Source organism: Diplotaxodon limnothrissa, linkage group LG16 (genome assembly GCF_057381915.1).
Source record: "Diplotaxodon limnothrissa isolate DT_005_m linkage group LG16, D_limnothrissa_male_GT1.1, whole genome shotgun sequence".
Classification (NCBI taxonomy): Eukaryota; Metazoa; Chordata; class Actinopteri; order Cichliformes; family Cichlidae; genus Diplotaxodon; species Diplotaxodon limnothrissa.
In genome coordinates, this window is record NC_140611.1 from 26384253 (window position 1) to 26438123 (window position 53871).

Consider the following 53871-nt stretch of genomic DNA (forward strand, 5'->3'; position numbering starts at 1 on the left):
TATTCAAAAGATCATACTATATATTCAGACTTTGGTTGGAATATATATATAATATTTTCCTAAAGGGCATTCCATACATATATATGTGTGTATATATATATATATATATATATATATATATATATATATATATATATACACATATATATGTATATGTATGTATATATATATGTGTATGTATATGTATGTATATATATAGTTCCTTAAAAATAGTGCACAGTGTGTAAAAGAGTACTCTTCCCTGTGTGATTTAAATATCCAGGTTTGACATTCTGCCCAACCGCAGCTGGCAGATAAAATATGTATACCTGCCACAGGGCTGTGAAATACTCACATTAGTTGAGTGGTCCCCCTGACTTACATAGAGATCAAAAGTTGAAACCTGGATAAACTAATGTAATCCTCAATAATAAACTGAATCCTTTTGGCTTTGTTATTCCTTCACAGAAATCTTCTTTTTTATTACACTGATTGAATCCCCACCCAACAATTTTTTTAAGCATTCATTTTGAAAAAAAAAAAAGCCTTAGTACTGATCACGTTTTTGCTGAGAATAAAAACATTTCTTTGTACCCCAGCCTCATTAGCTTTTTTAAAGCTGGAAGAAAAAAGGACAGAGAAGAAAAGCGGACTGAGGCAATTAGCCAGACTTGGACCAATCTAATGAGTCTGTAGTGGCTTCATATGCTATTTAAATGGTCATTATATTTGAAATCATGTAAAATTTTCTCCACCTATTATATTCTTTTCAGCCCTATCATATTTCATTTTATTTGCTACTTTACTCATACTGTCCTATTCCTTCACATCATATCATCCTATCATCCATCATTTCATTCAGTCACTTCACATTGAACAGCATTGTGTCGCATTGCATTGTCACATGTCGTATTATTTTGTCTGTTTTGGTGAGACCTTGCTGGGTGAAATCGGTCACAATGTGGGTGTTGTACTGAATACCTCCTTGCGATCGCTACCGTCCCTAGTAGATTGCTGCAGTCATCCATAGTTTGCTTGGAAGACACTGAATTTTGTCTCCAAACACTTGCTAACCTACCACCAAGTGGTAGTGAAGCTTGAAAAAAATAAACTGGAAACAGACTGTACACCTATGTGGTGAAAGCTGTGCGATACTGCGATACTCAAAAGGTGGAGCTTTTATTTTGACGGGGAATGGCCTCCCTTTCCGGTCTGAGTCACACTCTTCGCAGTTTACGAACTACTTAGTGAGCAGTTGGCGATTGTTTGCAGACAAGTGGGCAGAAACGTATACTTCTTAGTAACTGATTTTACATAATATCTGCAGGGCAGCCATGTGCAGCCGGTCGGGCAATGCTCATTTTGCCAGGCAGTCGCTAGCCGATCTTAAGACCTAAGCCTAAAGACAAAGCAGGCAGAGCATCACTGAATCCTCCTGTAGGAATACATTTTACTGAAGGTATTTTGCTGTCATATACCACAAAAAAGAATGATGATTATATTGACTAACTAATAAACTCTTACTCAGACCAATGATAATAGTTTTTTTTCTTACAAATAGTCTACATCTATTTGAGTATGACTTTTTGATTGTCTTTTTAATCGGTGATTGTAAATTGGCTTTAGGTGTGAGTGTGATAGGGTTAGTCTCCAGCTTATCCAACTGGATAAGTGGATGAAGATGGATGGATGGATGGATTTTAATAGGACCTGAATGACTCTTTAATTTGCAGGTAGAGAACTCACATTTCAATACCCCCTAACAATCCAAAACGCCACGTGGTTCTCGTTTGCTGTAATTTCTCAGATAGCACTTACTTTAACCATACATTTTAGTCTAATAAAATGCGTTATAAGAATATATCTGGTGGCAAAAGGATGTGAAACATTTTCCATCCCAAGTCAAATTTTTTCTTCAATGCCCCCCTCCCGCCATTTTTTTTCAAAGACATTACACTTTGAACATTTTATTCATGAAAAGTGTTAAATGCTGACTCACTTTCACCAACAACGACAAACGTTTTCACTCTGCTGCTGTCCCGGGACTTTTACCTTTGACTGTACTTGTACACATTTCTATACATGACAGCTCTTTTAAACTTAACTCACTGTTCCCTGACATAGCAAAGCAGCCAAGAAATGTAAGTTTTTGCCCACTGCTGCATGCATTAATTATGGCTTCCATGCAAAATAAATTAGATCTGCAACTTCACTGAGTGGCCAAGGAGTTCAGAGCTCACATGGCTCAGCTTCCTGTTCCTCCTTAACTAAATGGGGGGGGGGGGGGGGGGGGGATAGGCAATTTATGACATTACGCTCCTTATTTTTGTTGCTTTGGTAAGTGGATATTACATTCCTTATCTTTGGGGTGTTGCTAAGACATGGCTACCATTTAATCTGAAATGAATTACGTGGAATAAGCAGCTTTGTAATTGTATTCTGTTTTAATGAAGGAGAACAGCTATTTTCATGGGCATTAAATCACGTTTTTACCGTGCAACTGTTTCCTGCAACATTGTGCTGTATTACAGAGGACAGGAAGCCTGATGTGTCATTATTTTTGTCATTCTTCTGTTTTCCTGCAGGACATTTTTGACTTTGAGGATACAAGGGCTTGCCTGTTAGCCTGTCTCCTGTTGTCTCCTACTATTTCCCGTTTTTGAATGCTTGTATGACAACACTGACCTGTGTTTGTTTTTCCTAGATGAAAATTTTCCTTTTTCACCCCAGTTTCTTTCATAGTCATTTGCCAAAAAACATTAATTAATATGCATCGTGGTTGAGGTTCCTGGAGTAGATGGGTTATTAAAATGTAATAGGATGTTTGGATCCAACGCTGTTATTTTTATTGGGTGCAAACTTGTAGGACAGTAGAGACTTATTGCTGCTAGGACTTCACAGGAAACCTTTCTATATTTTATCATATTCATATATTATATAGTAAAAAAAAAAACATAATTTACCCAAGTTACTCATGTAAATACAATGCTACCTCTAATGTGGCAAATACAGGACTGGATTTTTTGACAGCAGAGTTTGCCCACAAGTAGAAATGTTTAGTCCTGGGCTTTTAATTTGAGAGCTCTTATCTGTATCTGTGAAAAGAGTACTTTTACTTTAGTGGTTGCTATCGACCTTCTTAGCCCCTAAAGTGTTGTTCTTATTAGCCAGCTGACAAACAATCTATGCCAAATGGACTCAGACTTCAGATGGGTGCAGCACGTACAGTACCTGTGGGAAACCTTTTAAGTTTTGTTTTTTTACTTTTATTTGCTGTGTCCTTTCCGTGTCCTTTTCTGCATCTCCTCTTTCTTTGAGGGCACTTGTGCCTTAGTGGATTTATACACGCTGAAATATTTGCCATCCCCCTCTCTCTCTGTCTCTTGTATTTCACTCTCTCTGTCTCTCAGTCCATTAGTTCAGGTCAATTTAAAGAGGCTTAATTGGCATGAATTTGGATGATGTATTATTGCTAAAATACATTATGTTGATTCATTCCTTTCTGCTTGCCTATTGTTTCTGCACTAACTCTCCTGTTCTTTCAGACTTAGAACTCCCACTTGCCCTTCTCTTCCACCAATATGATGGCCTTTAACTTCTTACTCACTTACATTACCTTGCATTGTTAGTTCAGTATATATATATATCAGTAATTCACAATCCATCCCCTCCTAGATTGCCCTTTAAGCATATGCCAGTGCATTTGTCACCATAGCCTGTTTGCTTTTTGCTCTTTTTAGACTCTAACCTTCACCTCCATCATTGTCTACCCACTTCTTTTTGTTTGCATGCCTGGTTTGATACAAAACAAAAGTTTTTTCTTTGTCCTCACCTTTTTTCTTTTTTTTAGGTCTATTAACTCTAACAAGCTTGAGAACTAGAGGTCATAATGAAACCTGACCACTGCATCAGTTATTCCTTCGATTCTTGAACCTCTTATATTGCAGAAAACCCCTAATGGCCCTGATCAAGGGGTAACCGAGTGGTTGACCTTCCAGTGCATTGCTTTTGGCAAGCAGAACTGGTGCTGCAGGATGAACCATGATAACAACCGAACACAAAGGCATAACCACAAATGACATATATTTTCAGAGCTAAAATATTCTATCTCAAATTCAGACCACAAGTATACTTTATTTTATGGTTTCACTTCAGAGATTGTAAGTCTACAAAAAGCTTGTGACAAAGAAGGTGCGACTTTATGATTTACTTTCATCTCATTTTTTTTTCCTTTTACATTATGCCTGCACTTTAAGCACTGACTATAGCAGTGGGCTTTACTGAATCATCTATAAACAAATAAAACCCATCCATGACCCGCTTTTGTACTGAGATATTAAATGATATCAATCAATCATGCCAGCTTACTCTTGGTAAGACTAATCATTCGTCTCAAGACTGTTTTTCCTCGTTACTTTGTTCGAGCTATGTGACATAAATGGGCATATTGATACAAAGTGACATGAATATTTTCATGGAGTAATGTAGTCTTAGAAACTCAGCTTCTCTCTTCTGCTTTAGACCGAGAGGATTATCCAGCAGTGGCTTAGTTTTAGCCCCTCATAGGACTGGAGGAATATACAATAACAGTTGATTAATCTTTAAATTATAGCCATTTCAGCTCATTCGTTCTTTTATTTATTTATTTTTAAAATGATCTATTTCTGGGAGCAGGATGGCTTCTTTGCAGTTATCAGCCTGTTTAGGGATGTTTCTCACAAATTGAAACGCGGCCTCGCGAGTCATAGTTCGCTTGGGTCTGTAGAGCTCAATTAAAGAAAATAAGGGAATGGAGAGAGTAAAAAAACTCAATTACATGGTGAAAATCCAACCTCACTGTAATTTTGCAGATAAATTTGTACTCTGTGCATTTCATGCAAACTTTGTTTTACCGTAACGCCTCATCATTTACCTAAGCAGCTGCTTTAGTGGCTAAAAGTGATGGAATATATTTTAAATGTTGAATCTTAGGAATTAGTATTTCAATAAACATGTTCTGCATTACTATGAAACCTGTTGAGCTCCACTTAGTGCATTTTTTTTTTAATTTTTTAATTTTCTTCGACTAAAAATATATGTACTTCAGGAGTACAGGCTACATGAATGAGCCTTTTACCTCTGCAATTCCACACAGAAAACTTACAAGAGTGCAGAAAGCGACTTTGCAAGCTTGTAGTGCATGCACATACATATTGCATATTTTAAACCTGGTTACTTAGTATCCTTGTGCTCATTTGCATTTGTGTGTCTGCATGTGAGAGTACATTGTGTGATGTTTTCCCAAATATATATGTATGTATGTGTGTGTATATATATATATATATATATATATATATATATATATGTCACCCTCAGTGGGAGCACGCACACACACACAACAGCAACATCAATCATTTTAATTCCTCTGTCTTGAAAGGTTCTGAAAAAACAAACAAACCTATTGTTCATCATCATTCTAGAAGAGCAGTTCTCTGTTTTGTGAAGATTTCTTTTTTTTGCATAATTTTAACAATGCGCAAACATAGATACGGAACCTTTATTGTTTCATTTTATGTAACATTGCCATGAAATGTGGCAGTGATTGAGATGATGGCAGGTACCAATCAGAGAAGCAGCACACTATTGTGAACGGCCTCATTGAAGGGAAGTCTTTTTCTCAACGAGAATCAAAATTCTGACAGTAATTTTGTTGGAACACTGCTTAAGTAAACACAGCAGGAGGTGTGTTGCCGCTGCATAAATTCATACTGATGTGACAAATTGGATTTGATACACAGTTTTCTGCACAGGGAGTTTAAACAGAAGCTCATGCACAACCCCGACAAGAGCTGACAGAGAGAAAGAGAGAATGATGTTTGAGTCTAGCAACAGGATTTCACCGACACTTCAGAAGTCTCTTTTGCCCAGCAGTGCCTGCAGGTCACACGACTGAACAGCTGCCGTATCAATTCAGTGGGCAGTGCAGTGGCTATTTGTGGCTCACCGGCACCTTCAGCAATAAATTACGTGACACAAGCACACAGCCGTGAACACATCCCTCTCACGCCGCGCGCACTCCTCAATCCAGTGTTGTTGTTGGACGGAATGGAGCTTTACCTCATGCGCTCATGTGATTCACAAATATTTAGAAACAGAGAAGCTCCAGCCCCTGAGCAGTGAGACTTTCTTATTCTATTTGATGTGAGATGACAACAGGAACCCTCTTTAGGCTGCGATACGTGGACATCAATTTCAGGCACGGTGATTTTACAAATTCAGTACTTGCTATATGCTGAGATAAAAACAAAATGATTATCACAAGGTATAACTATCACAACAAATATATAAGTTGCAGGTGTAGCTATAATATGACATTTAACTTAAGAAGATGTACACATTAGAACTTTCAGTATTTTGGGTAAAAGCTTCATTATCATCATTAATCATCAGTGTGATTTTTTTCCCCCTTAAAACCTGTGAACAAAAATTCAGACCACTAAACCAAACACCAGTTCAACAGTCAATTTAACCAGAAAATCAATCAGCAAATCAATCAACCGATTATTGCTTCCCAGTTTTGGAAAACCACTCAAGATAACCCAGTGTGAGAATTTGACCTGAAAGGGACACGACACATGATTATGACATTAAGGATGCTGAAATATTGCTGTTTTTCTGGAAAAATAAATCAATTAGTACTGCAGACTTCATGCTTAAATGATAACATATTAGAAAAAAAATATCTCTTGACTCATCCGGACCAATGAACAATCAATATAAACATTGTTTTCTGGTAGATTGATTTGCTCTAACCTCTGCCTGTAACAGTCCATAGAGTATGATCAATTATCGGACTTATATTTTCATGGTACACAAGCATGGCCCATACGTATCTATATTTCAGCACAGCCTCTGGATTTATGTGCACTCTCGTGTTCGGGGTCAATCAATATTAAGTCCTCAGCTGTGTAAAATCCTCATCCCATAAAGTCTGTTCTCAGGAGACTAAAAGTGCGAACTTAAGAGATTGATACAAAGTTTCCTCTCTGTAACACTGTATCATTTTCTCCGTCTGAATCGCTCTCACCCCTTCTAATTGCTTCTAACAGTTTTCACACTGTCAGCCTCGTCCATTACCTCTCCTCCTGTTTTCTCTTTTTCCCTTAGCTGCCACAGTTTCTCCTTTGTTTCCTAATAATCTTCTTTCTCCTGCGTTGTCATCACGCCTCCCCCTTTTTCCTTTAATCCTTGTTTCTGTCTCATTCACCCCTACATTGCTTGCCCTTTCACCCCTTGTCTTCATTTGAAATGTGACAGCCTTTACTTCCCACTCTCGTCCTCTCCTCCTACTTTGAGGCTGGGAGATATTTCAGTAATAATTGCCTCTGTGTGCAGTCTCAGAATGCCTCGAGAGTGCCAGCCATTGTTACGTGCATGCTCATGCAACCTGCAGGATTCCAGCACCGCTACCAAATAGGGCCGTGCTGCACGTAAAACTAGGTACTGGATAAATAAACCATGAAAACACACACAAAAAAGGAAATGTGGAAACGATTTAAAAAAAAGAAGAAGTCCACATTAATATCAAGTTTATCACATAAAGGCCTACCAGTTGGATCTTTTATTTTACCGGGGCTAACAGTTTCTTCATGGATTGTGAGTAATTAATGAGTGATTACTTTCTGTTTTGTTATCAGTAACAAAACAGAAAGAGAATTCGTTCTAGCAGCTAACAAAGAGAGCAAAGGAGGGTGAGTCTTTAGCCAATCTAAAAAAATGGTTAAGAGGCCATAACTTGAGCCAAGAGCAAATTAGACACCCTTTAGTCTAACTTTCATTACACACTTTTCTATAACAGTTACAACCAATTTAATGTTATCGTAACTTATGAGACATTTACAGTTATCGTAACTGCTGAACATTTAAAATGACCCAAAATCAAAGTTTTTAAATACCTATGACTTTTTTAGTGGTTTGTTATGTGAGATCTATCAACATTCACTGGCTGTTCTGCTGGTTACGCCTGTGTAACTGCTTGTTAACATGTGTGCATGGTCAAGACGACCTGCTGAAGTTCAAACCGAGCATCAGAATGGGGAAGAAAGGTGATTTAAGTTCCTTGGAGCGCAGCATGGTTGTTGGTGCCAGACAGGCTGTTCTGAGTATTTTAGAAACTGCTGATCTACTGGGATTTTCTCACACAACCATCTCTGGGGTTTACAGAGAATGGTCTGAAAAAGAGAAATTGTTCAGTGAGCGGCATTTCTTTGGATCAATATGCTTTGTCAATGACAGAGGTCATAGGAGAATGCCCGGACGGCTTCAAGATGACAGGAAGGTAAAAGGTAGGGTCAGAATTTGGTTCAGGTTGTTGGTGGTGTAATGGTGTGGAGGATGTTTTCTTAGCACACCTCGGGACCTGTTGTACGAACTGAGCATCATTTGAACACTCCTACTCGAGTATTGTTGCTTAGCAAGCTCAATAAACACCAGAAATTTTCATGGATTTAATTTGATGGATGTGTGGACTACAAATCTGCAGCAACTGTGTGATACCATCGTGTCAATATGGACCAAAATCTCTGAGGAATGTACAGCAGCTCGTCTAATTTGAAGTCGAGCTGAGGGGCTAACCCATACTAGCAAAGTGTTTCTAATGAAGTGGCCGGTGAGTGGGTGAGTGCATGTATGAAATGACTGCTGCCATTTGTTGCCTTTTCTTACGGGATGTATGTTTGTGGATATCTTCTTTCTGTTTACTTTACTCAAGTGTACGAGTGATTAAAAAAAAATCTGCATTTGTAGGATATAATACTTCTTCTACAATGGACACTTAGATCATTTGCCATTTACAGTGTTCAGGACTTTTCTCTGTTCCCTTTCACCTTTATCGCTATGGTTTTAAGCTGTTACATAATACTGCACAATATTTTCCATCACAGTATTCATATTCCCATGCCGCTCCACCCATTTCATTACTTCAGACAATATGTGAAACGTTGCTTAAGGCTAGATGCCAATTAAGTAAAAAAGTGAAGTAAAAAGTTCCTTATCTTATAGCCTGTTAGCCTGTATCTTCCAGACTCTGTGTGCTTCCATATGTTGTCACTAAAGCCACAAATTCAACAGAAGCTCTGAAGTTTGGGCTTGGTTTTGTTTTTTATTGGCCCTTCTTTTAATATCTGTTTGCATGTCCTTTATTTTCTTTGGAGCACTTTGTGACAAAGCACTTTGTGACAAGTGCTTTATAAATAAATTGAACTTGATTTGACTGCTCAGCCATATAATATGATGGCAGAGATGAAAAATACTCCTACAGCGCCACTACATCAGTGAACCATGGTCAAGGAAATGGGCATGAGGAGAGAAGCTCTCAGACACCATATGCAGGTTGACTGAAATACAATTTGAACATTTAATGAGATAAATTGAGATCTCATGTCAAGACGGTACATACGAAATGCAGCTCGGAAAGTGGTGGAGCGCTTCTTTTTATCCCATCTGTGTTGTCTGAACAAGATAAAACAATAACTCCCCCCATTTGTGCGCTGTATTTTTTTTGTGTCTGGTTAGATTTTTGTACGCAGGCAGAAATAAGAAAAGATTTTCTTTGATGGCAGTAATAAGCTGCTTATACTGAACACAGACTTTACTGTCGTTTAAATGGAACAATTTTTACGAGACAAGCAACAGGTTTAGGTATTTCAAGAAAATGCAGCTGTGAGTTCTGGAGCTCAGACGCTCATTTATTTCTCATTATTTTTCAGACCCAGTGTAGCACAAGCTGAAATAACAAACACAAGAGACACAGTGCCAGTAACTTGTTAACTTTTAAAGAAAAGCATCCTATGAGGAAACATCACTAACTGCTATGGGAGGCTTGTGGGCGCAGACCAAAAAGCTGTGCAGCTTGTTGGTGTGATGAGCCGAGCCCAAAAGACACGAAAAGACAATACCAAGCTCAAACACAGCCAGCTCACTCCTCTACCATCTTTCAAGTGATAGAGTAATACAGTAACTCTGCTGCTTCACCATCAGACTGCTAAACTCCTCCTTCACACTTTTAAAATGATTTAAGTAATTTATTTATTATACAAGTTTGTGTTATGCAGTGATAATTAAGACTATCTTTAATGTTAAATCAGTGTTCCAATAAGAAACAAGCTGAGAAAGTTGTGACTCACGGGTTTGTTGGGTATAACACATGCAGTATGTTCCATAAAACTATAGCTAATAGTAAAACATCTCACCAGAAAGCTATACTAAATAACAGCACCTATAGTAGTTCCAATAAAGCAAAGAATTATATGTATATTTGTAAATTAATTTACTTGCGATGTTGTGTATGGGGATTATAGGGAGCAATAAAAGATTTAAGAGTTAGTAGTGTGTCAAAGAGACAGAAAAAGTGTTTAAGGCATCAATGAATATTTTAAGAGAGAATGGGAGCTGTGGGAAGGATGTACAAGCTGAAAGAGAGTTGGTCTGCTGAGAGACGGAGAGATAATTTAATAGACGGGCAGAGCAAATGTGTTGGAGGGGAGATAAAAAAGCTGGAGGGATGGGAGATGAATGAATGGTGGACTAATCTGGACTAAGCAATGGAGAGAAGAAGCGACATTAATTTAATAAGATAGATGAATGAGCAAATAGATGTATTGTGCAATGTTAAAAAAGACCCTAAACTTGGACTGGCTTTGTGATAAATAATAAAAAAAAAAGGTGTGTGAAATAAAAAATAAAATATAAATGAGAGTAAATCTAGGCATAGACTCAAATAAGGTTTAGACTCATGAGGTCAGAAACCCGTACTATAAAGCTGGATGTGAGGTTAGTGTGGTAACTGTCATGGTCCTGGGTCGGTGACCCAGCGCTTTTAGTTATCATTTTCTAGTTTATGATGATGATGATTATTATTGTTTGAGTTCTGTGTGTTATATTTGGTCTGCCTTTGAGTCTGTCTCTGTCTATGGTGTCACCCCATCTGTTTGTGAATCTGTCTGTTTAGTTCAATGTCTTGCCTGGTTCCATGTGTCTGAGTTTCCTGTTTTATTGTGAAGGTTTGTGTCATATGTGAGTGTGCTCAGTTACGTTTCCCCTGTCTCATCAGCTGTGATTTCTCCCAGGTGTGTTCCCCTTCTGTCTCTCATCCCTTGATTACTGCCGTCTGTGTATTTAAGCCCTGTGTTTCTCTGTGTCAGTGTCGCGTCGTACCCTCAACTAGCTGTGTGTTCTGCTTCTATGTCCCTAGTGTTTGGTCTCCTGCTCCAGTTTAGTGTTTCTTTCCAGTGTTTCAGTCCTTGGTTCCTCTGTTCTGACTTTTGGTTTTCTTTTGGTGAGTTTAGTTTGTACGAGGTTTTTCCCAGCAATAAAGCTGCGCCTTAAGTTTCACTCCCGTGTCTGAGTTCTGCATTTTGGGTCCACCACTCCTGCTTGCCTGCCACACAGCGATTCATGACAGTAACTGGATGTGTTCTCATTCCAGAGCATCAAATGTGGCTGGTATCAGACCCAATACACACAAGGCATCTCTTTGAAGCATCTTCTGTGGCCTTATTAGACGTGAAGGAAATGAAGAAGTTTGCATTTTCAGACGAAAGGAAGGCGGTGATGGAGTAAGTCATCGGTTTGTCAACTAGGAGCTGATTACAGTTTATTTGCAAATCTGAAGGTCTGTGTTTTACAATTTCCTTTTTCCTTGTTCTTTTTCCTGTTTTTGTTTCCTTTGGTTGGTTAGGTTTAGGCAATAAAAACTATGCAATATTTTCCTGAAACTGAGACTGATGAAATCATCAAAGCTTTGTACATGTTGACCTTAAAGGCCTGACCTATTATTGTTAATCATCTCTAGGGCCGCAGTAGAAAGAATAAGCTGTAATACATCCAACCAACACATTTAATTAGTTCCATTTTTAGCACAAACGCAGCCACAAAGAGGCAGAAAATACACTAAATTTATGATTTGTCAGCTGCTCTGGTTTCATCTGATTACAAGCTTGACACCTTCAGCAAAAATTAGACATGGAGCGTCACAGAGGTGAGGCAAAAACAGACCTTTTAATGAAAGCTGTGACACAGTGGACTTGTTATCTCCGCAGTGATTTGTCTTACATGTTGAACAGTATTATCCTTCTTTGAATCGGGGGTTCGGTATACCTCAGGATTAATTCTGAAGTGCAGTTTTATTTTCACTAGCTCACTTGTCAAAATGACACTCTGCTCCACTGCAATGCTGATGATGGTGCGCTGTATTTGTTAGATGTAAGTCTTGTTGTAAATGAGAGTCGTAACCAGAGAATAAGCTGGACCACCACCAACGAGAGATGAATTGAACTCCACTTTTCTACATCCACATTACTTACTGTTAACAGCACACTTCCGGCTTTCAGCTGTAATGACATAATGACTAAAAAAGACTGTCTTTTAAAGATAAAGATAAAAGTGGTACTCTTTACAGGAGTGTTGCATTCATGTGAACACGCAACAGAATCGAACATGGTGTTAAAACATTTCCTGTGTTTCTACAGTCTGCACAAGTCCTGTTAGTATGTTTAGCTATTAAAGTTTAGCTATTAAAAAAGCAGCTTCAAAGTATATACAGTCTCTCTTAGCAAAGAAAGTAAAAGTATTCATTTAACAACAAATTTTAATCCTGCACTTCTTGTTAGACTTCAGTATTTATCACCATTTTCCCACACACTAGGAGGCAGCTTTCACCTGCCACTTTACTGCCAGTTTTGCCATTTTGTGCGTTTCAGCTTTTCACTGTGCCCATTAAGATTAATAGTGGCAAGCATTTAGGTTCTTAACATGCATCATGCATGATTGGCATTGAATTGAGAAAGTGCTTTAAAGCGGTAGGAAACACCGACACAATTTTCCAGTACAGCACTTGTAATCTTGGCAAGAAGCAAATTGCAGGCAAATATATTCCATCCTTTTTGAAGTTCTTTATCTACTTTTTGTACCAATCGAACAAATCGAGGCAGATACAGAGCTGTCTTGATATATCTCATGCGTTTGATGTGATTTGAAAGGTGGTGGGAAATACGTCAATACTTCCGTATGGATATACCACATAACACATTTAAGCAATAACACCAATCTCATGCTCGGTGATTTCTATGAATTGTTTCACAACGTGTTAGTCAAAGATATGAGTAAAACTTGTGAGAGGCAACTTAGGAAATACATGATTATTAATGAGGAGTTTCTGAATAAATATGAAGTAGATGAGTAGACAAGGAACAAAAGGAATTGTATGAATGAGATTTTGTAAGGGGGATCATTACAGGAGTAATACTACAGAGATATCATTAAAAAGAAGCTTTGGTTGACAGCACACAGTGCTTGCGCATTAGAGTGGTAAGTAAGGAAACATAGGAGATAAACTCCTCCTTACGTAACTGAGAATGTTAATGCGGGACTATTATTGCAGAACTCCTCATCACACAACAGGTCCATGCCCTGCAGAAGAGACAGATGTTAGGCATGTGAAGGAAGATTATTTACCCTCCAGTGTTGTTGCAAACCACTCCAAAAATACATATTTTCTGTGATTTGAAAAGTCTCTGTTTTTGGTTTGGTTAGGTTTTGGAACAAATCTTAAATATGATCTCTTTGCTTGCGCTGTAATATCCACTTCAAAACAAACTTAGATGTTTGTTTTGATCCTTTATTTATGACTTCTTCTATCATCTTTTTCCAGGTTGACCCCATGCAAACTCTCCCAAATCATCCTGTTTACTTAATGTATGCAAATATATTTTAGTGTAATTTAAAACAGAGACCCGAGTATGTTTCCACAACTTTCAAATGAAATCATGAAAATTCACAGAATAAATATGACATAAATTAATCTAATTCAATTACAGAAACAAACAAATGTTTAATGTTATGATTAAAATGTGAAAAAGTTTAATCAAACACGCCTTAAATACTGTTATTTGTAAGGGACCGTGCACAATTTTAAACACGTGGTACCATTTGATGCATTTTACCACAGTCTGCGTGAGACTAATTTCTATCTGCAGTCCCCTGACAGGTCATAATTAAAACTTCCACAAAGTGACAAAACAATAACAAGCTAACTATAAAAATGAGACAAAACATACAACATTTATAAAATACAAAATTGCACACCTAAATTACAAAAAACAAACAAATAAAACAAATATATGTCCAATACCACACAAAATTAATAGAATGCAGAATCATTCTATTAATTTTAATATAATTATATAGAGACATGGTGCATGTTAAGAACTAATGACTCTGTCAATCGAGGCACATGTTAGATATGAGACATATGCAACACCACATTAAGTCAGATTAAGATCTGCAGCTCAGACTGTATTAGAGAAGAAGCGTACTGTGATTGCTAATTCGTGTACATCTTTCTTTTTGGTTCACTAACTGCATTGCAAAGTGAACTGCTGCAGTCAAGAGCACTTACGTAAACTTCTCACCTGCATTACGTGGGATAAGTTGGTTATTTTTGTTTTGCTAACTTCTCAAAGCTACCTTGCCAACCTTAAGCATCTGTAAAACTCATAACATTTTCCCTCCAGGGTCAGTTCTTTATATGAGCTGTTTATGAATTTAATTTTAAGACAGTGCTCAAACATACAAAATCAGGCAGCTGAGTACTAGAGAAAGCTCATAATGATACAAAAAACACCCAATAATTGGATAGACTGCTGTATCATTTTTGAGCTAACCTGTACTTTGTCATTCCTTGAAGTATGAGAACCCGATCTGATGGTGTTGGTTTTTAATAAATGATCACAGGACACTCACAGAATCAAAAGAAAAGTGGCATATACAGTACATTAGTAATGACATATATTGTTGACAGTGTAGAGTAGTCTTTACATAGCCTCAAAAATATGAAACACTCAGAAATAAAATACATTTTGGTTTAATCCTCTCTGTTCACCAAAAAGACTGAGCGGAACTATACACATTTGTTAAAATTAATTTCAATGAACTTCAAAACTTTAGAGCCAATGTAGTAATTTTTAATTTTTAAGAGGCACTTACAAATGTAATTTATTTTAGGGCCCGTGCAGCCATTTCATCCCAGAACTTTGTGTATCTGTTATAAAAACGCAACCAGTGCCATTTTTCATGCATGTCATGCATCTAGTTCGTGCATTCATTATTTCTATGCTGGACTTTTGCAATTCATTGTTATCAGGCTGTCCCCAAAACTCCCTGAATAGCCTTCAGTTGATCTAAAATGCTGACCCAAGAGTACAGACAGGGACTACAGATCTAATAGTACCATGGTGCCATACTAATGGGCTGGTTGTGGTTCTTATGGTATTTAAAAGTAGAATGGGAGACAGAGCCTTCAGCTTTCAGGCCCCTCATCTGTGTTGAATTTGGGAGACAGACACTCTGTATTTGTATGGTTTGGCTAAAACTGCAAAAGTTTTAGGCTGCTGGAAACTTCCGATGATGCACTGTGTTTCTTCTTCACTCACCTTTTCTTTGCTCTCTATGTGTTTATACATCGCTCTGCATTCAATCATTAATTATTATTAAACTCTGGCTCTCTTCCACAGTGTGTCTTTTGTCCTGTCTACCTCCGCTCACCCCTAACTGGTCGCAACAGTCGGAGCCCCTCCCTGAGCCTGGTTCTGATGGAGGTTTCTTCCTGTTAAAAAGGAGTTTTTCATTCCCACTTTCACCAAGTGCTTGCTCATAGGTGGTATTCTGATTGCTTGAGTTTTCTCTATATTATTGCAGGGTCTTTACCTTACAATGTAAAGCTCCTTTTGGTGAATGTTGTTGTAATTTGGCACCATATAAATAAAACTGTCACGGCCAGGCGGATCAGCTGCACGCTGATCAGCCCTCTCTGTTTCTCTTCCTCTTCTCTCTCGCCGGGGCGGAACTCACTGTGGGTTCATGCCCTTGGCCCACGCCCTCGGGAGATGAGACCCAGGTGTCTCATTAAGGGGAGCAGCATTTAAGCCAGGAGGTGACTGCTGTTCGTCGCTGGATCGTTGTCTACCACGCAACCTCTTGGATTTTTCCCCGTGTGTTTCCCGTGTGGCAGTGTTGGAGTGTGAACCTGTGATCGTGTGAGTGGATATTCTGAAGAACGTATGCTTTCCCTTGGACTTCCCTGGAGACCCCTTCTTCCCCCACTCAGCTGTATATAACACCCCCCTTGCACATTCTTGTATATACACCTGGTGACTTGTAAATAAACTCTTCTTGTAAGCATCAGTACCGGAGTCCTGCGCTTGAGTCCTCCTTCCAACCGTAACAAAAACTGAATTGAATTTTGAAAGTTTATCATACATAAACTGAAGAGGCTGCATATTATTACTATGACTTAAATGTAAGTAATATTGGCTGTATTTTATTTATCTGTTGCATTAAATTTAATAGAGTCAGTGAGAGTTTTTAGGACTGGTTCAATAACATCAGTGTTGTGGCTGTTTTACAGTATTATTTACAATTTTTTTGGAATGAAAATAAAACTAAAGATCTGAAAAAACAAACTCTGGACTGATAACAAGCAAAAATGGACTGATTGTTTTTTTTTTTCATAGAAATTTCACCAAAGTGTCTTCCATCCATAAAGCCCACAGTTGTTAATCTGACCTTACAATTTTGGCTGTTACTAAACAAATTCTTCTTCTTATTATTTATCAATGATATCATTTATTCATTTTTTTAAAAGACATTTCAAACAGTAGTTTAGGGTTTATGGGTTAGGAAACATACAGTACATTTCACCTTTAAAACATATTTATTTGTTTATTTACCTTGGGTAGTGTCTGAGACAATGAACACTATAACAATATAGAGGTAATAGAATATAAATTTAAGTAACATAACAGGTATAAAGACTGAGATGTTACACGAATATATTTCATTTCCCTTTTGCATAATGTCAGGAAGTGTTGATATAATTTCTGTCTTTACATACAGTCTATGGAACGCTCATTTCCCCGAGACAGTTTACTTTCCCCGGTGCTAATCTGAGTCTACAGAAAGCCTCACGTGTTTTAGGAAAACTAATCAGTCACATAGTGTACACGCTCTGACTGACAAATGAAATCACTGTGAGAAAAAGTGGTAGTATAAAATAAAATGGAAAAATGCATGTATAGATGTAAAAACTAAAGGAATTAAAATAAATGTATTGGGTAGACAATCAAATTTCTGTAAACACAAGACTAAAATAACTTTCATAACATGAAATATTGCTTACTTTTGTTAAATTTTGAACCCTTCTGACCTCAGTACCAGTTGCTCTATAGTCTTACTTAATAGGCTGCCAGTTTTAGAGTTGTTACTGGGATTTTATGGATAGCTTCTTTGGATCGTCCTAGTCTAACCTCTAGCTCATCTCTAACCTTTTAAGCCGAAATGACTCTCGGCACAGTTTTAGATATAGGGTATTTTTTGGATAAGTCTGAGTTAAAAGAGAATAAGTGACAGGGCTTTTTCTTATTGGAGCTATAGCTTTGTAAAGCTTATGTCAGTATCCATCCACCCAGCAATTTTCTTAACCGCTTATCCATCTTAGGCTTGCAGGGGGGGCAGGAGCCTGGGGAAGAAAAGCAGAGCAAGCAGGGGAAGATAAAGATGAAGAAAGGACCCTGGACAGGTCTCCACTTATGTCAGGATCATTCTTCTAAATCACTTATCAAAACCCCATCTGTTCAAATTAACATGCACAAGCTTGTTTTTGCCTTATTGGATATGTAAACAGCATGTTTCTGAAAGGGGACAAGGGAAAGGGAGGGTGGAGGGAGGGGTTAAGTGAGTAGAGGGCGACACAGAGAAATAAGCAAACAAGTGCACAGGCAGACAGAGAGGTAGAGAGGCAGACAAAGAGATGGATGGGTGGATGGAAGCTTGTTGAGGAGAGGAATAGAAAGTCCTGAATGCTGTTGCGGCAGGCTGTGCTGACGTGAGGAGTGTTCCCAAACACAGTTAGTAGCGACTGCAGACCAACTGCATTACCACACACACACACACACACACACACACACACACACACACACACACACACACACTCCTGACACGCAGTGCCCGAGGGAGAAAGCTGCTTGCAGGCATAGCTAAATAGAATGGGGACAGACTCTCCTGTTCTGGTCCCGAGGAGGTTACTGTGCAGCTACTCCAGTAAATTTGTAAATTTGTCAAGGTGTGATTGTGGCCATGCAAGAGTATGCGGTTGAGTCGGAATATGAATTAATGCTTTTTGTGTGTTTCTAGGCTTTGAGGGACTTTCCACAGGTGTGTGTGTGTGTGTGCGTGTGTGTGTGTATTTATGCACTTATTGTGTAATGGTGTCCACCTCTCTGTATGTGTGTGAGTGTGTGTTCCCATGAACAGGTCGGTCCTCTCCTCTCCTGTCCTGTCCTCTCCTCCACCCCCTTCTTTCCATGTCTGCGCTTCCTCGCGGAGCTAGGTGCGTATCATTGGATCAGTAGCTGTTGGCTGCCACACTGTCCAATCGCATCTAGGAAGAGAAAATAGAGAGAAAGAGGGGGAGAGAGAGAGAGAGGGGGGGGGGGGGGAAGCGAGGAAGCGAGGGGGAGATGGGGGAGGAGAAAGAAAGGGAGAGAGGGAGAGAAGGAGATTGATCACTTGAACGTCCTGGGCCCTGTATTCCTCGGAGAAACATTAAAATTTCTACTATAGCTCCAAACAAATCTTTTTTTCCTTCTTCTTGTTCTTCCCACCTTTCTCAGGCGGAAGGCTTGTAGGTTGTTTTGTTTTTTTTCTTCTTGTTTCTTTTTTGGGTTATTCCCACCCCGGAGACGTGCCACCACCACCACCATCACCAGCAGCAGTAGCAGCAGCAGCAGAGGAATATCTCCCAATATCCCATCCCGGGCACGTCGGATAAGCTGCAGCAGCGAAAACACGCGGCAAATATTGCGGTGGAAGGGAAAGGAGAGCAGGTCCATGGGATTTCACACCTCTCACCCAGCCTGGGTACGGTATATCCTACATTTTTGTCATTTGAGGATTTTTTCCCCTTCTACTGCAGCGGGGATGCAGGTTGAGGCTTTGCATTTGAGTGTGTGTGTGAGTGTGTGTGTGAGTGAGTGAGTGAGCGTGTTTTGCCGTAGTCAGCTTCAGAGCCGATAGAGATTTAGACAGGGAATTCTACCTCACAGGCAAGCATTTTTCCACACTTATTTGTTTTTTATTCTTCTTCATCGCACACGCTTTCCCTCTCGTTCGTTATAATAAGAAAGCAGCCTAGCTTTTATCTGTTCTTTCTATATGAAAATACACAAGGGGAGGGTGGCAGGCGGGTTTGCCTTGATAAATGGAGCGTTATTCATCAGCGTGTGTGGAATGTTAACTAGCACCTTGGACAGCAGACACCAATACAATCTAACATAAGAGGAGCGACAGCGCGCTGATCCTTTTACACTCTAATATCTTTGCAGCTTACAGTGGGTCGGCGTGTGTGTGTGCGCGCGCGCGCGGATGTGTGTGTGATTATACAGAGAATTGATGTTTCTCTCTCTTTGTGCGCGTATGTGGACGCGTGTGTTAATATTCTGCCCTCAGGCCCTCGGAGGGAGAGAGAGAGAGAGAGAGAGAGAGAGAGAGAGAGAGAGAGAGAAAGCAGTGTCGGCTGGGAAGCAGCTGTGAGTGTGTGTGTGTGAGAGTGTGTGTGAGTGCGCTTGAGATGGAGAGGGAAAAAGACTGAGCATGTAAGGTGACAAAGAAAGTGTGTGTGAGACATTTAAAAAAAAAGGTGTATTGCACGCATCTTAGGTGGTGGGATAGAGAGCAAAGTATGCGTGTGCGTGGTCGTGCGCGCGTCACAGGCTTCCTACCTTATGCTACATGCAGGTCAGGAGCCCTACGGTGTATTCGGGGTTTAATTAAGCGTGTGACGTGACACCCTCCCATCCCCCCATCGGGGTCCTGTGATCTGTGAAACAGTGTGTAGTGAGGATGTGACACAGCAGCCCTGACAGTCTGACACCGAGTTAAGCTGAGCGGACAACATCTCGTTTGCCCTATCTATCACTCCCATATCTATTTTTATCATGAAAAGAAAGCAAGGTGCACAAGCCGGCCTTGTGATGTCATATGTGTGTCTCCTGTGTGTTTGTGTGTGTGTGTGACATTTTATTTATTTATTTTTTGTTGCCCTGTGATTATTCTAATCAGGACTAATTAAATCCATTCTTTCTCTTTTTTTCCCCTCCTCCGCTTTTCTCTGCCTCTCTTTCTCTTATCCAGGCGGCAGTTTGGGCTTGTTATGGGGGTGACCCGAAGGAGAAAGTGACAGCGGAACAGTGATGCCACTGTTTACATAACAGGAGAGACTTGCACACACATACATGCACAAACATATACACACAGACATGCAAGCAGGCTCAAATCGCCAGTCCAAGACATACACACTCACTTAAACAGTTCCACACATGCATACACTCTGAGACGGCGTATTGAACGGAGTCACTGACTGAGTCACTGCACACTCAGAGGAACAGAATCACTGACTCACACACAGGAACACACACAGACAGACACATACACAAGGGGAAAAGGTTGTTTGCAGGAGCCAGGACTGTGTTGTGTGTGCTATGGGCCAAGCTGAGCAGCAGCTGTGTGTGAGTGTTGGATACCTCTGAAGGGTCAAAGCAGCCGGAACCCTCTGCCTCCCCCAGTTCCTCCCCTTGCCCCTCCTATCCCTCCTCTTCCAGCTATCCCCAAAACACATCATCATGTCCGAGCTGAGGACCAGCAGACTTTTATCCCCCCCTTCATCCTTCTCTTTCCACCTCAGGTTTCTATCCCTCCTCCTCTCCCTCTGCCTTTCCCTTTCTCTCTATCCACCCTCCTTATTGGCACAACAGACTGTGCCGGTCATTTCTACGGCACAGGGCCGTATCCGTGGCATCTTGACCCCGCTGCCCTCAGACCTCCTTGGGCCTGTCATTCAGTACCTTGGAGTACCCTACGCCAGGCCTCCAACGGGGGATCGGCGCTTCCAGCCGCCTGAGCCGCCCTTACCTTGGCCAGGAATACGAAACGTGACGCAGTTTGCTCCTGTGTGCCCACAGTCATTGGATGAGAGGAGCATACTGGGAGACATGATGCCATCCTGGCTCACTGCTAACTTGGATATAGCAGCGACGTACCTCACTCACCAGAGCGAGGACTGTCTCTACCTCAATATCTATGTGCCAACTGAGGAAGGTAAGTGAACCTAGTGGTGTGCAGTGAAATCTGGGGGCAGGGAAGGAAAACAAGCGTGCAGGATTGGGATTAGGATTACATGGTTAGGTTCATTTTGCTCTACACTGGCTAAGAGGATGATACTTGATTGTGGGAATATTTTGGGCATGACAAATGATTAAATCATGAGTGTCCTGTCAGAGCACAGACATAACCTTGACAAACAAATAAATCTTTTTTTTTTAAAACTATACCTTGCTCCCTCAACCCCCTCTGCACACTGCTGGTTGAACCAACACTTAATATGCAGACACCTGCGTCAGTCGCCATGGGGTTTACGCCTTTACTTGTGGAGGAAAGTGGGAAGGACACAGACTAACTCATGCATACATATTGGTTCATACACATGCATGTGACCCTACGCACACGCATACACACATACACACGCCATGGCATTGAACGCTCCCACCACTTCAATTTATACCCACCAACTGAAAAATGAAGGCAGGGGAGCAAATAAACCCGAAGAGTGATCAAAGGCTGAGATACATAAAAATGGACACATGGACATTTACACACACACAGCCACAGATGCACACACAAACAGAATAAAGCTGTGCAAAAAGTTATGCAAAAAAATGCCATGTGATGCTAATATCTATCTATCTATCTATCTATCTATCTATCTATCTATCTATCTATCTATCTATCTATCTATCTATCTATCTATCTATCTATCTATCTATCTATCTATCTATCTATCTATCTATCTATCTATCTATCTATCTATCTATCTTAACCCATCTCTATCTTTCTCTTGCCCAGACATCCATGAGGAGGGGCAGAGGCCAGTGATGGTCTACGTCCACGGTGGCTCATACACAGAAGGCACCGGTAACATGATGGATGGCAGTGTGCTTGCAAGCTATGGCAATGTCATCGTCATAACTCTCAACTACCGCCTAGGAGTATTAGGTAAAAATTATCTACATTTCATACCCATCCTGTCTCCAGTATGTATACAATTTGGCTGTATTAAGTGTATATGCTCATGGTTTGTTTTTGTATTGCCTTTATTTTTAAGTTTAAGTCTCCCAAATCCAAGCAGCCACAAGCAGGTTTTTAGTGAATCGCTTCTAAAATGGCTGAATTTGAGCTTCAAAACTGTGCTCCACCCTTCGAGAGAGAACAATAGCAGAGCAATTACTGCCAAGGTGCTCTGGGTATCACTGCAGTGTCATACACCTACTGTATGGTAATTTCCATTATGAAGCGGTAGTCTAAAGGGTGATGGATGGATAATAATTTGAAATGCGTTGTCCACATCTCAGTGGCACTTATTTAATCTGGGAATTTAGTCTTTTCCAGAAAAATTAAATTGCATAGGAAGAGATGGATATTTTACCCCATGATAGAAGCAGATGAAGGTGGGAATGCATAAATCAAAAGGTCCACCGATGGCAGTGGTCACCGCAGTGGTGAGATTTATCAGAATGATCTTACACCAGGAAAAAAAATGCATTAGTTTGGAGAAAACGGCATTTTACATTGTTGCTTTACACTAATTCAGTTTTAGTTTTTGTTTATTAGATATTATGAGCTATAATTGAGAGTTCAGGGTTGATGCAGTGTGTACTTTGTAAATGAATTTTTTTTACATGTAATATTTCTGCTTTTTCTCATTATGTGGGAACTTTCTTTTATAAGATACAACAGTTTCGTTTAAAACAAAATTCAGTTTTTACGTCTCAACACAGAAGTCAAATCTAGAGTATACTTACCATCTGGATTGTTTAATCCTTCAACGAGCTATGAAATGTGAAAACCATTAGTGCGCTGTTTTTACCCAGAGCGCCCTTTCCGTTTATTTTTTAAATTTTTTTCTTTAAGTGGAAACATGTTGAGTATGGGGGTCCCTGGTGGAAAAAGAAAACCCCCCTGAAGCCACCCCCCCACCACCACTACTAGCATCGACTCAAATCTGATCCACTTTACCTCCATGACTCTCTGACTCATTGCTCTCTGAACAGCAAAAATCTGATTCCCTGTGGTTTTTCTAATTTTAGGCAGCTATGCAAAGCTCACAGGTTGGATAATCAGAATGTCTTAAAATCCTGGTATTAAGCATTCTTGTGGTTGTAATTATTAAAATTACAAAGAGCTGAGTAGGGCCACAGGAGGGTTAAAAATAAATGCGAGGCCTCATTTACTGTATTACACTAAGGGCATGAACATTTAGTTGTTTGTGTGAGGCCCGTATATTGATTCAATCAATATACAGGCAACACATCCCACTGACTGGGTAAAAGCATTCTAATAAGAAGGTGCCCACTATTTAGCAGTGAGAGTGAGGAAAATATGAAAATAATATGTAAGTTAGAAACATGTGGATACTGTATCTTTTCTACTTTAATGCCTGATTTAGCTTATACAGCTAAAAAAATGACATCCCTTATTATAATATGCATGATTATGTAAATTAGTAATAGAAAAACTAGACTGGTGTTTTGTATTAATTAATAGGTGGCTTTTAATTAAATTTTATCGGTTTATATATCTTTTACTTGCACATGCAAATCATTTTCAGGCTGTTTGAGAGACATTTCTCTCCCAAAAGTAAGGACACATCTGGGTTCCTCCTTAATTAGGCAGAGAATGTTTTTTGAAAATTGGGTTTGAATACATGCTAAAAGGTTAATACGTTTTTAAATGCTAATTTCCAAGGCTTTCATTAGACATTGATTTTATAAGATGGAATAAATCTGCATGTGGTTAGTGGGTGAGAAGAAATTCCATTTAATTCTGACCTTGGGGAAAATATAGCAACTACTGCTGTAATCATCATTCAGAGCCAAATAAAGACCCTCCTACATGCTTCTTTGTGTCTTCACTCCATCCCCTGTGTTTACACCACCTGCGCCTTCTCCATCATCATCACTATCACCATCAAGCTACATCTCGAGTACATCTTCTTCCTTCTCCTCGCCATTGTCACCATAAGTTGGATGCATGAGGTGAGCCCATTTATTAAAAGCGATGTACAATTATGCACATGAGCATAAATGAAATAAATAAACGATTGACTCAAATTTTTTTTCCCCAGAATATGAAAGCACATTATACAGTTATAATAATCACAGAGCTCTTCTAAACGAATATAATCCTTACAGTGTCCTTCTTTTTGCTTCAGAGAAATTTCTGACAAATGCACATAAGTGGTGAAATGTATTTTAGCATTGCTTTTCTTGCTCATTATACTCTTATGTGCTTGACGTTCACAGAAATTAGCTTTTGCAGTAATGAGATAGAGGAGTGAGCCGTTAGGATCCTCGTGTTTAGTTAACATCAGTAGTAAAGGGAATAAGGGATCGCTGCAGTTGTAACTGCATGCACATGTAGATTTATGCGTTTATCTCCGTGTGTAATTGATATTTCCTGACATCAGAATCAGAATCAGAATCAGAATACTTTATTGATCCATGGGGGAAATTATTTTTTGTTACAGTGCTCCATTTTAAACCAACAATGAATGAATGAATATGGATGTAACTTGTTGATTTGATTCAGTTTGAGGAATTGCAAGAGAGGCACATCACTTTTCATGAATTTTAAACTTCAATGTATCATAAAAACAACTTGTGAATAATTAACAGTATGAATGCCGTAATCTTGTGCCCAACTTTGTGTTTTCTTTTGAGTTTCTTTTTGTTATTGTGAGATAAAGATGCACCACTTCTTCCTTCTCTCTCTGCCTACCTATAGGATTCCTTAGTACAGGTGACCAGGCAGCAAAAGGGAACTACGGCTTGCTTGACCAGATCCAGGCCCTGCGCTGGGTGAAGGAAAATATCGCAGCCTTTGGTGGGGATCCAAACAGGGTCACGGTGTTTGGATCAGGGGCTGGAGCATCCTGCGTGAGCCTCCTCACCTTGTCGCACTACTCGGAGGGTGAGCGAGAATCAAAGATAAAAAGTGTATTGATGTACTGTGTTTTATTCAGTTCAACCTTTAAAGATGGGTGACAAATGAAAAGAAAAACCAACTGTCAAGCCACAACATGCCATCAGTGCAACTTTAGGGTAGTGGTGGACTATCAAGGTTTCCCCCTTTTTTGGTCTTTTGATGATGGCGGTTAAGAGCCCTGGTTAGCATGTCAATCCAGAATTTCCCATAGGTGTTTTCATTGGAGTCGACATCCAAAAACTCTGAAGACCACAATGTATGACTTAAGTAATTTCATACTTATTACATCATTAACTCATTCACTGCCATTGACGTCTATAGACGACAATTACGTTTCCAATGGGAGGGGCTAGAATACAACCTCGGGCAGCTTGTCAGTGAACATCAGACTGCTTGAAATGTATTTTTCACAAAAAGCTCGTTTTCTCCCTTTTTGTGGTCAAAACAGGCATTTTTGGTGGAACCCACCTCTCTTCTACAGCTGATTACTAAAGAATGGAAAATGGTAGAAACAAGCTTTTTTTTTTGGATGGAAGAAGAGAGTCTGTTCTTCATTTTGGTAGGTTCAGCGTTTATATGATCATAACACACAGTTTTCTGTGGCTCTTCAAAAATGAGTAAAAATGCTCAAAAACCCTGGCAGTGAATGAGTTAAGTGAGTCCACTATCCCTATGGGTGGAGGCACTGTCATCCTGGGAGAGAGCACGGCGATCAAGACAAAAAATAAATAAATGCCTCATCGTAGGATAAAGGTGATCAGTCAGAATAACAATGTATTGATTTGCAGTGACCCACCTCCAAGAATCTCCAAGGGGAGAACCAAATCATGGCAGAAAAAATGCCCCCCCCCATCCACCACCAGTCACTTGATCTCCTTGCCATAGATTTCAAGAATTCAGCGATCATTATCACCCATCTGTATGTTAAACTTTTTTTTGCATTTAAAAATATATAAAGAGAATGGACAGATTGTGATGGTGGTTGGTAGGTAGGTGGCTGCTTTGTAAGCTCTGACATTTACCATTATGAATCTTTTCAAGGTCTCCAGTGAACCGTTGCAGCTTTCATTTAGTGGTCTTAATGCCTGAAAAAGCCTTTGAATTCTGTGAATAATATAGCCTGCCCGTGACTCATATAGCCTAGGGCTGTTATTATTTTTAACTTTTAACATTTAACTCTTACTTCAACTTAGTATGCCAGATATAACCTGTCATACTTTAAATCAGAATAATGCAGATCTTCGATGCCAATTTTTTTTCCCTTGCCGTGGGAATGATTGCTTCTGGATCTATTTATGTGTGCAAATGTGTTGTGCAACCTTCCGGTGTGCATTCAAGTGGCTGTGCATCCATGCACACATGTGTGGGTGCATGTGCACCCATATATATGTGCCTCAGTGTATACAGGCTACATCTACACCCAGATTTGTATTTACAGTATGTTTGTGTGTTCATGTGTATCAGACCTGTTCCACAGAGCCATCATCCAGAGTGGCAGTGCTTTAGCCAGCTGGGCTGTCAACTACCAGCCAAGCAAGTATGCCCGGCAGCTCGGTGAAAGAGTGGGCTGCGGCATCGATGACAGCACGCAACTGGTTGCCTGCCTCCAGGGCCGGAGTTACCGTGAACTTGTGGAGCAGAACATAACACCAGCCAAATATCATACAGCTTTTGCCCCGGTGATTGATGGTGATGTTATACCTGATGACCCCCAGATTCTGATGGAGCAGGGAGAGTTTCTGAACTACGACGTGATGCTGGGGGTTAATCAGGGCGAGGGCGTGAAGTTTGTGGAGGGCATAGTGGACTCAGAGGACGGTGTCAGTGCTGAGGACTTTGACTTTGCAGTGTCGGACTTTGTGGATAGTTTGTATGGATACCCAGAGGGCCGAGACACATTGAGAGAAAGCATAAGGTGAGTTATGTTTCTGAATATACTTAAAAAATGAGTAATAAGTGAGGGGATAATAATGTGACATTCCAAATAATATAATTATCAGATTTCTTTTAGAAAGTTAGATGGGATCATTGATACGAAGCTAATAAATGTGACCCTGCAGTTAGAAGTGTGTCAGCTAGCTGTGATGTAATAGTGTGAACAGCTTGATGTTCTGTCCTAAAGAAACAGACTCCAGCATGTCTAAAGTTTATGAAAAAATATCTGTCATGGCTGTGACCAGGGATGGAAGAAGGACTTTACAACAGTACTTAGTAAAAATCAGACAGTTTAATGTCACCCATTGGTTTTGATCTTCACATTTTAAAGTATCAGTGTTAGTGTTTTCCCCAGCACCATGTTGTTTTCTTGGAGCCAGAAGTTAGCTTATATGGATGGAAAAGTGGAGTGCTAATTCATTAGCTAATACTAGCTAAGCTGCATTCATAAACTGTTCCGGTGCAACACATAGACACACATATCAGCTAATTAGCGCTATGTAACGTGCAAATAACACAGTGACAATTGTACTCACCAAAACTGAAGGAGAAATGTCTTGGATGGCTGCAAAAGAAGCCACAATATTAATCAGATAATCCATTAAAAATGCTCCACAGGGCCCCAATAGTACATAGAAGATAAAAAGGTCCAGTTTTTATCTTCTATTGCAGCAGTGAAGGTGAGGCCTAGCAGACACCAGTTAGCGCCATCTGCCTATGATGGGTTAGTCAATCAATGTGGTTATGCCCATAATTCAATTACCCAGTGGTTAAGAGGAGGGAAACTATCCGCAGAGCCCAAAATTGTTTTTGATCCATGCTGTGAATATGCTTTTTGATGCTGCAAAGTTGGACATTTTACCACTATGAAGATTGAGTCTCTTGCAGCCAGCCTAAAGTGGCACCTGGAGGAATTGCAGTTGGCTTCATTTTTCAGCTCTGGAGGTTGCTCCTTCGTAAAAAGAAAAAAGAAAAGTATCCCTTTCCTTAAAGAGATTTTATGCTAAAATAAAAAGAGTTTCCTTCAAATGTAGTCACTAAAATGTGAGTAAAATTAACATGGCAACTGTCAATAGAGTATTTTGCAGGTGGTGGCCTTTACAGAATTTAGAAGAAAATAGAACCGAACAACCAGAGTGGGTGTCCTCAGACTCTGTGTAGCAATATTAAGCTACATAAATCAAATAATCAGCCTCAGCTGATGAGGCATCAGTACAGCCGACAACACTGAAATCTCTAAACAATATAAGCTAATTACACACAGCAGCTGCAGCCCACTAACACACATAGATTACATAGGCACTAACTGTGGTGCTCACAGTTAGTTTGTTGTAGTTCCTTCCTGACTCTGATTTTGCTCCAGGTTCAGCTTTTCTGTTTTTCACTTCTCAGTTTAATCTGCCTCTAAGCCTTCAAACACTGAGCTGAATGAGACTTTTGAAGTTACAACATTTGTGCAATAAGTTATGGGGCTTTCAGACACAAAATGACATTGCCTGTCCCATGGGATCCCTGCATGATCATTATATCCCCTTTACATTATTTACATTTTTTAATAGATCTGCAGTTATAGGTTAAAGCAGATTACAAACCTGAGCTATTTTTACATTTATTGCCTACTGACAATGAACTTGCTGACATGCCTACCTGTTTTAAAGATAACTCTTTACTCCTCGGCCTTAAAGCAAACCTGTTTCTAAAAATTCAGGAAATTAAAAAAAATCAGTCTCAGCTTTTCCTCTATTTTGCCTTCTTTGTCTGGCTGGATGTTTCATTTCAAGTGGCCATACTGGGATATTTGTCATAGTAGTCAAAATTTAGATTATCTGAACGTGCAAACTACCAACATTCAAACCCAACCCCTTTGTTCCTGAGTGAGAGAAAGAGAGAGAGAGAAATGGGGAGAGCAGCTGTGGCCAAGCAGGCTAGAAAGTGGATGATGAGGAGAGCAGTGCGAGCAAGAAAAACATTATTTTCTGATCGTTACATGGCGGTCGCGTTCTGAAGCACAAATAAGCACACCCACACTGTCGTCCTGTCTACTGTTGCCTCAGTCCCACTGTTGGTCAAACAGACACACAGACCTGCGGCTCTAAAGACATCCATGACACAGACAGAGATCAGAGGAGAGAGATGGCCTTTGTTCCAATATTCTTACTACCATGCTGCTTATTATATAAGATAAAGATTTAGTATGTCACAATACAGTATGTCCAAAACAGTATGCCAAAATGACAAGGATGTCCCACAGCATCCAGTCACTATTTGAAGCATGCAAACCAACATGCTTTTCTGGCTATTATGACTCACAATCCTCTGTGTGGTAGAAGATATGAGCCGTGCATCACAAGACGGATGATTTAAGTAACCTTCCAAATCGCATATTTTTTTTCTTAAATTTTTGCCTCACAGACTTCACACTATATTAAAGTACTATGTCCAAATCTAAGGCATACTTCATACTAGGAGACATAGCTTGTAAGGGCGACTGCAGCCTTGAACACAACAGAATAATAAGAATATACAAGCAGGCCATGGGTCTGAGAAAACCAACCGCCCACATGCGGGTCATAGGTGATGAAGGGATAGCAAAGCCCCCCCCACACAAGTGTTTTAGCATTGAACCCGAAACAGCGTGAACAAGCAGTGCAACAACTATATTCATGAGGTAAAGTTCACGGAGAACATGTGTGCTTCACAGTAAACAAGCTGGTTTTTATGTCAGCTACAGCTTCTTGTTCCGTTCTCACGTGTTTATTATCCCTATTTCATGTGACATTTGTTTTGACTCTGCAGCATATACCAATGTAGCCAAAGTTTGGACTCATAAAACACTAGTGGCACTGTAATGAGAATAAATGTAATTTGTTACTTCCTCCCTTCACATTGACAGTGTCTTGCCTCCAGGCAGTGATTCCTAGAATAAAGGAAACCAGCAGGAGACTTAGTGGAAAAAGACACAGCATATTAGTGAGTTTTAGAGGTGTTGGTTAGCAATTATTTTAACACGGACAAAATGAGTTGTTTTCTCCAACTGCTAGAACAAAAGGCTACTTCTACTGCTCCCTTAATCACAGAAGGGTCACTACAGTGGGTTGCTCTGCATATTTGATTTGGCAGATTTTTTATACCGGATGACTTTCCTGACACATCGCCCAAGGGATTTGAGTCTCCTCCTGGGACTGAGCCGGGGATCATTTGCTTGTTAGGCAAATGTGTAAACCACTACACTGTAGTATCTGCATGCTAAGCTAAGTTAACTGATCCCTCATTGTAGCTTCAAATATATCAAACTGACATGCAAGTGGGAACAATCTTCTGGTCAAAGGCATGGCAAAAAGCATAGTTAGCAAAATCTAAAAGCCATAGACAACTGTAGACATAGTGTGGTGTCTTAAAACTGAAGCAGTGCAGAGGGACCTTAAACCTGAATTCCTTATGATGCGCTGCATAGGGTGACTGCTCTGGTTGCAAAAAGAGCTGACCATAGTTTCCAATGATGAGTTTATGGTCTCTAGTTTTGCAGGAGGTATTATTTAGGTATTATTTCATGCAATTTACTGTTAATTTTATACATTATGAGTTAGCTATGTAGTGTCAAACAAATAATGCTTGCATGCTTTAGGGCTGGTTTACTTTGTGACTGTTGAATCACCACTGTATAAGCATGCGGATCCATCTCTTCCTCTCGACATCTGGATTCAAGGTGCAAGACCTTTATTGTCATTGTGCAAGGACAACAGAATTTGAATCCTTGGTATATAAATATCCGTTCGCTGTGAAATCTTGTTGCTCTGTAATGCATATAATAGATTTGCTGAAAGATGAGATGATCGATTGACTAAATTTCAAATGTATTTATGATTTAAGGTTCATGTACACAGACTGGGCGGATCGGGACAATGCAGAAACCCGCAGGAAGACACTAGTGGCGCTTTTTACTGACCATCAGTGGGTGGCACCAGCAATAGCAACAGCTGATCTCCACGCTCAGTATGGGTCTCCTACCTACTTCTACTCATTTTACCACCACTGCCAGAGTGACGCCACGCCACCTTGGGCCGACTCTGCCCACGGTGATGAGGTGAGATCAAAGTACATGAGCAGTATCTGTTGCATGGGAAGAGTTATTAAGCACTAGGCTCAAGAAATGAGACTAAATATCAAAGAGGATAGAAGAAAGACTTCGCAAAGGACGGTGACTAATCTGAGTAATTAACTCTAAAGCAAATTTGACAAAATGACTTATTTCTCAAAGAATCTTGAAAGATTTATACAATGAATGAGGAGCTTTGGGGTTTGTTACTGCTTCACATTGATCTGTTCAAAATACTTGATTAAGGAATTTGTTAGAGCATTAAATATCAGAAATGTTCATGAAATAACTTGTGCTACAGGCCTTTTAGGTGGTTAAGTAGTTATATGCTGTGTATGTGTATTTTTCCTGACTATTTATATGAAACAGCTCTTTGTTCATGCATGTGATGACTGAATTATGATGGTAACAATATGGCTATAACAGGACACAAAATTCACACTTTAGTCTAATTTCGACTACAGAGTCATTGTTGGTTGTGTATTTGTTTGTGCACACCAACAACATTTCTTTTTCAAAATAATGAAATAAATGTAAAATGCATAATTGGCTGTAATTCACAAGGTTTTCAAATGTTGTGCATTAAGTAAGAAAGTACTTTGATCTTTTCACCCTTGCATAAAAAATGTCCACTAAGACAAGTGAAATACATTTACAATTAACTTAAATTACCCATTAAAGCCAGCAGTGCAATTTCAGTAATGTTGCCCATCTCACTTTTTGCCACTCCACATGTGATTGAACATTGTAACGAAGCTAAGACCCTTTTAATAAATAATTGAAGCTGGGCTCTGCTGCCAGTGCATATGGGTGCACAGGTGATGATATACATAAATGCCTGTTCTTTGTTTGTCCCACCCCTGGCGCTGATTGGCTAATCGTAAGTGCTTTCCTTGGCTCAAGTATGTAATAGCTGAAGGGCGAAAGCGATATGCAGGTGTAGAGCTCTACTGTAGTCCTCTGTTAGTCAACATAAGATAACATAACATGAAAAAGCATAAAAAATATTGCACTATCCCTGCTACAAAGTAAGATCACAAACAAAACATGTAATATGAAAATGATTAGATACCAGAGTATGGAAATATGATCAAATTAAATGTGCAGGATCTGACTCAGTAGTGCTTCAGTCATGCTTATGGTTGGAGTCCATAGAACAAATGTATTGACTCTAACATGAATATGTGTGTATATGTGTAGGTGCCTTATGTGTTCGGCGTGCCCATGGTGGGACCCACCGATCTGTTCAACTGTAACTTCTCCAAAAACGATGTGATGCTGAGTGCGGTCGTTATGACCTACTGGACCAACTTTGCCAAGACTGGGTGAGTTAATAAAATGTCCGCTGCAATGTGAGATGTTGTTCTGTTGGAAAATCCCGCGGAGAATTAAGCAAACACAAGCAAAAGTCCATAAAAAAGACAAAAAACAGAGGATGGCTTCGGCGTCATTCAGTCTTTTCAAACGGAGAAACCCGTTTCTAATTTCTGCTATTAATACATAATCCCCTCCCACATGTGTAAAATGTCTCATGACTGAGAATGAAAGCCAAGACACTTAATCACATTTTACAAGTGCAAAAGAAAATGCACAGCTGTCAAAGTCAAAGATCAGTCGTTCCTTGTCCTTTTTTTTAACTGACTATGCAAAGACGAGGTTTTGGCAACGCAAAGTGTTGTTTCTGAAAGTGTGGACATTTCAGTCTTGATTTTACTGGAATAAATCTCCTCCAGGCTTGAAATAGGACAGCCAAGTTTCAAGTCTATAATGTTATCAAGATAAACAGCCTCTCCACTTTGCAGCGCTTGATATCCTTTCCATGTGCTTAATTTGTGGACAGATTAATAATAAAGATTAACACAGGCACCGAGCTATCTGTCAGTGTTTACACACAGAGAGTTCAGTCAAAGAGGGAACAAAGAGGAGAATGTAAAAGTTTTGATTGTTAGCATTGAGTTGTAGGCATTGGCATGAGTTTATCGAAAACAGGCAGGAGTAATAAGCTTAATCGCTCAGCTTCTTTATTAAATTAAGCAATATTTAACATAGCAAATAATGGCACGAGAACCACATTTCTCCAGAAAAATTTGATTGCAATTGTCGTAGAAGTTGAATTTTAATGTAGCATTAGATGAAAACATCGCACTTTTAGAGCAACAAAAATAATGAGCTCACAGGCAAAGGATATGTTATTGTAATGCCTTTTCCTTCAAGAGCTCTCTGATGTCTGACGAGAAGACGCCGCTGTAGACACAATAATGAAAGCAGCACCGCAGACTAATTTTGGCAAAGTGGGCATACAGGTTGTCTGTCATGTCAATGTCTTGACAGGCATTTCTTCTGGGACCTTGGCGGAAATAGTTAAAGAGCTCCTGCTCTTGAAAAAAAAGTCTTTGAGGACAGCCAAGGTGATGTCCTAAAAGAGGAATCAATTGATTAATTTGCTGTTGCTTGACAAATGTCTTCTCTTCTCTTCTCTTCTCTTCTCTTCTCTTCTCTTCTCTTCTCTTCTCTTCTCTTCTCTTCTCTTCTCTTCTCTGACGCAATGAGAAATATAGTTTATTCAGTATGTTGAATTAAAACTAAGTAGCAAAGAGCAATCCAAATTATTAAAGCAGACTGAAGTGGTCTGCCGATAGCTTTGAAAAATATTGCTGCCACAGAAAAAGCCCGCATTAAAACTTTACAAACCTGACAATCCACACTGATAAGAGTGCCTTTTATCTTTCCACGCTGACATTATATACAAGATAAAAGTAATTGTTGAAGATGGACCTTCTTTCTGCAGTGCTTGAAGTGAGTAATTACCAGTAATTAATCCAATTGAGGCTCAATCCACTGAGACCTCTTCAGATTAACAGAAACATCTGTGGTCTAAACCTTGATCTAAATCACCGCAGAGCCTCGCTGTTTCACAGCGTAAAGAACCAGGACAGTGCGCTCACATAATTTGACTGTGGCATGAAATAAAGATATCTTTAATGTGAATGCATTAAGGCAGTCACATTGCATTAAGTTAGCTGTTTCTAGCCCATAATCTGTATTGTCATTACCGTCGCAGCAAGCCGCAGCGCAAAATCACCAAGTAGGCATGTGAAGATTTCAGTATACACTTCAATTATCAAAGGGGAACTTTCTCTGAAGAAAGATTTCTCTCGGCTCTGAGTGCCTCGGATGGTGATGGAACTCTGTGACAGCTCAATTTAACGGGGGAGATGTGATGCTCCCTGATGTATATTTTGCACGCCTCTGTGTGGGCGTATAAATCCTCAGCTTGTGTGCATTTGTGTGTCGGTGGGTCTTTAAGCTAGCAGCCTTTTTGTGCTGTTCATAAGGTGTTGATTGACAAGTGAGCACATAGCACGTAACTGGCAAGTCTGTGAAGATGCGCTGCCGTTTGACTCCCAACATTTTAGCTGCTGACACAAATAAGTCGGTAAATCGACAAATAAATGCCTGTCGGCATGTGTCAGAGAAGTGATTTTTCAAGCTATTTCCACTGTACCACGCACACATTCATCTCTAATGTAGATATCTGACAGGTTTGCACGCAGTTCAAACTGCAGGAGTTTGAACTGTGCATTAACAGGAATGTTCTGTAAGAGGCATATAAACTGCACAAAAATCAATGAACTAAAACGAAACCACCTCGCAGCTATGTTTACAGGAAAATAAATCTTGTTTTGCGTTGTAGCAAATATTTTTTGCTTCTGGTTTGTCTTATGTCACTTTAATATTGATTAGAAAGTCTGATGAAACTGTTGTGCCAGCTTGAGCGAAACTCGGCATCCTCGGAGGATGATTGCCAGCACAGAAGGAGCTGAGAACTCCCTGACATTTGAGAAGCAAGGGAAAAAAAAGTCATTGATATTTGTACGTCAAATGAATATCTGAGCCACACGTGGTGCAACATGAGATCATTTGCTAAATGTGTTTAATTTCTTTGTTTCTTTTAGTATTATTTTCTTTAAGGTTACAGTTATTTGTTAGCAACAAATAAATCCTTCTCTCGCATTTTTCAGTGATCCAAACCAGCCAGTTCCTCAAGATACCAAGTTTATCCACACAAAGCCTAATCGCTTCGAGGAAGTGGCTTGGTCTAAATACACCCCCAAGGAGCAGCTGTATCTCCACATTGGCCTCAAGCCCCGTGTCAGAGACCACTACCGTGCTACCAAAATCTCCTTCTGGCTCCAGCTGGTCCCACACTTGCATCATGTCAACGAGCTCCTCCAGTCGGTGTCGTCTTTCACTCACAGTCCCTCTCCACAGGATGACACCCCTTACTCTTACACTAAGCGTCTATCCAAAGGTTGGCCTCCTAGCAGTACACGCCACCCGGGTTCCCCAGGAGGTACTCCACAACCACCCGAGCCCGCGTTAGGACAAGGTGGAGAAGAAAATGGGGTCCGTGTCCCTAATGAGGACTACTCCACTGAGCTCTCAGTGACTATTGCAGTAGGAGCGTCACTGTTGTTTCTTAACATACTTGCATTTGCGGCTCTTCTTTACAAAAAAGACAAAAGGCGTCTGGAGCATCGTAGGCCACGTCCGCTTCCCCCACCGAGGAGAGACATCACGCCAGCAGACGTTGCAGCCCACCTACAGGGGGAGGGACTGATGTCATTACAGGTAAGTCACAGTGTGGGTGGCTGCACATGCTTTGCACATGTGATGAAGTCTAGATTGCGGTGAGTCATGGTGTGCTTGTGTAGCCACAGAAATCCTCTTCAAAGATCTTTGTTTAGCTTGGCGGTTTGTCTGTTTGTTTGTTTGTTTGTCACCAAGATTAGCTGTAATTCTGTAGCAAAAGTTATAGAATTACATCAACCTTCTTGGAGAGGTGGAGCATGGGCAAAGTAAGACCCCATTCCATTTTTGTGTGCACAATCAGAGCGCTTTCTTTGAATCCTGCAAAATTGGGGATCAGCCTTGGCAGAGGTCTGTGCTCCCTGAGTGCCCTTTCAGATTCAAGCTATATGGAAAATAATCACGCTCATTGTCAGCGAGTCAGTTGAGGTTTTGTGTGACGACGTAATTAAACTCTTGTCAGTGTAGCAGCTGCCAGTAGAGCACTCTTGCAAAACACAGCCCGTCATCAGCAGACATTATCAGTGTGAGGATCCGTGTGTATCTGTGAGTGTTGATGCATGTGCAGGTGTTAGCTGTGTACAATTGCCTGAATTGCTTTCATTTGCCTCGAGTTCATTCAATATCTGGCCTCTTTGGAGCATTGTTAGCCGCTTGTCGCTTTTAAATCTCACACAGCGAGTGCTAAATGTTAGATATGTTTTATAGCTGACAAATCTTAATTGGCAATTGAACTACAGTAATCAAGTTCAGCACAACAGCTGCCAGATTTATGTTTTAAGTCCGTATTTTCAATTCTGTGTTTCTTTAAATATAAAAATCTAACATTTTATTAGAACGTATTCTTGGGTTTTACATTATTCTGGCTAAGAAAAACATATGATTGTAGAACAGGAGGCAAAACTTGGACTGTTGAGGAGGGCCGCACCAATAAGCTTATTTATAAAGAAATAAAATTAACTGACCAAAACTAAGTTCAACTTATTCGTGTGGCCCTCCGCAAAGGTCCCAGTTTTCCTTGGGAAAATTAATTACCCACCGCTGATGTAGAGTAATACCTAAAAATCAGTCAAATAAAGGCAGGAGGGGTTTATATGACAAATAGCATGAGGTAGTTAGAATTTGATTTGATTTGTTTTATGGATTCAAGTCCTAACTCTGTGTGGAGGTGCTCAAAGCTGGCTCTGAATCAGGTGCAATGAAATCCCAGTTTACCAAGACGTTTGACTCTTTAAAGGCGATCTCACTAATGTGAATGTCTCACATCGGTGTGCAGGTGCATCTAGGATTTTTAAAAATGGGGTGGCATAGGGGGACCCGAGTACTAGTCTGGGGCTGTGGAATGGAATATCAGAAAATTGGGCCAATAATCAGTGTTATATTGATTTTAATTGCAGACAGACCTCTTGCTTCCATAAACATGCATTAAGAGACATGCTTGCCCTGTAACAATATAGTGGCTTCACTGAAGCACAAGATTCAATCGCAGGGTAATGGAGCTAACAAAAGGCGGTCTGGTTAGAGCCTTAAATATGTTTTATTCAATTGAGTTGTAGAACAATGACTCATACATCGTTGCACCATTTCAAGGTAAAGGAGTTAGAGAATGGTCGGAAATGGACCCCAGCAACTATGAGACATATTTCAAAACGTAATTTTTTATATATGCAATTAACACACAAGCTTTCAGTTAATATTATTTTATTATTTATCATGTTTTTTGCCCTTGTTCCCCCATAATTTCCTTCCACGATTGACAGAGGGCATAACTAACAACACTAAGATGCAGAGTGGCTGCCAATCTTTACCATTCATCATGACTTTCATACAGTGCAAATTACTGTAGTATATATGAAAGATCAGATGCAAATACCTCTAAGCCCATCTGACACATTTTGTTTTAAGCATTTTTTAAAATCAGGTTCCTGATTAGAAATTATAGTAAAATTTCATTTGAGACTGAATTAAATGCCTTATTTTCAAAAACTCTAGTCAGTTCTTGGGTTTTCAACAAATTCAATTGTCTTCTGCAGCCAAACCCCTGTTGTCCATCTGTGCTGGTTTTGCAGAATACTTTTTGTACAAGATGTAGGAAAGGCTTGCAAAATCACTAAAGATTCAACTGGAAATAAATGATTCAAAATGAATAACTGAACAATAGCCACACAGTACAACAAAATAATCAATAAATAATAAATAGAAGAGATTACACAATCACTATGCCCTGTGCTGTTGTTATAATAAATAAAAAATAAAAACAGAATTATGATATATCAAATAAATAAATTACTCTAAAACCAGTGAATACTTGTTGTGTCGAGCAAGCTAACCCTCCATGGCACGGTGTTGCCTCAGGCAACAAACCACACTTTTGCTTATTAAACCGTCCCTTTAACCATTTAAAGCCTGAACCATGAAATAATTGCCAGAAAATTCAATTTTTAAAAAAAAATGGAGAGTTGGAACTATTAGACAAATTTGTTTAAAAAATGAATTTAATAATAATTTCTGTTTTTTCATTTGTGTCATATTTGCTGCATCAGGCTTAAAATTGTATTGTGTCATTTTTAAGTTATTCAGGGGGAAAAATCACACTGATGATGTAGAAGTCTCAACAATGAATAAAGTACCGTGTTTCAAAAATGATACACAGGCATTAATGGGCCAATTTAAGGGTTTATTCTTATTTTTCTATTTTTATTTCATGACACATGTCACAAATGTGTGACACGGTGCCCAGACTACCGTCCTTTATATGTTGAAATCGCTACATTCAAAAATATGTTCCTATGCCTGAACATGTGAAGAAATATATTTGGGTGTTTAAATGCAGATTTTGCAAAATTTAATAGCATTACTGCTCAAAAAGACTTATGAAGGATTATGTTGTCATTTACTGCCCATCATTTGAATCACATGTGTATATTTGATATATCAAAGTTCTCAAAAAGTAGGGTTAAATATAATATTTTCTCCAAAAATTAAAAAACCATGCCATGTCTAAAATATCAAGTAGTGCCTGAAAGGGGCAAACAACATCATGATAATAGTCTGACCACATTGATAAATGGAACTTGACCTGATTAAATGTCAGATGATCTTATTCACATCTTCTCGTTGGTGGTGCTGTGAACATGGAGGCTTTTCCTGACAAAGGAAAGCGGTGCTTATTTTGGAGGAGGCTCAGTGTCTGGTTTAGCCAGGTTTGAAGTGAAAGCCTTCTATTATCATATGCTACCCACTGAGAGCTTTCACTTGATATCGCTTTCTCATTTTAGATCGAGGTGGCATTTAGAGGCTTGTGCATTCATTATATATTTATATAAACCAGTGATATTTTATGCTGGTCTTGGATAGCACCTGCTAAATGGTATTTAAAGGGAAGAAAATTGCCCACTGAAGTAGGTATAATGATTAATTGTTTATTTTACTGAACTGTGGCTTTATACATAATTGTGCTGATGTTGGCCATGTGGGGATTTGGTGTTTTTCTCAGATTTATTTCACTGTGAATTCAATATTTTTTCAGTTTTTGGACTGTTTGCTGGGTAAAACATGAAATCCAAACCCATTAAACTAGTTTCTCATGTTATCTTTTATTCAGGAGTAATGATAAATTAATTACTTGATTAAATACCCGGTAGATTAATTTATCATAGAAACAATACTCAGTTGCTGCCCTAGATGTGGTTATTTAATAATGCATTTTTTTGTTTTGTTTTGACCTCCTTGTTTTCTCTCGTCCAACTTTCCAAACCTGTAGGTGAAGCAGCTGGAGTGTGACGCTGCCTCAGCAGATGAACGGAACAACGCTCACCATCATCACACCCTGGATACTCTAGATGCGCTGGATGGGTTGGACACCCAGGACATCTACAGCACACTGGACACTGTGCGCCTCACCTGCCCACCTGATTACACCCTCACGTTGCGCCGCTCACCCGACGATGTCCCCCTCATGACCTCTCTGACCCCGGGATCGCTGCCCGTGACCCCGGGGTCTCACCCCGTTACTCCTGCGACGCCAATGACCCCAATGACGCCTGGATCGGTGGCCGGGATGAGGATGGGGCATCCTCACCAGGGATACACACACCATAGCCCATATAGTAATACACACTTGCCACACACACACATCTCCACGCACACACACTCCACCACGCGTGTATAACCGCAGCAAGATACCGCAGCACATAGATACAACACACACCCTTACTTAAACACACACACACACACACACACACACACACACACACTGAACAAAAGACTTAAATACCTCTACTAATTACCCTGCAGGATTGTTACAGAAGGAATGACAGAGAGACATTTTTCAGTAACAGGATGTAAAGACAAACAGCTGTGTGTTGCATGTCTGGGGAACTGAAACCTAAAACTGGATCAGACGAGATACTCATTTGCTCATAACCCGATGAGCCAGGACATCCATCAAATGTCTGAAAACCTGCTTTGGATTTTAAATCTGCTTTTTCTACAACTGAGGAGGAGGATGAGGAGCACTGTGGCAAAGGGGTCAGTTACTTTACATCTCTTACTGCACCTGAGCTGCGCAGTGCAAACCGTGCTGAGGCTGAAGAGAGCAGATGTAGATGCAGAACTGAGTTATGAAGTACCACACACACAGACTGCTGATGTCAACTTGAACAACCTGTGAAATGTGAATGTAGCATTTTTTTTTCATTAAAAGATCAAAGGCCCTATCTGCCAAGGATCAAACTAAGCTGAGGAGAAAATAACAAATTCCAGCGAGAGATGGATGTAAAAAAAAAACAAAAAAGGAAAAAGCAGAGAAAGAGGAAGAGGGGGATTGAAAAGACAACATAAGCTGAAGGAAAAAGTTTGCGCGATGGTGGGAAAGAGATTAAGATTTCATTGAGAGGGATTTAACAGCTGTGAGAGTGAGGAAGACAAAGGGAGATAGAGTGATATGAAGAAAAAAAACACACACACAGAAATGGAAAGTGTGCCAAGAGAAAGAAATTAGCTTCAGAAGAAGAAGGGGCCTCTGAAGTGTTGCCAGACTTACTGAAGAATCACTCTAACCAGCTATGTGTTAAACTCTTGTAAATAGAATGGAAAGATACAGATGATATATTATGATTTACAGCATTTACCTGCTCTTGCATTAAAACATGACTTATTTAACCACATTATTGCTTTCATTTCAGATATTACTATATTATTGTATAGATGTCCTAAAGCAAGGCTGGTTGTCTTTCTATCTCAACCCACTGTAATATGTACACAGTACCTTTATTTACAGACTATATTTGCTATGCACAGTCATTTGAGTAATTCTTAACAATGTGAGCATTTAGGTACTTGTTTAGTTGTTGAAATATAGGACATTTTTCACTCCATCCTGTCTTTTTTTTGATCATTGGGAAGATGAGCTAGTACTGTGTAGATAATGCAATATTGGTTTGATGATTGAGCACCAGCCAAAAACCACGAACCCTTTGAACCTTTCCTGCTCTCCTTCCCTTCGCATTCCTAAAATTCTTTGTCAAGGCCTTACCCGTATTACCTAAAAAACCAAAATGTAATCTGAAGATTTACAGACAGATGGTGATTGTTCAGGAGTTCAAAAATCACTGCATGTCTCCCCAAACATTCAAAGAACAAAAGGCTTAAATACCTCTACTAATAACCCTGCGGGGTTGTTACAGAAGGCATGAGGGAAAGACTTTTTTTTGGGACACATGCTGTCGAAAATCACAGCATGTCCCTCAAAATTCAAGGATCCGTTCTGTTGTTTTTTTCAAGCCCCACTGTTTTACGAACCCACGACTGAATTGCACCCATTAAAATATAAAAGCCGCCATCACGCCTGCCAACCCCTCCTAAATAAAACAAAGAAGTCTTGTTGCTTAGACTCTCTTGACGCTGTCACCCACAGTCTGTAGAGAAATGTGGCGGTGTCACCAACGATTTATCGGTAGTAAGCTCGATGTTTGGCTTACTACCTGCCACCATGGTGCCAATTGTTTGCCAGATTTGATAAATGAGGTGGAGTCTGGGTGGAGCAGAAGAGGGGACAATCACAGTTGCTTTGTGTTACAGTGTGAGGCAAACATGCTGCTTTTTACGCCTTAACATCCTCTTAATGGAGCAATATTTTTCCAAATTTCTATCAAGACACACCGGGAAAGCAGTTAAATTAATTATCACTCCCCCCCTCCCCACCCAGACTACATCATGTGGAAATAATGGCTGATTTTAGCGTGAGTACTTGCTGCTTTGGTCATCATAATAGGATATGAAGCATTTATGAAATCATAGTCTTATCTGGTTGCTACTGTGAAGCTAAAAACTTTTTTTCTTTGCTCCAACTAAAAACCCAGATTCCAGGAACTTCACCAAAAGCCATAACGATGGCGCAGAGAAGCTCCCATTTTACTCCCTTTTATTTCTGCCTTCCTTGTCCTGATCTGGTTCCTATCCAACCCCTTCCTTTCCCCCTCCCAGCCTCATTTGTGCAGCTACATTGCAGCTTTGACAGCGAGGCCTATTTAACCTCCTCTCATCCTAAGTAACTTCTTCATGAGAGATTTTAGTTACCTGTCAACAGAATACATGAAAAATGAAAGCTGAAAAAAAAAATGTGGATGGTAAGCAAAGACCTTTTACAAAGAGATATAAAAATAACATTTAACAAATGTTTGATTGACTGAATATTTTTTTCATATATGGGTTTACTGACTCAGCGGATGGCTGGATTGTGTCAAGCATAAAACATTTCTGCTGCATTTTTGAAAAATAAAAATATCAGTATTTTACAATTATGAGCATTTTAAATGCCTTGTATGTCTTCATTTTTAAAACAATTAGAGTGAAATAGGAGGATTCCAGTAATGTCATCTCTGTTTTGATTAGATAAAGTGGTTGTTTTCCGTTGGATATTATGGGTGATATGCTGCATTCCTTTTACATCGGAAGTCTGATGTCAGAGGTGGGAGTGACTTCATTCCAGAGTTGACTGCTTTCCAGTATTGGTAGCTTTGAATGCAAGGGAAATCCGCATTTGTTGTGCTCCCTAGACATGTGATGCTGTTCATCCATCACTAGCAATACACAACACGATGCTTATTTTTCAGCTTAATACAGCTGTGCAGGGCGTTTACAGATAGCGTGTGGACGGTTCTCTACGTGTGGCTTATTTAGCCATTAAGAAATACACAACAGAGGTAGTACACATTACAAGTGTTATAGTCTTAATGCTGTTTACGCTCACTGCTGCCATGTTGGATTGTACTGTCCAGATTGGTGGGGCTTTTCAAGCGGGAAATCCAACTTCAAGGAGCGCTCCAGCTGAAAATTTGGACTCAGACTTGAGATTTCCTACTTCCCACCTGAAACTAAATATATGTCAGCGCCCATATTAGTCATAGCAGTAAATAAATATGATATGTCATTTATTATTTCAAGCCAGTTTTAAGTGTGGGAAATGCTGTGGAAGAATGGAGTCTTTCAGAAACAGCTACTAATAGGAGACTAGCTTATCTCAGCTTAGTTTAGCATAAAGAGTAGGAGCCTGCTACCTTCCCTGAAGTTCCCCATTACTGGTGCATATCTGATTTGTGCCTAAATAAGAATGTATGGCTTCAGGGTCTAGTTATGTGTCTCTTTCTTGGCTGGGAACAGTGACTTCCTGGAGCCTCTGCTTAGGACTTGCTCAGCCAAGAAATGGTTTCAGCCAAATTATTTTCAGCTCCTGGTAAAACTACAGCTTGCTGTTATCCCACTTAGTTTTTCGTAAGAAAAAAGAAGAAAGTTATGTGTAATAGAGTTTATAAATCTAAAGTATCTTGATTCTAATCTATATGCTAAGCTACATATCTGTGTGAGAACAAATGAGAGTGTGCTATACATTGTCCTGAAGGAATACAGGGTGTTTCCCAAAATGTGGAACTATTCCATTAGATTTCAAAGCCATGTAAAAAGAATCATATATTGATTATGTTTAGCTTTACTCTATAGTGCATATATGGCGCAATTACTGAAGCCACCACTGCAGCAAGGAGACATTACTGTAAATCATCATGGACTAACAGCCCCTGCCAGCTGGCCACAGAGACCCTGTAAGATGTGAAAGAACCAAATTCATGGCTGACTTCCAAACCAGATTGATGTCTCCTACATTGTGTCCCTGCTCTAATCCCATTAACTAGATATAACTGCGGTTAATTTGATTTATGGAAGGCAACACACCAGAAAGCATGAGTTCAAGTCATGACCAGGTTGTTTTTCTTTTTTTAAAATTTTGGTTTGACGTCAACATGTGCATGAACGAGCCCTGAGAAGCTGCTGCAAACTGCACCGTCAGTTTGACAGTTCGGGAGAGGGGTGCTTTTTAATGAATCAAAAGCCATTTGGACACTGAAACGCTTCCTTTGTAACGTCTTTAATCTTGGCTTTCACTTCAGTGGTTCCAACTGGATTAATGTCATTTCATCAGGAATTTTTGAACAAGTGCACTCAGGCTTTATGCGTGCTAATGTGTAGAGATGGTGAGGCTTTGATTATTTTTCAGTTACCTGGCTGAATTTATATCTAACAGTGAGATCTGCCTGAATGTAACTAACTCTATGAGGCTTACTGCTTTAAATTTGTCCCTTTAATGCTGTTGTTTTTTATTCAAATGCCGTTCTTCAGCATGTTACAGTTCGCTGTCCTATGTGTGATATGTTGTGAGCATCGTGTTTCCATATGGAGAATATATGTCATTTAGTAGACATATTCTTAATGGGGTGTTTTATCCACTTGCTTTAACGGAGACTGCACTAAGGAGCTGTTTAACTAAGACTATGGGTCTACAGAAGTGCAAGCAGCTCTGTGTGCATTTATGCCCAATGAGGCTTTGAGTTAAATACTGACATCAGCATGCTAACATGCTAATTGGCTCTAACACAAAGTGCTGCTGAAGCAGAAGGACAGCATAAGTTAATTTTGCATCTATTTAGTCATAAGTCAAAGGACCACCAAGCTCATTAACCTTCCTCAGAGAAACATGAATGTACAATATTTCATAGTAGTTCATTCAAAAGTTGCTTTCTGGCTGGACCAAAGTAGTAAAGCTACACCGATTTTTTTGTATCGTTTGATCATATAGTTTATGTCAGACTTCTAATTTGGCCCGTATCTGTTGAGATTCTAAAAACACAAGAGTGTCACTTCTATCTCCTCCTTTGTTTCTTTCTTGGAAAATTAAAAGGATGAATAAAAAAAGAGGGAGGAGAAATGAAGATAAGACTAAAAAAGCTGTTGAGCTAGAAAATATTAAAAGAGGAGCATAAGTGGAGGATGCAAGACGAATGATAATGGGACATATGGGAGGGAAAGTGAAGGAGATAATGGAAAGAGAGATTAAATAAAGGATGCGTAGAAGGAGGAGAGGAGAACTGATAAGGGTAACTCATTAAGGAATGGAACACAGCCTGCCTGGTTGTTTATTGGCGTGAAGGTTCGCAGTACTTAATCACTCCTGCCAGAAAGCATGCACCCAGCATGCACACGTAACCACACACACTCCTGCATGCAAGCTCACACATTTTTGCATGTTTCCAGAATACCGATGCATACACCATGCGCATGTTCATGCATGCATGCCTCTACACTTGCAAACACACTACTGCATGCCTGATGGCAACTTGAGTCATTGAATCATTTTCTCTGTGGTCTTTATCACTCTCTCTCACTATCGCTTTATCTCTTCACGGTTCCCCGTGCCTCCCTCTAATCCTTCTCTCCTGCTTTTTTTTACTTCGTACTTCTTGTCTTCATCTCCCCCTTCTTACTTCCTGTCTCCTGTTGGTCTTCTCGCTTCCCCAGTCCCCCCTTTCCCCATTCCTTTGTCACCCTCCTCCCCCTGTCTGGATGTGTTCCCTCTTATCTACAACCTTGAAATGATCTTCAAAGAGTTATTGCAGCCGAGCATGTGAGGTCACAGCGTCTCCAGTCTCTGGTCTTCTCATTTCTCATTTGCCCGCTGCTCGTCTTTCGTTCCACTCCTCTCTCCTCTCCACTGCACTTCACTACACTTATTTTTTTTTTTGCCTCTCCTTCTTCCATCTAATCTGCCCTCCTCCTCCACTCTCTCCCCAAGCATCATTCTCCTTTTTTTTCATCTCACACTCCATTTCTCTCCTTCTCTGCTACCATCTATCTCTACCTCATCTGGTCTCATCGCCTCTCATCTGATCTTCGCTTCATCTCTGCCTCCCTTTGACTCTTCTCTCTCTCTCTTTCTTTTCTTTTTGCCCAACTTGTGCACTTCCCTCCTTATGTTATTCACCCCTGCTTTCACTCTCGCTGTGTCTCCTCTAAAATACTGTTGAAAAAGAGGTCAGACGGGGTTCCTTTGTTGTGCGTTTCCATGCGTGTTTTTGCACGTGTCTGGGGTTTTGAGTGTGGGTGTGTGTTGTGAGGATGTTATACGCCTAACTCTCTTTCAAGCAGCCAAGAGCCCCGCAGTGTGTTCACTCTCTAATTAATTAAGCGTAGGATGCTTTAGTCTGAATATTGCTCATCTGTCTCGCTTGCTTTTTCTCTGTTGACTGTCTCTCACCTCTTTCTCACCATTATGGCACCATCTACCTACCTGTTAGGACATCTTCTCCTCACCTCTCTCTCTGTCTTTGGTTTCTCTATTCTTTGCCTTGCATTTTCCATTTTGTCTGTCTTTTCCCCTGATATGCTCTGTTAGACTGTCTCTGCGGGTGAACTGCTACATGATTCAGTTTTCTCTGATGCCCACTGCTTTTCATAAAGGAGGGTAAACAACAGCAGTAACTCACTTGGTCCAGCTGAGGTCAGCATTGTTCCTGATAATTAAGAGAAAACATAAGCGAGAGCTTATTGCAAAGTTTCATTTTTTAAAAACCTGCAAAACTTCAAATAATTTATTTTTTTATAAAGCAGTCACATCTGCTAATATAGACCTAAACCAGTGTTAAAGTCAGATACAAAATACATATATAGATATATTAGCCAGTAACACCAGGGTATATAACAAAAACAGCAAAAAAAAAAACAAAAAAAACCCCATTCCTGCTCCCTGCATGTGTGCCATTTCCAGGCAGTCCTGCTGCTTGACATGATTGTTTGTGAGTGTGTGTATTTATGCATGTGTTTACCATTCACTTGGGCCATCCCTGTCTGATCTGTGTACTCTGCTGTCAGGCAGACACAGAGAGAGAAAATGTGTGTTATTGTTGGCCTGTGATGCCTGTCAGACAGGAAGGAAGCTCGGCTCTTCAGAATTGACTTTCCTTACTGCAAAAGCTCTTACCAAAAACACACACTAACACACTGAAGGGCACTGCAGTTTCAATCACATGAAAGGAATTATGCTGACTTACATGCATATCCATGTCAGTGCATATCGATATTAGGACTTGTTTGCCCCCAAAAGGTAGTCGAGTTGCAAAAATGATGCACTAATCACGTTAATGTCCTTACAAAATGAGTAATACACAATTGCAAATGCAGCTGTGTTTGTTAGGATTTTGCATTGACTTTCATTCCTTGTGGAAAATCAACCCAAGCTTTAACCTAACCTCAGCTCACACCAAAACCTTAACCCTTAGCAGGGCCCCAGACATTTTATCTTTCTTCATTAGCACTGAGCTTTGGTCTCTCTCTCTCTCTCTCTCTCTCTCTCTCACACACACACACACACACACACACACACACACACACACACACACACACACACACACACACACACACACACACACACACACACACACACAGGGGTGTGAACTCTCTGTGATCCTTAGAGGATAAAATCTGGTCATCTCACACCCTGCAACCTTGGTAGCTGCAGGCAAAGAAAACTAAAGTCATTTCGAGTTATTCTCAAATTCCTTACAAGTTCTTGTGCTTTATGCCCCAATGTCCCCTCAAATAGCTTAGAAGTTAGGCTAATTGGTATTGCAATGTGACCCTCAGTGTCACACTGAAACCCACTGTGCTCTGAGTTTATCTGACTGCTTGTGTTGTTTAAGACTGGAGTGCATCTCCGTGTTCCCACTGGGCCTCATTTAATAATTTTTTCTGCATGTTTGCCACATTAAAATGAGCTGAGCAACTGAGTGTGATAAATTAATGCAGAAAATATCTCATTGTTATTGCTCATGTTATACGTTATTGCTTATTCTGTTTTAGCCTGCCATATTTTGCTGCTTCGGCCATATGATTTGTGACTAGTTCTATCCAAGACTCCTACTCTGTTTTTAATTTATTTCTTTTAACAGCAGCCTGCTGTGGTATCTGGCACCGAGATAGCAACAGATCCTTTAAGTTGCAAGGTGAGGGCTCGATGGTTTAGAGTTGCTTGTCCAGCACATCCCACAGCTGCTTGATTGGTTTGAGATCTGGCCAATTTGGAGTCCAAGTTAACACCTCAAAATCATTGTTCTGCTCCTCAACCATTTTTTTTGTGACAGAGCACATTATCCAGCTGAAAGAGGTCACAGCAATCACAGAATGCTGCTTCCATAAAATGGTGTAGATGGTCTGCAACAATGCTTAGGTAGGTGGTACATGTCAAAGTAACATCCACACGGATGGCAGGACCCAAGGTTTACCAGCAGAACATTGCGCGAAGCATCACAGCACCACTGTCAGCTTACCTTTTTCCCATAGTGCATTGTGGTGCAGGTTTTCCCTGTGTAAGTGACCCACCCCGTTATCCACATGATGTAAAAGAAAATGTGTTTCATCAGACCAGACCGGTTTCTTCCATTGTTCTGGGATCCAGTTCTGATTCTCACATGCACATTGTTGGCTTTTAGCAGTGAAAAATTATCAGCACGGACACCCTGAGACAATGCAACCACATATGCGACCAACTGTGATGCACTGTGTATTCTGACACCTTTTTATTTACCAGAACCAGCATGGAATATTTAAGCAATTTGAGCTACAGTAACTCATATGTTGGATCAGACCACATGGCCCAGCCTTCACTCCCCACACCCATCAATGAGCCCAGGTTGCCAATGACCCTGTTGCTGGTTCCCCACTGTTTCTTTCTTGGAGCATTTTTGATTAATAATGACCACAGCACACTGGGAACACCTGACAAGAGCTGCAGTTTTGGAGATCCTCATACCCAGTCATCTAGCCATCACAATCTGGCATTTTGTTCAACTTTCTCAAATCCTTACACTTGCTTGTTTTTCATGCTTCTAACAACTCAACTTTGAGGGCAACATGTTCTCTTGTTCCCAAATAACAGGTGCCAAGAGATGATTAGCAACAGAATAGGAAGATACTGAAATGCTGCTGTGCAAGCTATTCCAGCAGAAGGGTTTACATGAAGACAAAGTGGGACTTATGGATACTTCATCCAAGGTCTAAATTAATGGTTAAACAGTAGCTCAGTGTCCCAACATCTGGAACCATGAACAGCCACAAGTAGTAGTAACCTCTCTGAAGAAGGCGATTAGAGGCCAAGATAAAGGTAACACAGAGGGAAGTTAGCCAACTGTTCGATCTGCAGAAAGGAGTGATGAAAAAGGGATTCCTAAGAAGTACAGCAAGATGCCCATACGTCAGACCTTAGAAACTGCCAAGCAAAAACTCACAGTCTTTTCTAGCTGCTTGAAGAGGTATAACATAGAGATAGAACCCAGGAGGATAAACCAACTGTACTATACCGAACCATCCAAGGTGTATTCTCAGTGCCAGGGGAACAATATAAGAACACAAACACCCAGGCTAAAGCTGGAGCAATGCTGGAAGACCATATGGAAAAAGGACATAACCCATAACATGTGGCTGGTGGAGCTAAGAGCTGACCACAGCAACCTACCTGAACAGGATCCAGTAACCATCATAGTAATAGACATCCAAAACAGAATCTCCAGCATGGAGAGTTGGACAGCACCAGGCATGGACATGATAAAGAAGCTAACTGCAGTTTATGAGCATCTGGCAACACAAAGGAATCAGCTTCTAATGAATGAGACACACCCAGAGTGACTGGACAGTCGTAATCCCTAAGAATCTCCAGATGGGAGCAGTTCAATGCAACTACTGGCCAATATCCGTCCTCAGCACGACAGGGAAGAGGTCAGGAATAGGCACAAACACCAGAGGGGCAAAACACTACTGGTAGATCAGCAGAGCAATCACTCAAGACTGCAAGACCAGACTGACCAACCTGTGCACTGCCTGGATGACAAGAAAGAGTCAGACTCAGTGCCTTATTAATGAATCCTGGAATGCCTGGAAATGTACAACTGTACACCCTGAGACTGAATGCTAAGTTGAAGGAAAGAGGCCTAGTGAGTATCAGAACCACAGGCCGATAGAAGAAGTGTCTTTCAGAGATGCCCCTGAAATAATCCAGGACATAACAGCAGAGTGCAAGATGCTAGCAAGCAGGACATACATGGTTTACCATAATCAAGCGGCTGGTGTAGTATACAGGAACATCTGTATGGTCTTAAAGTCTTGAAGTCATAATGGGATACTCCCCTTAGTTTCAAATCAAATCACTTTTTATTGTCACATCACATGTGCAGGCACACTGGCACAGCACATGCGAGTGAAATTCTTGTGTGCGAGCCCCACAAGCAACAGAGATGTGCAAACACATCTTTGGGTGCGATTGACCAAGCTAATATCCTGTGGGACTTCCAGATGTCTAACCTACCAGACATAGTAGTAGTGGACAAGCAATCAATGGCTGTAGTGATAGATGCAGTGATAGAGGCTGTTATTTGTATACCAACATCAGGAAGAAGGAACATAAGGAACATAAGAGGCCCAAGAAACACAAAGGGATGAGAGAAGAACTCGAGAGGATGTGATGAGTGAAGGCAACATTGGTCCCCATGGCAGTTGGAGCACTTGGGGTAGTGACCGCCAAGCTATGCTAGTGGCTCCAGCAGATCCCAGGAACAACATCAGAGATCTCTGTTCAGAAGAGCAAAATCTTAGGAACAGCAAAAACACTGTGCAGGACGCTCAAGCTCCCAGGCCTCTGGTAAATTACCCCACTTTGAAGGTTAAAGACCACTCACAGGAGCAGGGTGGGAATTTTGATCTCTTTGGACCAAATCACATTTGACACATTCAGAGAACAGAATTAAGTCTCTGAATTGCATTTTCTTTTAAATTCACAGTCTACTCTCTATGTATTGGCTAGAATAGAATAGAAAACAATAGAATGGAATAGGACATTTTTATTGTCATTTACAAGTACAAGAAAATTAAGTGCAGTGTTAAAAGGAAATGTGAGAGGTGAGACCCGAGACTTGGAACCAACCCTGTTGTTTTCCCCTTTATAAGGTGCAGGTAACTAGTTGATCTCTTGGTTTAAATAGACAGAAACTGTGTGATTTTTCTTGCACTTTCTCCATGCACCACATAGAGCTTGAGTGATGATGGGCATTAAGGATTTTCTCTTATATATTTTTGTCCTTTTGGGTTAAAATGTAGATCGTTGTGCAAACAGCGTGTGACACATGATGTTTGTTTTTGATATTTTCCCTGCAGTGATCATCCTGTCTTCCCAGTACTATAGTTTTTAATTTAATTTATTACTAAAGCAGATCTTTTAATTGTTTACTTGGTGTCTGCTGTTACATGTATAGAAATATATATTTTTTGTATTAGCATTAAACCTTGTGAACTAACTGCATGTCTATGGCTCATTTCCTATTTAAATAGTACCTCCTACGGGTCAAAGAAATATAAATAGATGAGGCTAAAAATGAAATATAATAAAAGATGGATATTCAGCAAATGTGTCGCCAGTCCCTGCATTCACAATATGAACTCGATCCTATGAAAATAATAAAAACTATGGTTTAATTGAGTTTAATGGCAGTGGGGTAGAAACTGTTTTTTAGTCTGACTGTCCTTGATTTTATTGTCTTTTATTGTATGCCTGATGGCAGAAATTCAAACAGATTAGGATTTGGGTGTGATGAGTCACACAAAATGTTTTGGGCTTTTCTGAGACAGTGGGTGTTGTGAAGTTCCTCCAGAGAGGGGAGAGGGCAGCCAAAGATTTCCTGGGCAACCTTTATAACCCCCTGGAGTGCTTTCTTCTGCCATTGTCCAGCTAGAAAATCCCACACAGAGACAGGACGTCAGTAAGCTTTCTATTGATAGCAATAGAAGGACAACAGCAGCTACCAGTATTCCACTGAATCTGTTCACAAAGCAAAATTAATATTTACAGGATTATAACAATTGTTTTTTTGTCAGCCGTAAAGCCCCTCTATCCTTGTGTTCATATGATGACAGTATTGTGCAAGGAAATGGTTGTTATTCTGTGCCAGTTCCTGTTGTGTTATGCTCTCCATTGAGTAACATATGTGTAGAAATGTTCTTACTATGTCTTACTAAATAGGTGTGCATTCAGTGCAAAATTATAGTCACATTCATGAAATGGGCATACTAGTCAATTTTGTTCTTATTACTATGCATAGGTTAGTGATTCACAATCATTCTAGCTACACAAGCTACAGTCAGTGCACTGCCATGCTTTGGTTTTGCTATTTAAAGAAATATGTTTACCTTGATGTATTAAATGGAGAAAAGTGCTGAGGTTATTGTAAGATAAAAGCCTGACTGCTAAAGCGGAATAATTTTGTAACAGAAGAAACAGAAGAAAAATATAGTGTCCACGGACGAAGCCAGAAAGGGCACAAAAGGCTTGGACTGCAATAACTGAGGTGGTCAGTGTTTTGTCCCTTGAGACATAGGTTCCAGTGCAGTCAGAAAAAAAAAGAAAGGTTTGGTATCAAAGCTGAAGTAATAAAAATAAATAAATAATAGGAGGAAGGAGCAAAAAGGAATGGAGCAGGTAGAAAAGACAAGGACAGTCTGTCAACTCAAGATGAAAAAACCCACAGCAGTTATTGCATGTCCAGAAGCGGGATAGTGCAAAGGAATGAGGGTGCAAGTTAAGAAATCCAGCAAGGATGCAAATGCTAAATATTTAAAACTGAGATAAAATCACTTTTGCAGTGGTGAAACCTACAGTAATAGTGAAATCTAGTAAAACCTAATAATTCCAGTAAACGCAAATATACAATCAGCCAGTGTTATGGCAACAATCTGGTGAAGTTCAAAACAAGAATCAGAATGAGGAAGAAATGTGATTTTTGTGACTTTGAACATTGCATGTTTGTTATTGCCAGATGAGCCCGAGCCAGGGTTTAAAAAGAGAAACTATCCAGTTAACAGCAGTTCTCTGCTTCAAGGTGATAGGAAGGCAACAACAACCAAAGTATGCAGAAGAGCATCTCTGAACACACAACACATCAAACCTTGAAACCTTCTGGACTACAGCAGCAGAAGATGCCTTGTCTGATGAGTCTCCATTTTTCCTAACATTTGGGCGATAGGGTCAGAATTGTTAGACCACAGCTTTGGCATAAACAACATGAGAGCTGAACAGATTCAGAAAAGAAAATTCTGTGTGTGAAAGGTTTGTATGCATGGTTTAAGCAAAGATTTGTTTGTGTGCACTGTTTTTAAATGAGGCTCAGTGTCTGTACAATGCCACTTCCATTCCTGCCTCAGACAAATAAGGTATTGTAAAAGCCCATACCGAAGGGAGACATTCCTTTGCATTTTTTTTTAAGGTTGTTTAAATTCAAAATCTTTGACTGAAGCTATGTAATCCAATCTTCAAATGAATAAATAACATACTTCTGGACATGAAAAAGATCCAGTATTCTGTGGATTTCAAATAGTCCTACATTGTAGTACTATTAGATTTGTATTACAGTAGTATTATATTTACAAACATATAATTCAAACCATGTTTTTTTCCTCCTGCAGTGCTATTACTTACCCTTTACCTCCTGTCACCTTACATCCTTTGCTCATTATGCATCCAGGATGTGGAACCTCTCTGGCCTCTGTGGTTTAAGCGACAGGATACTCTGAGACAAATAGCTCTGCTTTTCTAGTCTGGTCATGTAGAGACAGATGAGACAAACAGAATCACTTAGCTAGCTAGCCAGGTACTGTACTGTCTGTGTACTGATTCACTTGACAGATGCACAGGCCGAGTCCACAGAGACTTATGTACCTCTACTTTTATCTAGCTTGCTCCAGACCTGCACAAAGTCACCTACAATTCCTGTGTACAG

At 40.0% G+C, this 53871-nt stretch overlaps 1 protein-coding gene across 1 annotated transcript; it reads left to right on the plus strand.

Moving 5' to 3' along the window:
• Positions 1-20548: 20548 nt before the first annotated feature.
• On the plus strand, positions 20549-39899 carry LOC146616331 (neuroligin-4, X-linked-like). Its single transcript, XM_085375045.1, has 8 exons — positions 20549-21165; positions 21970-22119; positions 24907-25092; positions 26572-27022; positions 30913-31126; positions 32339-32463; positions 35161-35770; positions 39492-39899. Exons 1-8 carry the CDS (start codon positions 20691-20693, stop codon positions 39897-39899), a joined length of 2619 nt encoding a protein of 872 aa, XP_085231171.1. The 5' UTR covers positions 20549-20690.
• The last annotated feature ends 13972 nt before the right edge of the window (positions 39900-53871 follow it).

Bases quoted from the DNA above. Each gene is read 5' to 3' on its own strand.
- LOC146616331 (XM_085375045.1), top strand. From the start codon at position 20,691: ATGTCCGAGCTGAGGACCAGCAGACTTTTATCCCCCCCTTCATCCTTC. The intron at 22,120-24,906 runs GTAAAAATTATC...GCCTACCTATAG, and splicing joins CTACCGCCTAGGAGTATTAG to GATTCCTTAGTACAGGTGAC. The intron at 31,127-32,338 runs GTGAGATCAAAG...GTATATGTGTAG, and splicing joins ACTCTGCCCACGGTGATGAG to GTGCCTTATGTGTTCGGCGT.